This window comes from Rhinoderma darwinii, chromosome 5 (genome assembly GCF_050947455.1).
Source record: "Rhinoderma darwinii isolate aRhiDar2 chromosome 5, aRhiDar2.hap1, whole genome shotgun sequence".
NCBI classification, from domain to species: domain Eukaryota; kingdom Metazoa; phylum Chordata; class Amphibia; order Anura; family Rhinodermatidae; genus Rhinoderma; species Rhinoderma darwinii.
Genome location: NC_134691.1, coordinates 13,933,370 through 14,001,093, shown reverse-complemented (window position 1 = coordinate 14,001,093; position 67,724 = coordinate 13,933,370). Strand labels below are relative to the sequence as shown.

The 67,724-nt window shown below is 42.5% G+C and overlaps 1 protein-coding gene across 1 annotated transcript; it reads left to right on the top strand.

The window, feature by feature from the left end:
- The first annotated feature begins 11,202 nt into the window (after window positions 1-11,202).
- Window positions 11,203-66,984, top strand: CCN4 (cellular communication network factor 4). The gene is made up of 5 exons (XM_075827958.1): window positions 11,203-11,521; window positions 52,632-52,908; window positions 56,140-56,397; window positions 63,501-63,694; window positions 65,169-66,984. Exons 1-5 carry the CDS (start codon window positions 11,474-11,476, stop codon window positions 65,466-65,468), a joined length of 1,077 nt encoding a protein of 358 aa, XP_075684073.1. The 5' UTR covers window positions 11,203-11,473; the 3' UTR covers window positions 65,469-66,984.
- The last annotated feature ends 740 nt before the right edge of the window (window positions 66,985-67,724 follow it).

Genomic DNA, 67,724 nt, shown 5'->3' with positions numbered 1-67,724 from the left:
GCCCCCTATATACAAGAATATAACTACTATAATACTGCCCCTATATACAAGAATATAACTACTATAATACTGCCCCTATATACAAGAATATAACTGCTATAATACTGCCCCTAAATACAAGAATATACCTACTATAATACTGCTCCCTATATACAAGAATATAACTACTATAATACTGCCCCCTATATACAAGAATATAACTACTATAATACTGCCCCTATATACAAGAATATAACTACTATAATACTGCCCCCTATATACAAGAATATAACTACTATAATACTGCCCCCTATATACAAGAATATAACTACTATAATACTGCCCCCTATATACAAGAATATAACTACTATAATACTGCCACTATATACAAGAATATAACTACTATAATACTGCCCCCTATATACAAGAATATAACTACTATAATACTGCTCCTATATACAAGACTATAACTACTATAATACTGCCCCTATATACAAGAATATAACTACTATAATACTGCCTCCTATACACAAGAATATAACTACTACAATACTGCTCCTATGTACAAGACTATAACTACTATAATACTGCCCGCTATATACAAGAATATAACTACTATAATACTGCTCCCTATATACAAGAATATAACTACTATAATACTGCCCCCTATATACAAGAATATAACTACTATAATACTGCCCCTATATACAAGAATATAACTACTATAATACTGCCCCCTATATACAAGAATATAACTACTATAATACTGCTCCCTATATACAAGAATATAACTACTATAAGGCTGGGTTCACACGAGCACATTAACGTCCGTAATGGACGGACGTATTTCGGCCGGAAGTCCCGGACCGAACTCAGTGCAGGGAGCCGGGCTCCTAGCATCATAGTTATGTACGATGTTAGGAGTCCCTGCCTCTCTGCAGGACAACTGTCCCGTACTGTAATCATGTTTTCAGTACGGGACAGTAGTTCCACGGAGAGGCAGGGACTCCTAGCATCGTACATAACTATGATGCTAGGAGCCCGGCTCCCTGCACTGAGTTCGGTCCGGGACTTCCGGCCGAAATACGTCCGTCCGTTACGGACGTCAATGTGCTCATGTGAATCCAGCCTAATACTGCTCCTATATACAAGAATATAACTACTATAATACTGCTCCTATATACAAGAATATAACTACTATAATACTGCCCCCTATATACAAGAATATAACTACTATAATACTGCTCCCTATATACAAGAATATAACTACTATAATACTGCTCCCTATATACAAGTATATAACTACTATAATACTGCTCCTATATACAAGAATATAACTACTATAATACTGCCCCCTATATACAAGAATATAACTGCTATAATACTGTCCCCTATATACAAGAATATAACTACTATAATACTTCCCCCTATATACAAGAATATAACTGCTATAATACTGTCCCCTATATACAAGAATATAACTACTATAATACTGCCCCTATATACAAGAATATAACTACTATAGTACTGCCCCCTATATACAAGAATATAACTACTATAATACTGCCACTATATACAAGAATATAACTTCTATAATACTGTCACCTATATACAAGAATATAACTACTATAATACTGCCCCTATATACAAGAATATAACTACTATAATACTGCCCCCTATATACAAGAATATAACTACTATAATACTGCTCCTATATACAAGAATATAACTACTATAATACTGCTCCTATGGACAAGAATATAACTACTATAATACTGCTCCTATGGACAAGAATATAACTACTATAATACTGCCCCCTATATACAAGAATATAACTACTATAATACTGCCCCCTATATACAAGAATATAACTACTATAATACTGCTCCTATGGACAAGAATATAACTACTATAATACTGCTCCTATGGACAAGATTATAACTACTATAATACTGCCCCTATGGACAAGAATATAACTACTATAATACTGCTCCTATGTACAAGAATATAACTACTATAATACTGCCCCATTATACAAAAATATAACTACTATAATACTGCTCCTATGTACAAGAATATAACTACTATATACAAATTCGCTCTCCACGATCACACCTTTGGAGGTACTTGGCTTAAGAAGACTGAGAGTTCTGCCCTTTGATAAGTGAATCAGGATTCTGTGCTTTTGAGATTCAGTTATGCTGCTGTTACTTTCTTTTATCTGTACACTGCTCTGTATTGGAATGCAGTATATAACTTGTGTAAGCCAAAAGTTTATTTAGAGGGGTTATTCAGTTACTAAAAATTGATGGCCAATCCTCAGGATAATAGGTAATTCGTGAAAAACGGGAATACGTACGGCGCTGCTACTTAATAATGATACATATGTTATAATTTGATGATGTTTATTTAATCAAGGCTACGCGTTTCAAATTATAACATATGTATCATTATTGAGTAGCAGCGCCGTACGTATTCCCGTTTTTCACGAATTACCTATTACTCTGCACGGGGGCCAGCAGGCTTGACCATTTGGGATTTCGGCAGCAGCACTCACTGCTATCCACCTGTTTTAACGTGATTGATCTACCTTCTTGTGGTAAGCATCCACTTGTTATTCATTGACTGTCATTTCTGGGCTTACTCACACTATGTGGCGCCGTGTGTTTTACTTGCATTTATAATCCTCAGGATAGTCCATCAATAGCTGATGGGTCGGGGTCCGACTCCCGGGGCCTCCGCCGATCACCTGTTTTTATTTACTTCAATAGGGAAAGGCTGCAATACCTGTGAATCGCCGCTACATCTGTGTCGACGATTCACAGTGAGCAAGAAGTAAGGGGAAACAGCGCTCGTACGAGTACTGCACCCCCTTTAAAACAACTGACCCCGTTTAAAAATAAAAAAAATTCAGGCTAGCCAACAGATCTACTACAAGCAATAGAAAGTCCTAATAGAGACACCTCTCCATATGGACCTTCAGTGGACGCCCTCTTAATGGTGGGTTCTATGCGCTTCGGATAAATTCTTTAGAAGACTTGCAAATAAAATTCTTATTTTTGGATTCTTACTTAATTTTCTTACAGAGACAAAAATTCTTTATAATTTAAACATTAACATTTCAGAACATGATTTTTTTCAGCTCTAAATACAACATTTCAAGATCTTGTCATTGGTCTAAGAACAGGAAAGTAAATTATGGTGAGGAGTAAAATATCATAAAGTTCAATGACACAATCCACATAGAAAAATTCCAGCCGAAGCTCAACTGAACTAGTGAATTTCCTTCCATAGAAGAACATGTGGGACATCACATCAGGAGTCTGATCAGTGTTAACAATTACTATATATCCAAAAACAAAGAGGTCTAAGGGCACATTCAGACATGGCGGAATTGCTGTCGAATTTTGCGGCGGACAGTCCGCAGTGGAAATCTGCAGCAGACAGTTTGTCCATTGGATTCCACATCTTTTTAGTTATCTTCGTGCAGATGTTGCGGACCATAGGCTGCAGTGCAGAATTTTCCCTCCGCAGCATGCACTGTCTGTTGCGGAGGAGAAGCGGAATTTCACTGCGTATTTCAGCCTTTGCAATGCAAAAACTGAAATCTGTGGCAAGTCCGCTGTGTTTTCTGCAACGTCTGAATTACCTGTCAAATATGCAAATGTTGGTGCAAATTCGTTGCGTAATTGCCCCAAATCTGCACCAACATTTGCAGCGGAAAAATTCTGCCACGTCTGAACGTGCCCTTATAGTAGTTATATCCTTGTATATAGGAGCAGTATTATAGTAGTTATATTTTTGTATACAGGGGGCAGTATTATAGTAGTTATATTCTTGTACATTGGAGCAGTATTATAGTAGTTATATTCTTGTATATAGGGGGCAGTATTATAGTAGTTACTTTCTTGTACATAGGAGCAGTATTATAGTAGATATATTCTTGTATATAGGGAGCAGTATTATAGTAGTTATATTCTTGTATATAGGAGCAGTGTTATAGTAGTTATATTCTTGTATATAGGATCAGTCTTATAGTAGTTATATTCTTGTATATAGGGGAAAGTATTATAGTAGTTATATTCTTGTATATAGGGGCAGTATTATAGTAGTTATATTCTTGTATATAGGATCAGTATTATAGTAGTTATATTCTTGTATATAGGGGGCAGTATTATAGTAGTTATATTCGTGTATATAGGAGGCAGTATTATAGTAGTTATAATCTTGTATATAGGGGGCAGTATTATAGTAGTTATATTCTTGTATATAGGAGCAGTGTTATAGTAGTTATATTCTTGTACATAGGGGGCAGTATTATAGTAGTTATGTTCTTGTATATAGGGGGCAGTATTATAGTAGTTATATTCTTGTATATAGGGGCAGTATTATAGTAGTTATATTCTTATATATAGTAGCAGTATTATAGTAGTTATATTCTTGTATATAGGGGCAGTATTATAGTGGTTATATTCTTGTATATAGGGGGCAGTATTATAGTAGTTATGTTCTTGTATATAGGGGGCAGTATTATAGTAGTTATATTCTTGTATATAGGGGGCAGTATTATAGTAGTTATATTCTTGTATATAGGGGGTAGTATTATAGTAGTTATATTCTTGTACATATGTGGCAGTAGTATAGTAGTTATATTCTTGTATATAGGAGGCAGTATTATAGTAGTTATATTCTTGTATATAGGGGCAGTAGTATAGTAGTTATGTTCTTGTATATAGGGGGCAGTATTATAGTAGTTATATTCTTGTATATAGGGGGCAGTATTATAGTAGTTATATTCTTGTATATAGGGGCAGTATTATAGTAGTTATATTCTTGTATATAGGGGCAGTATTATAGTAGTTATATTCTTGTATATAGGGGGCAGTATTATAGTAGTTATATTCTTGTATATAGGAGGCAGTATTATAGTAGTTATATTCTTGTATATAGGGGGCAGTATTATAGTAGTTATATTCTTGTATATAGGAGACAGTATTATAGTAGTTATAGTCTTGTATATAGGGGGTAGTATTATAGTAGTTATATTCTTGTATATAGGAGGCAGTATTATAGTAGTTAAATTCTTGTATATAGGCGGCAGTATTATAGTAGTTATATTCTTGTATATAGGGGGCAGTATTATAGTAGTTATATCAGGGGCATAGCTAGGGGGGGGGGGCAGGCGGGACACTCCTCCTGCACTATAATTGTACCTGTGTCGCAAGGACACAGGTTACAATTGGAAGCAATGAATGACCGGGCACGTTCCGTGCCCGCCCATTCAGCGCCTCTCCACGAATGAAGCGACTGGTACCTTTTGTACCAGTGACGCTTCCATCGATGAAAGGCGCTGACTGACTGGCAGGGAAAGTCATCCTGCCCAGCCAATCAGCACCTTTCATAGACGCTGTGTTCAACCCCCTGGAGACCTGCGCAGAAGAGAGCAGGTTTCCATGGCTGCCGAACGGTGAGTTTGAATATTTTTTATTTTTTTAAATTGTAATAGAAGTGTGTGTGTGTGTCTGTATCTGCGGGGGACTATATCTACAGGGGGACTATATATACAGGGGGGCTATATCTACAGGGGTGGGCTATATACAGGGGGACTATATCTACAGGGGGGATATATCTACAGGGGGGATATATCTACAGGGCTGGGCTATATACAGGGGGACTATATCTACAGGGGGGCTATCTACAGGGGGACTATATCTACAGGGGGGCTATATCTACAGGGGGTGGGCTATATACAGGGGGACTATATCTACAGGGGGTGGGCTATATACAGGTGGACTATATCTACAGGGGGGATATATCTACAGGGGGGATATATCTACAGGGCTGGGCTATATACAGGGGGACTATATCTACAGGGGGGCTATATACAGGGGGACTATATCTACAGGGGGGCTATATCTACAGGGGGTGGGCTATATACAGGGGGACTATATCTACAGGGGGTGGGCTATATACAGGTGGACTATATCTACAGAGGGTGGGCTATATACAGGTGGACTATATCTACAGGGGGTGGGCTATATACAGGGGGACCATATCTACAGGAGGTGGGCTATATACAGGTGGACTATATCTACAGGGGGTGGGCTATATACAGGGGGACCATATCTACAGGGGGTGGGCTATATACAGGTGGACTATATCTACAGGGCTGGGCTATATACAGGTGGACTATATCTACAGGGGGTGGGCTATATACAGGTGGACTATATCTACAGGGGGTGGGCTATATACAGGTGAACTATATCTACAGGGGGTGGGCTATATACAGGGGGACTATATCTACAGGGGGCTATATACTGGGGTGGGCTATCTACAGGGGGACCATATCTACAGGGGGTGGGCTATATACAGGGGGACTATATCTACAGGGGGTGGGCTATATACAGGGGGACTATATCTACAGGGGGGCTATATACTGGGGTGGGCTATCTATGGAGCACCATATACAGGGGTGGGCTATAGCTACAGGGGGGCTATGTAGTATATAGCCCACCCCTGTAGATATAGCCCATCCCTGTAGATATAGCCCACCCCTGTAGATATAGCCCACCCCTGTAGATATAGCCCACCCCTGTAGATATGGTCCCCCTGTAGATATGGTCCCCCTGTAGATATGGTCCCCCTGTAGATAGCCCACACCTGTATATAGTCCCCCTGTAGATATGGTCCCCCTGTAGATAGCCCACCCCTGTATATAGTCTCCCTGTAGATATAGTCCCCCTGTAGATATAGCCCACCCCTGTATATAGTCCCCCTGTAGATATAGCCCACCCCTGTATATAGTATCCCACAAATAGCTCCCCCTATAGTGCTCCACAGAAAGCCCACCCCTGTATATAGCCCCCTTGTACATATAGTCCACCCCTGTATATAGTGCTCCACAGATAGCCCACCCTTGTATATAGTATATACAGGGGTGGGCTATCTGTGGAGCACTATATACAGGGGTGGACTATATGTACAGGGGTGGGCTATCTGTGAAACACTATATACAGGGGTGGACTATATGTGGAGCACTATATACAGGGGTGGGCTATATCTACAGGGGGCTACATACATGGTTGGGCTATCTGTAGAGTACTATATACAGGGGTGGGCTATATCTACAGGGGGCTATATACAGGGGTGGGCTATCTGTAGAGCACTATAGGGGGAGTTATTTGTGGGACACTATACAGGGGTGGTCTGTATGGGGGCACTATCTACAGGGGGCTCTATGGCAGGCACTATCTACAGGGGGCACAGTGTGTGTGTGTGTGTGTGTGTGTGTGTAGGACACAGTGTATGGTGCTATTATAATTAGAGGTGCAGTGTATGGCACTATTATATTTAGGGGTGTAGTGTGTGGTATAATGATAACTTTATCTTTATTTATAGGTGCAGAAATGTTGGAAAAGTGAGAAGCTGAAGACATGTGAGCGGAAAACTGCAGAAATGGTCTGTGACCGGGAGAAGTCATCATAGAGGTCTGGACCGGATGGAGAAAAAGAACTAGAATCTGAGACGTCACCGGTGAGTCACTTAATGTAAATGTTCATTCTGCCTCTAATCAGTAATGTAATCACTGTGTGATCTGCAGCGAGATGATGGGTGGTGTGATTATGATAGGATTTATTTTTTGTGAAACGGCATCTCCCAGCATATCCTTACCATTGTTCGGGCCATGCTGGGAGCTGTAGTTTTACGCCGTACAAACCTATACAGCAGGGGTTGCACTAAATTGAGCTGTATTTGTGCTGGTGCTGTATATATGTACTGAGCTTGGTTCTGGCATTGTGTATAGAACCATATTGCTTGTAATATGTACAAATGTTTTTATGCTCGCGTTACATAAAAATAAATGACATGTCGATTGGTAGTGAAAACAAACACGGCGAGGGGGAAGGAGATGTCAGGAAAGAGGTTGGGGGGGGGGGGGCGCCAAACTGAATCTTTGCCCCGGGTGCTGGAGAACCTAGCTACGCCTCTGGTTATATTCTTGTACATAGGGGGCAGTATTATAGTAGTTATATTCTTGTATATAGGAGCAGTATTATAGTAGTTATATTCTTGTATATAGGGGCAGTATTATAGTAGTTATATTCTTGTATATAGGGGGCAGTATTATAGTAGTTATATTCTTGTATATTGGAGGCAGTATTATAGTAGTTATATTCTTGTATATAGGGGGCAGTATTATAGTAGTTATATTCTTGTACATAGGGGGCAGTATTATAGTAGTTATATTCTTGTATATAGGAGCAGTATTATAGTAGTTATATTCTTGTATATAGGATCAGTATTATAGTAGTTATATTCTTTTATATAGGGGGCAGTATTATAGTAGTTATATTCTTGTATATAGGGGCAGTATTATAGTAGTTATATTTTTATACATGAGGGGGCAGTATTATAGTAGTTATATTCTCGTATAGGGGCAGTATTATAGTAGCTATATTCTTGTATATAGGGGGCAGTATTGTAATAGTTATATTCTTGTATATAGGAGCAGTGTTACGTCCATGGCCGGGGATCGCCGTTCTAACTCACCCCCTGACGATCCCAGCCATGGACATCTCTCTGCTCGGCGTCCTCCTCCTCCTGGCAGACACTGGCACTCTCTTCCGGGTCCTCGTGCTGTTCCCCGCAGGGCGCGCGCGCCCGCGCGTGCACGGCCTTAAAGGGCCAGTACGCGTCCAGCTGTCAGAAATCAGTTATCAGCCCAAATGGCTGCTGGACTATAAAAAGGGGCTCTGCCCACTGGTTCCTTGCCTGAGCGTTGTTGTATACCCTAGTCTGTCTTGCCAAAGGTCTCCCAGTGTTTTCCAGTTCCCAGTGTTACCCGTTCCTGCTGCTTGTACCCTGTATCCCGTACTATCGTCACCTGCTGTGAAAGCCAAGTCATGTTCCTGCCACTGTCTACATTGCCTCAGGTACCCGTTCTGAACTATAGACATTGTTTTGTACCTTGTTGGCCAGCTGCTAGCCCGCTACGCGTTACGGCCTAGTGGATCCACACCCCGCGCCGTGACAGGCAGTATTATAGTAGTTATATTCTTGAATATAGGGGGCCGTATTATAATAGTCATATTCTTGTATATAGGGGCAGTATTATAGTAGTTATATTCTTATATATAGGAGCAGTATTATAGTAGTTATATTCTTGTATATAGGGGCAGTATTAAGTAGTTATATTCTTGTATATAGGAGCAGTATTATAGTAGTTATATTCTTGCACATAGGGGGCAATATTATAGTAGTTATATTCTTGTATATAGGGGCAGTATTATAGTAGTTATATTCTTGTATATAGGGAGCAGTATAATAGTAGTTATATTCTTGTATATAGGAGGCAGTATTATAGTAGTTATATTCTTGTATATAGGAGCAGTATTATAGTAGTTATATTCTTGTATATAGGGGCAGTATTAAGTAGTTATATTCTTGTATATAGGAGCAGTATTATAGTAGTTATATTCTTGTATATAGGGGCAGTATTATAGTAGTTATATTCTTGTATATAGGGAGCAGTAGTATAGTAGTTATATTCTTGTACATAGGGGCAGTATTATAGTAGTTATATTCTTGTATATAGGGGCAGGATTATAGTAGTTATATTCCTGTATATAGGGGGCAGTATTATAGTAGTTATATTCTTGTATATAGGAGCAGTATTATAGTAGTTATATTCTTGCACATAGGGGGCAATATTATAGTAGTTATATTCTTGTATATAGGGGGCAGTATTATAGTAGTTATATTCTTGTACATAGGGGGCAGTATTATAGTAGTTATATTCTTGTACATAGGAGTAGTATTATAGTAGTTATATTCTTGTACATAGGAGGCAGTATTATAGTAGTTATATTCTTGTATATAGGGGCAGTATTATAGTAGTTATATTCTTGTATATAGGGGCAGTATTATAGTAGTTATATTCTTGTACATAGGGCAGTATTATAGTAGTTATATTCTTGCACATAGGGGGCAGTATTATAGTAGTTATATTCTTGTATATAGGGGGCAGTATTATAGTAGTTATATTCTTGTATATAGGGGGCAGTATTATAGTAGTTATATTCTTGTCTATAGGGGCAGTATTATAGTAGTTACATTCTTGTATATAGGGGGCAGTATTATACTAGTTATATTCTTGTACATAGGGGTCAGTATTATAGTAGTTATATTCTTGTATATAGGGGGCAGTATTATAGTAGTTATATTCTTGTATATAGGAGCAGTATTATAGTAGTTATATTCTTGTATATAGGAGCAGTATTATAGTAGTTATATTCTTGTATATAGGAGCAGTATTATAGTAGTTATATTCTTGCACATAGGGGGCAGTATTATAGTAGTTATATTCTTGCACATAGGGGGCAGTATTATAGTAGTTATATTCTTGTATATAGAGGCAGTATTATAGTAGTTACATTCTTGTATATAGGGGCAGTATTATAGTAGTTACATTCTTGTATATAGGGGGCTGTATTATAGTAGTTATATTCTTGTATATAGGAGCAGTATTATATTAGTTATATTCTTGTATATAAGAGCAGTATTATAGTAGTTATATTCTTGTATATAGGGGCAGTATTATAGTAGTTATATTCTTGTATATAGGAGCAGTATATAGTAGTTATATTCTTGTATATAGGAGCAGTATTATAGTAGTTATATTCTTGTATATAGGGGCAGTATTATAGTAGTTATATTCTTGTATATAGGGGCAGTATTATAGTAGTTATATTCTTGTATATAGGGGGACAGCATTATAGTAGTTATGTTTTTTTCTATAAAGCGGTATTATTAGAGCAGTAGCTGCTGGAGTAATAAAGATATTATAAATAGTTTATCAGGACAGTGATTATTCAGGATTGTTTTCTGCTCTGTTGGTATTATGAGCAATGAGCGAAGTTGCTCTACAGAGAGTCTTTCATGGAGTTGCGGTACCAGGCAGTGATGCTCCTTTATAATAAAGCTTTTCTTCTCTCTCTCTCTTGTTACGCTCAGGAGTTCAGCATAGGACATTTTATTAGATGCAGGTCCCAGCACCGGCTCTGGTTCTGCGGTTGGATGAGGTTATTGAATATTTTTAGCAGTAGGTCTGTAGACGTGGTATTGTCTCTACATTAATTACTTACAGACACACGGGCATCTTGCATTTCTTAAATTATCTCTGGTTCGATTAGAGGCAGTGATGACTTTCCTACTCCTTTAAGAGCGCACAGTGCTGTGATTACAGGAGGTGGAGAGGAGAGAATGGGAGGCAGGCGAACTGTCTCAAAAGGGGATCTGCAGGGCTTGTCTCAATTCCTGACGTCAGACCTGTCTCTTTAAAAAAAAAAAAAAGGAGTGAGACAAAAGGACATAACTGCCTTTATGTATGTGTGAACTGGGACTGCCGGGTACTGAACCTCTCGTCACCAGTCATTCTGTACCCAAGAGAATTCCTGCTGCCTCCAATCAATGTATTTAACACTGGTTCCTAGTGATGAGGTGGCTCCTATATTGGATTCTAGCAGCAAGCAGCATTGGTCAGGTGAGTCCAAGTGATGACAGCTTCATCAGTGATGTCTTCAGTAAACTGTAGATGTAGCAGAGCTGAATTGGTAATTCAACTCTCAGTCTGCATCAGGCTATAGATATGGTCTTAAACGGCAGTCCTATGGAAATCCCAATGATCTGAGCCAAGTGACTAACTCAGCTCTGCTGCATCAGACTCAACTGCAACATTGTGCTAATATAACTAATTCTCATGCTTTTAATTCATCTAAATGTTTTGTTACATTACATTGTATCTAGATAGTGATGCTGGTTCTGCAGCCATGGCTCTACATCAAGTGTCAGCGTACCCTGTCAGCCCTTGGCAGGTACGATCATCCGGTTTAACAATGGTTGCAAAAAGATGTAGCAGAGCTGAGTTGGTCATTGCTATCCTAGTATGATATGTTACCTATAGGAGTAGAGGTGAACTTTCTACACATGATGCACATAAAATTAATGACAAATTGAGCTCTGCTGCATCTATAAGTCACCCCCTTTGAGTTATCAGAGAGCGCTCTTAAAGGGGCACTCTATACATTAGTGACAATGACGGGTCATTCTATTCCAAGTCCTGTAGTTGTGCAAGGTTTTTCTTTAATTGTAGGATTTTGGGTCAGGCTCAACACACGTGGCAGAAACTTCAGGCTGGAGAAGGAGGAGGGGGGAGAAAACAACTTTAGGAAACAAGTTATGTGTCTGGAAGGAGAACACTCATTTATTGTACAATAAACAGTCTCCGCGCCGGGGGATTGGGTTTTTGTTATCAGGATGAATTTATTCTCCACAAGGCACTGGCTCTCTGACTGCGCCATTTTCTGGGGCGATGTGTCCTCGGCTACGTTTATCCCTTGGCCCTAAATCCAACCCCCCCCCCCCTATCCAAGACAGGTAGAATTATGGAGATGGAGCTGCACATACCTGAGTGACGGCTGAGGAGGAAGACCCCTGAGGGGCTGCTGTGGTGTATATAGGAAGCCTCCCGTGTCATTCTATAAGAACTTAATCCCATGGCGGACGTGTAACCCGGCAGACTGTGAATTCTTCAGAGAATGGACGACAAATTGCAACAAATTGTTAATATTTATCGGCCTCGTTGATTAAAAATGGGTCATTTTAAATACAAAGTTTCGGCATTGGCGTCGAATGTATCACAATTCTGCACAGGACGTAATAAAAAGTGAGAATTCATTTCCTATTATACGCCAGGCGCCAATTCTTCAAGGGTATTCTGACCGTTATAAAATAACCCCCAGTACGATCTGAATCTGTAATAATGACAAGGAACAATGTTCTTACTCCTGATATTCCGCCGCTTGGCGTAAGGCGCCAGTGCTGTATTCCCATGTTGCAGCCGGTTTATAATTTGGCGGTGCGATGATGTGTCGTACGCGGATACGTGACCACACAACCAATGGTTGGCCGCGGTGGGGATGACATGTCTGTGTATAACAATGTGATGACGAGGTAAACAAGACATGGGGGCAGAGCTACAGGGGGTGCAAAGGTAAAAATCCCACCGGGCCCCTCATAAGATGACGCCAGTATTATAAATGGTGGTACATAGTAGGTGAGGGGCCCGGGTATAAAGTCTGCATTGGCGCTCAGGAGCTTCATGTTACGCCGCTGACGGCATAGGAATGGCGGGGGTTCTATAGGGAAATATATTAGTTTTTCTTCTTTTTAGTGATTTAGAGCCCGCGGGGGATTTTTTTTATATAGGAAACGCCTTAAAATAATTATGCTAATCTAATTAGCCACGCCCCTTATTTGGTCACACCCATTTCTAACTAAAAAGGTCATGTTAATATATGCAAGTATAAAGACGTGGGATCCGCTATATAGTCAGGGGGTATCTATAGATGGAGCAGGGGTAGCAGTCATACCCGGGCCGCGGTGAATAAGGGGGCACATAGGACCCCCTAATTCTGCCTTCGGCTACATTTTCACACTCATTTTGCGGTTTTCCGATTCGGTGGCAAATAGAATGTAAATCTCGGGAAAATGTTTCGGCACCAGGTTGATGTATCATGTGGATTGGCTCATTCATCTCTTCTCAGGGTATAGTGGGGATTTGGAGCTCTATATGTGGTATTTGTTTAGGCTACATTTGCACGTGTAACAGAACGGAGTTTGTCACGTGTAATAAAACTAATTTTGTCAATTGTAGCTGAATGAAGTTTGTCAGATGCTGCAGAGCTGAATTTGTCAGATGCTGGAGAGCTGGATTTTTCATGTGCAGCAGAGCTGAATTTGTCATGTGCAGCAGAGCTGAATTTGTCATGTGCAGCAGAGCTGAATTTGTCATGTGCAGCAGAGCTGGATTTGTCATGTGCAGCAGAGCTGGATTTGTCATGTGCAGCAAAGCTGAATTTATCATGTGCAGCAGAGCTGAATTTGTCATGTGCAGCCGAGCTGGATTTGTCATGTGCAGTAGAGCTGAATTGTCATGTGCAGCAGTGCTGAATTTGTCAGATGCTGTAGAGCTGAATTTGTCAGATGCTGTAGAGCTGAATTTGTCAGATGTAGGTGGACGGTGGATCTGGGTTGGTTAACATAGCCTTAAAAGGGTTTTTATTAAACCATTTCAAATAATTTTCAGCCTGTCCCGGCGGTGACATTACTATGGATGAAACGTCACCGCCACGACAGGCGGCTACAATCACATGGTTATGCACAATAATTCATCCCACTGCAATTTCAACAGAAAGGGGTGGGGCGGCCCCCGGAGGCATGAATTAAGAAGGTAAGTACTGTAGATTAGAAATCGGGGGTGTAGCTATAGGGGGAGTGGAGGTAGTCATCGTGCCTGAGCCCTGCTGCCTTAGGGGGCCCACAGGCCCTTCTGCCACATAAGAAGACACCAGTATTATACGTGGCAGGTGGGGACCTTATTACAGATTTTGCATTGGGGCCCAAGAAAACTTATTTATTAGAAATATTAACATTTAGATTCTAAAAACTTTTTTGAGGGGTCAGGAAAACCTTTCAAATGATTACTTTCCGCAACACATTATGATATATCAATATGTTATCTGTGGTTTTACATAGGACTGCAGGTTAGCTTTATTCACAGTCCTGCATTTATGAGAAAGTAGATCTGTTTTCAGCTTCTAAATAGAATTGAGAATGTGTCCATTGGTTGACAGCAAGCAGAGATCTTGAAAATGGTGATGAATTGAGAAAATAAAAATCAATCTAGCAGTGATGAGTTTGTAACTGCGCACATTTCATCATGATATCACAATGTGCAGGTAAACATACCGTATGACCTCACTTGGCCCAGAGGGGGCACAATGTTCATCACCTGCTCCAGATGGGAACAGATTTGGAGATGTTTCCTTATAGGATGCGCCAATCACAGGTGCCCATTCATTTCCTGCTGGATTTGCAGCATCAGAGCGCGCCAGATGTTCAGAGGATGGAGTTGCCATATGGGTTTTTAAAAGGTAAACAAGAGAGAGCAGTAGACGTGCCAGTTTACCATCTGCAGTCGTATTTGCAGTCAGAAGGGCAGGCTGGCATCTCCGTAACTGACCGAGATAAAGTGGCAGAGCGGCAATTTACAGTCAATCCCCACCTGATCATGCTATTTTATTTTTAGGTCCAAAATTCTGTGCCAAATCCCCTGCTTCCCTTCATGTAGCCAAAGAGGTAAATTATAAAATTCTGTCTACCTGCAGCCGGCACTAGGGGGAGCTCCTGCATGTGGATTTATTATTCAGCTCGATAGGGGTTGCATAAATCAATATGCAGTGAGCTCCCCCTAGTGGTGGCTAAGGAAAGCCAGAATTTTACTACTGTATGTAATTTACAGGGGATTTGGCACTTTGTATCAGAAAATCTTCGACCGATGGGAAGATATATGGGTAAATTAATCCGCACAGAATGTTGGTTTTACTGTATTTAGTTTTTGAAAAAATGGACATTTACGTGAAACACTTGAAACCTACAAAGTCACTGCTTGCTGTCGGTGAATGGGAAACTTTTTGTTTACATCCAGAGGCTGAAAACTCAGAGTTCTAAAACTTCTGATGACTGAGAGTTCTGTTACAATTGTATCCAGTCTAGACAATCCGCTGTGAGAGAAATACATCAGCAGCACAAATCTCTCTCCTGTAATGATAGTTTGCTACAATGTATCAGATCAGGTGAAATGTATCAGTCTGAAAGCTCCTTCGCACTTGTGTATGAAATTACAGGATGGGCAATAAGGATCATTTTTCTTTACAATTTTTTGTTTCGTACTTTGTTACGAGTTGTCTGCTTTTTTCCATACTTAAAAGGATTAACTATTTGTTTGCTGTTATTATTGTAATGTTTCTGAAATACGGATGTAAAAGACAGAACGCGCGTTTTTTTAAATTCAACCCATTGACTTCTATAGGCTAAAAACGGCACCAATATGGAGGTATTGGAACATGCGCGTTAAAAAAAAAACACACCCGCAGAAAAAAAAAAGTTTGTATAAAAAAAGGAAATGTAAATAACACCGTCAAAATGTACAGGCTCCGCGATTTCTCTAAAAAAAATAAAAAATTTTACGTATCCGATATAGGGAAGTGTGAATGAGCCCCGAACATCAGACTCTCAAGCTCACAAAGGATTCTCTAGACTGGATACAATTGCCACAAATCCTCAGCTATGAAAAGTATTAGGTCTGTACATGTTTTCAGCCTCTGAATATAAAGAATGTTCCTATTGAATGACAGCAAGCAGAGATCTTGAAAAATAATAATAATGAAGAATTGAACAACAAAGTATATTAGGAAACGTTAAAGTTTTTAGTTATACAATCATTAAAAGGATATGACAACTTCAGACACTTATGGTATAATCTCAGGATAGAGGTAGTGGTCCCACCTCTGGTCTGCCCCACGTACCCCGGTTTGGAAACAGCTGGTGGCAGCTGCATATAGTAGGAGACAAAGTGGAGAGGAGGCTGCGCGTGTTTATAGCTCTCTATTTTTCTTACTTGATAAATTATATATTTCTGCCTACCTGAATCCACCACAAGGGGGAGCTCACTGCATATGGATTTATACAACTGGTATTGCAATCAATGGAACTGTATAAATGCAGTGAGCTCCCCCTAGTGGAAGCTGAAGTTAGCCATTATGACAGCAGGGGAATTAGTTTAGTGTGGGCCCCATCTCTTCAGGGGGCCCAAAACAGTCATATGCCCTGTCTCTATAGGAGGTTCAACCCCACTGCCCACTGGTAAAAGACAATATATGAAAAACGGGCGTATTGGTTGTGACCCGCTTACCCAAAAACAGATATAACAAACAGATAGCTGAACAGAATTGTTCATATCCTGATAATTGTATTACTGTAAATCTCAATAAATCCTAAATCATAGTTATCAGGTTTTTCTTCCTCTATCTCCTCTTATTGTTCTAGCAGAGCTGAGTTTGTCATTTGGCACAACTCATCGGGGTGATATGAGAAAATGTTAGTGGTTTTCCACTGATCTACACATAAGGAAATACATCTAAATCATTGTATAATGAACAGTTCTGCAGCTTTCTAACATATAGATTGTATTTCAATTCCTCACAATTTCTAAGATCTCTGCTTGTTGTCAGTGAATAGATCCATAATAACATTCAGAGGCTAAAAAACACAGCTACAGGCTTATTAGGAGAGACCTCTGATACACTGTAACAAGCCCTGCACCTGTGTCAGTCCCATTCATGATCAGGACAGGTTCGGAGCGGCTAAATCAAAATTATTGTCACAGTTGTGCTGCAATTTCACAAAAACAAACCCCCTGGCATTTTGTGGTATTCTCGGCGTGCTATGACCACACCATGTGAATAGATCCTAAAATAATATTTAGACGGAGTATTTCTGTTGCGGTTTATTGCCGCATCTACCGCATAATCGCATCAAACCACCGCGTTTTTTTGCGAATTCGGGGCAAAAGCGCTGCATTTTTCATCATTTTGTGGTATTTGCGGCAAAATAATGCATGTGAATATGCCCTAAGGCCGGGCATAAACGTGGACTGTAGCGTCATCCAGGGAGACCGGACCGGACAGCCACGGAAGGACACGTCACCATGACAACGGCCTAGGTAAGTATGGGCGGTTTTTTCTTTTATTTCTACACCGATTACTATACAATGTGGTCCAGTTTTACGGACAGAACGTGCTGCGGGTCCGGGTCGGATACGCTGCGTAATTTTTATGGGATCCCGGCCTAAAGGTGCATTTACATGTATTTGGCCGCGCAGTAAAAACGATATCCCAAATTGCGTAAAAAACCGCACGCCTCATGTAAATGTGCCGTAAGAACTATCAGCCGGAAGTCCGATCAGGAGGAAGGTTGGTACTGCTGCTGTGCTTAGCACACAGGTGATTGCCTGCACTGATACATTGTAACAGAAATCAGCTGTGTGAGCAGGACTAGGTCGGGAAGTGTTTTAGCGTCTCAATATTGAGATCATCCAGTGTCAGCGCTGCGCTTAGGAAATATTACAATGGGAACTGGTTTCCCTTTAAGAACACTTTTGGATAGGACACAACTACTGCACTCAACATCTGTGGGTTTTTCGGTCAATCCCATAAATCATCTCACATTCCGGTCCTTGTCAGGTCCCTGGCCCCCCCCCCCTCCATTCCTAATTTACATAATACGGGTGCTGGGTGCGTGTCCTCCTCTCCAGTCATGGAGCCCGGGGCTGCAGACGTCACAGGGGTCAGTGCCGACATTATCTCCAGACGCACAAAAACAAACCTAAAAACGTGTTGGTCGCGCTCCATCCTGGTAACGATTCCCAAGGTTACCACTAAGTGAAAGAAGCTAATTGGTTAGTGAGGCGGCATGAAAAGGCGAGTAATGGAGGAATGTGCGCCCGAGGCAGACGAAGTGATCTGTCACCACAAGTACGAGAAGAATTCAGCAGCGACGTCTGAGCTGGAACGTAAAGGATCCGTCCATATGGAAATGAAGCCTAATCCGTGTATAATGAAATCCTAATATGTTGTGATCTAACATATTTTCATAATCTCTGCTTGCTGTCAGCAAATTGAAGCACTCGAAGGTTTTGGTTTTTTCGTCCGCCGTATGTGCCGCCAAAGCTCCTGGTGCATCCATGAAACGTATATGGGGCCCCAATTCATCTGATGGATGCCAAAGGACTGTCCTTTTGGCCGGTATATATTTTTCTCCCTTTATAGGAATGTCCAGTCTGATGCGCGATCATATATAGAAGCATAGAGTAAAAAAAAACGTATACCACGCAAGTTGTTTTTTTTACGATGGCACCCTATTCCAGTCTTAAATCGGAGGTATTCGTCGGGAAATACTCTGAATGTATACCTCTGAGGGAAGGTTAAAACGAAGTGTGAACTGAGCCTAATTTACATGTGGGGTCTAATCACACATAGCGGTAAAATCACAGTTTTCTTCTGCGATCTTGCGGTAAGGGTGGCAACAAACCTGGATTTGACTGCACCGTGTGTATGGACCCTTGGAGGCTAAAAGGCTGTCCCCAGCTGGCCCTGCTCTCAGTTGAAATGTTTTTTTTTTAAAAACACATCAGCAACATGTCATGATAGTTCGCTACAATGTATCAGTGCAGATACAATTTATCAGACTGATTAGCTCACAGGGGATAGGTGTACTGGATATAATTGTAACACACCCTCAGCTATGAGAAAGTAGGACATGATTGGGGTTCAACTGCTGGATGTAAACTAGAATGTTTCCATTCACTTATAGCAAACAGAGCTATTGAAATGAACGAAAAGCTCCATCAAAAAAGTTTAATGGAAACTTGTTTTATTGATTAAACGGTACCCACAGCAGATACATGAATTTCCACGGCCCCCTCACCTTGTCCATATTATAACCGCGCTCTTCTACAGAATTACGTCTACCTGCAGATACCACTAGAGGGAGTTAAAGAGCATACTGCATACTGTCTGCTTATTGAGTTCTATGCATATACAGTATGCAGTAAGCTCCCCCTAGTGGTGACTGTAGACAGACAGAATTTTATAATTTAATACTACATCTTGGCAGGAGATTTGGAACTCTGTGTCAGTGAAATAAATCTACCACTAGTATTAGAATATGTTTTCCTTTAATATACCTGGAATGTGTCCAAGAACATAAGTTTTTGTGCAGATATGGGACTGAAGGTAAAAGACTGCAGCACAAAATACATTATTAGAACATACCAGATGCCTGCAGGACTATTGTAATTATAAACCTATGTGTTTGCTAACTGTGTTAGAAGGCTAATGGATGATTAGAAAACACTTGAAAACCCTTGTGCAATTATGTTAGCACCGCTGTAAACAGTTCTGCTGTTTAGAGGAGCTATAAAACTGACCTTCCTTTGAGCTAGTTGAGAATCTGGAGCATTACATTTGTGGGTTCGATTAAACTCTCCAAATGGCTAGAAAAAGAGAGCTTTCATGTGAAACTCGACAGTCTATTCTTGTTCTTAGAAATGAAGGCTATTCCATGCGAGAAATTGCCAAGAAACTGAAGATTTCCTACAACGGTGTGTACTACTCCCTTCAGAGGACAGCACACACAGGCTCTAACCAGAGTAGAAAGAGAAGTGGGAGGCCCCGCTGCACAACTGAGCAACATGACAAGTACATTAGAGTCTCTAGTCTGAGAAATAGACGCCTCACAGGTCCTCAACTGGCAGCTTCATTAAATAGTACCCGCAAAACGCCAGTGTCAACGTCTACAGTGAAGAGGCGACTCCGGGATGCTGGCCTTCAGGGCAGAGTGGCAAAGACAAAGCCATATCTGAGACTGGCTAATAAAAGGAAAAGATTAATATGGGCAAAAGCACACAGACATTGGACAGAGGAAGATTGGAAAAAAGTGTTATGGACAGACGAATCGAAGTTTGAGGTGTTTGGATCACACAGAAGAACATTTGTGAGACGCAGAACAACTGAAAAGATGCTGGAAGAGTGCCTGACGCCATCTGTCAAGCATGGTGGAGGTCATGTGATGGTCTGGGGTTGCTTTGGTGCTGGTAAAGTGGGAGATTTGTACAAGGTAAAAGGGATTTTGAATAAGGAAGGCTATCACTCCATTTTGCAACGCCATGCCATACCCTGTGGACAGCGCTTGATTGGAGCCAATTTCATCTTACAACAGGACAATGACCCAAAGCACCTCCAAATGATGCAAGAACTATTCAGGGAAGAAGCCGGCAGCTGGTATTCTATCTGTAATGGGGTGGCCAGCGCAGTCACCAGATCTCAACCCCATAGAGCTGTTGTGGGAGCAGCTTGACCGTATGGTACGCAAGAAGTGCCCATCAAGCCAATCCAACTTGTGGGAGGGCCTTCTGGAAGCATGGGGTGAAATTTCTCCCGATTACCTCAGCAGATTAACAGCTAGAATGCCAAAGGTCTGCAATGTGGTAATTGCTGCAAATGGAGCATTCCAAGACCAAAGCAAAGTTTGAAGGAGAAAATTATTATTTGAAATAAAAATCATTATTTCTAACCTTGTCAATGTCTTGACTATATTTTCTAGTCATTTTGCAACTCATTTGATAAATATAAGTGTGAGTTTTCATGGAAAACACCAAATTGTCTGGGTGACCCCAAACTTTTGAACGGCAGTGTATATATATATATATATATATATATATATATATATATATATATATATATACACACACACACAAGTAGATTAGTAAATGTCACCATTTTTAATAAATTAGAATAATTTTATGCAAGACCCATGTGACTGTATTTTATTCAACATGGCGCAGCTTACTGTCTGACGTGGGTTATTGTCACTGCAGCACTTTGGTGTTCTATGAATCCTTGTGTCTTGCACCGTCCCCTCTGGTCCTGCAGTTGGGATAATAGAGTATCCGTTTTGTCTGGAGTGTTACTTTAAGAAAAGACAATGGCTATAACAGGCCTCTCAATTCCCTACATTTTATTGGGGGGGGGGGGGGGGGGGGTTCAGCTGTGTTTTTTCTTACCCCCTTCTCACCAGAAATGAGCATTGACCACACTCCATGTGCAATTGTTGATGTTTTAGTAGACATCATTGTGCGTGCGTTTACATTGCATATAGGAGTACATATATTATCATCATCCATCATGGCATTATATGGTACTGTTATTTTAACATTGTTTGGTACTACTTTTCAAGCACTTTAGGAGGTATTATTTAGCTGGTGTAATTTAAAGGAGCATCAACTGTAACAATATGTCAAAAAGGGGGCCCACTGAGACTACCGACCAAAAGGAAGGCTCTGCTAGGACTGCTGGGTAAAGGGAAAAGGCAGTACTGTGACTACTGGGGGAAATATGGGAGGCCCTGCTGTGACTGCTGGGGGTAGGTGCTGCTGTGACTACTGGAAAAGGGGGCCTACTGTGACTACTGGTGGAAAGCAACGCTCTGCTATGACTGCTGAGTAAAGGGGAAAGGCAGTACTGTGACTACTGGGGGAAATATGGGAGGCCCTGCTGTGACTGCTGGGGGTAGGTTCTGCTGTGACTACTGGAAAAGGGGGCCTACTGTGACTACTGGTGGAAAGCAATGCTCTGCTATGACTGCTGGGTAAAGGGGAAAGGCAGTACTGTGACTACTGGGGGAAATGTGGGAGGCCCTGCTGTGATTGCTTGGGGTACGTGCTGCTGGGACTACTGGAAAAGGGGGGCTACTGTAACTACTGGTGGAAAGGAATGCTCTGCTATGACTGCTGGGGAAAGGCAGTACTGGGGGAAATGTGGGAGGCTCTGCTGTGACTGTTGGAGGCATGTGCTGCTGTGGCTACTGAAAAGGGGGCCTACTGTGACTACTGGTGGAAAGGAATGTTGTGCTATGACTGCTGGGTAAAGGGTAAAGGCAGTACTGTGACTACTGGGGAAATGTGGGAGGCCCTGCTGTGACTGCTGGAGGTACGTGCTGCTGTGACTACTGGAGAATACTATTGTTAATACTGAGGAGAAAGAGATGGACATTACATTAATTAGTTACAATGCTGTTCTTACTGTTGGGGGACACTACATTGACTGTTCTTGGGGGAACTGCTGTGACTGTTGGAAGGGAAAACGAGAAAATTGCTTTACAACTTAGGGGAAAGGGTTTTTGGGGTACAGCTGTACCTACTGTTAAAGTGCAAACATTCACATCACCTTGAGGTTTATCGTGAGGTCAGAGGAGCTGAATATTGTGTTTTGTTGCTGTGCCATAAAGATGATGTGATTTATGGCTGAAGGGACAGGCACATTTCAGGTCTTTGCCTTGGGTGCCAAAATGTATTCTGTGGGCAGCGTACAAGTCAAAAGGAGAAAGAATCAGGAGATGAAGGAAAACATAAAAATAGTTGAAGGTATTGAAATAGAATAAAACATTTCATATTGATACAGTAAACAATATATTATTATTATTTTAAAGCACCATTAATTTCAGTGCACTGTATACTCACATATGTAGCAGAGCTGAGTTTGTGATCTGGCACAATTCAGGGTGACATCGTGCTGTGTTATCTGTGGTTCTCCATAGGACTACAGGTAAATCTACTGCATTATTTTAACCACAATTATCACTGTTCACAAAAAAGAGCAATATACGCAATAAAAAAAAAGTCAACACTGCCACCTCTGTGCATGTAGAGTACTAGCATATTATACCGCTCCTTAATTAGACTGGTTGCATCACTTTTGCAACCAATAAAAATACAAAAAAAGCAACTTACTTGTCTCCATGACTTCTGACTACAAAAAACCCCTGTGTAGTCTGATCATTCTTGCTAGCCTTCAGGGAATAAAAAAAGGTAACCGATGAAGAGGGTATTACATGACTGCACAATCACATTACACAAGGTTGGTTTGTTAGTAGTGTGTAACCATGGAAACACATAGGTCAAGATAGGAGCTGTATTCATAAAACGGTAGAAGATTTTTTAATCAAGACTATTTGCGATGTTGCTTCATTTTTTATTTTAGAGCAAGACAAAGTAATTGGTGAAACATTTCCTTTAGAGATCCAGATCAGCCTTTATATCAGCAGGAATTAGAATGAAAATTCCCTATGACACACTAAGATGAGCTCACTATTAAAACCATCAAAGCTCAGCCAATCAGAGCGTGAGAATCGAGGAATTGCTACACAGTGATTTCTCTGAACTTGTTAGTTTACCCCCAGACATTCTCATGCTGTTACTACAGAGTGAGAATGTCCTGGGTTCACCTCCTCAATATCTTTTTTTTCTTTTTTTTTTTAACTAAACTTTAAAGGGTAACTAAACTTTTAAAAAAAACTTTTAACATGTCATGGTGACACGTCAGAAGATTTGATGGGTGGGGCTCAGAGCACTGAGACCTCCACTATTTGCTAAAACAAAACGGCAGAAGCACTCGGGTGAGCGCGGTGCCACATTGTTTCTGACCGGGTTTTCTCGGAAACCCGAGCGAGCGGTGTACAGACTTATAGACTTACTATTAAGTCGTGGAGAGCCGATCAGAAACAAAGTGGCACAGCGCTCACCCGATCGCTATTGCTCAGACCCCCACCGATGAAAACTTCTGACATGTCACTATCACATGTTAAACGGTTTTAAAAAGTTTAGTTACACTAATATATATTTTTTATTTTTTTTTACAAAATACAGAATAAGAGACATATGGTTCCATTTACCAGAGAATATAATTCAGTGTGGAGAAATAATAAAATCTCTATCCTGAGAGAATGCCAAAAATACAAGGGGAAGCATGGAAAGGATGGGGGGGGGGGGCTGGGGGTACAGAGCAACACCCCATATAATATGCAAAAAAAAAAAAATACATTTAAAGACTAAAATAAAGCAGAAAGCTTTTCGGGTAAAATATGATCCAAAGAGGATGACACAAAGGCACAGAATATAATAGAGCACAAGAAAATCTGTGGCCTACTCCCCAGTGAGAAGGCCACAAAATATACCGCGCCTATTAAAGTTAATGTCCACCATTCCCTTTTAGGTTAAAAATTCAGTGCTGATTAATTTCATAACCTATCTATAAAGGAGAACTCTGATTTTTTTTTTAGTTGATAAATGATATAATTCAGACTGCTTTCAGCCATCACTAGGGGGAGCTGAATGTATATAGATTTATAAAGCTTGTACTCAATGGGAGCTGTAAATATGTGTATGCAGTGAACTCCCCCTAGTGGTGGTTGCTGGTAGCAGTAGGACAGGAGCACAGCAAGCAGATGAAGCAGCTCAGTGCTCATGCACCTCATGGGCCCTATAGCAGGAGGTCCCTGAATATTCGGTACGCCACTGCATAGTGGAATTGGGCCATAAACTAAAAGCACACTTGCCTATTCTCCTGCATATTCCGGGAGTCTCCCAAAATAGGGGAATTCTCTTGATCTTCTCAAAGAGCAGGCAAGCATCCTGAAAGGGCTGCTGACAATAGGGGGAGCTTGCTGCATATGTTATTATATTGCCCCCTGTGACTTCAATTGGAGCTCTATAATTATGTATGCGTGGGCTCCCCCTAGTGGCGGCTACCTGCAGACATACATTTTCATTATTGAGTTATATGCCTGTGTTTACGGGATTACTCTTCGGAAGCTCCTAATGGAGTTACTTTGCTGTTACATATACCTATAATACTAAAAAGAGTAGAGTATCCCATCTCCCACTGCGTTTTGGGTTTCAGGACTCATTATTTACTACATTGCAGTAAGTGACACTCCCCTGACATATCTCCTTCCCATAAAGTAGGGGACTGAGTGTGATTAATGACTTCACAGAGCTGAGTGCACAATAGAAACTTGACACTACATCTATAGGACTATTCTATAGAGTCTCAGCTCGGCACAGTTTTCTTCTGCTGTGTTCGGGTCTGTCTTATATTTACATAATTACCAGCTCTCTCCCGACCCGGCCAAAAATATTCACAGAGCAAATACTGAGGTCACAGGAACATTCCAGCTCCCTGCTCCTGGCTGAAAATGTCTATGTACCAGAGCTATTCCAGTCACATATAAAATATCTTCAACACATTCAGATTTTCTCCACCCTGGGGGCAAAAATGTGTATCAGATATATTCTTGTATATAGGGGGCAGTATTATAGTAGTTATATTCTTGTACATATAGGCAGTATTATAGTAGTTATATTCTTGTATATAGGAGGCAGTATTATAGTAGTTATATTCTTGTATATAGGAGGCAGTATTATAGTAGTTATATTCTTGTATATAGGGGCAGTATTATAGTAGTTATATTCTTGTATATAGGGGGCAGTATTATAGTAGTTATATTCTTGTATATAGGAGTAGTATTATAGTAGTTATATTCTTGTATATAGGGGCAGTATTATAGTAGTTATATTCTTGTACATAGGGGGGGCAGTATTATAGTAGTTATATTCTTGTATATAGGGGGCAGTATTATAGTAGTTATATTCTTGTATATAGGAGTAGTATTATAGTAGTTATATTCTTGTATATAGGGGCAGTATTATAGTAGTTATATTCTTGTACATAGGGGGGGCAGTATTATAGTAGTTATATTCTTGTATATAGGGGGCAGTATTATAGTAGTTATATTCTTGTACATAGGGAGCAGTATTATAGTAGTTATATTCTTGTATATAGGGGGCAGTATTATAGTAGTTATATTCTTGTACATAGGGAGCAGTATTATAGTAGTTATATTCTTGTATATAGGGGGCAGTATTAGAGTAATTATATTCTTGTATATAGGGGGCAGTATTATAGTAGTTATATTCTTGTATATAGGGGAAGTATTATAGTAGTTATATTCTTGTATATAGGGGCAGTATTATAGTAGTTATATTCTTGTATATAGGGGAAGTATTATAGTAGTTATATTCTTGTATATAGGGGCAGTATTATAGTGGCTATATTCCTGTATATAGGGGCAGTATTATAGTAGTTATATTCTTGTATATAGGGGCAGTATTATAGTAGTTATATTCTTGTATATAGGGGGCAGTATTATAGTAGTTATATTCTTGTATATAGGAGCAGTATTATAGTCGTTATATTCTTGTATATAGGGGGCAGTATTATAGTAGTTATATTCCTGTATATAGGGGGGCAGTATTATAGTAGTTATATTCTTGTATATAGGAGGCAGTATTATAGTAGTTATATTCTTGTATATAGGGGGCAGTATTATAGTAGTTATATTCTTGTATATAGGGGCAGTATTATAGTAGTTATATTCTTGTATATAGGAGGCAGTATTATAGTAGTTATATTCTTGTATATAGGGGGCAGTATTATAGTAGTTATATTCTTGTATATAGGGGCAGTATTATAGTAGTTATATTCTTGTATATAGGGAGCAGTATTATAGTAGTTATATTCTTATATATAGGGGCAGTATTATAGTAGTTATATTCTTGTATATAGGGGGCATTATTATAGTACTTATATTCTTGTATATAGGGGCAGTATTATAATACTTATATTCTTGTATATAGGGGCAGTATTATAGTAGTTATATTCTTGTATGTAGGGGCAGTATTATAGTAGTTATATTCTTGTATATAGGTGGCAGTATTATAGTAGTTATTTTCTTGTATATAGGGGGCAGTATTATAGCAGTTATATTCTTGTACATAGGGGCAGTATTATAGTAGTTATATTCTTGTATATAGGGGGCAGTATTATAGTAGTTATATTCTTGTATATAGGAGCAGTAATATAGTAGTTATATTCTTGTATATAGGAGCAGTATTACAGTAGTTATATTCTTGTATATAGGGGGCAGTATTATATTAGTTATATTCTTGTTTATAGGGGGCAGTATTATAGCAGTTATATTCTTGTATATAGGGGCAGTATTATAGTAGTTATATTCTTGTACATAGGGGGCAGTATTATAGTAGTTATATTCTTGTATATAGGGGGCAGTATTATAGTAGTTATATTCTTGTATATAGGAACAGTAAGATAATCAAATTTACTTGTAATGATTACATCGATCAGACCATAGGAATTTCTTCTGCTTAATTGTTATAATTTTTTACTACATGATAATGAGCCAGTAAGAGGACAAGACGTTTTTTCTTGGGCCTTTTTTTTTTTGCTATTTAAGGGGTGTATAAAGCAAATTCCTGAAGAGCAATGTATGGTGGATACTTCAGAGCACATGAACAGTACGTAAGGTTTGAGATACCTAATCCTATGATTTATTGTCCTGTCCGAGTGATACGGCTATTTAGATTCTATAACTAGTCGTCCATGCTCTATCTTCATCCTGTTGATTCAGTGATTTAATGTCCATTTGTAGGAAATAGTTGTTTTTCCAAAGTCCAACCTTTGTGGCCAGTGATTGTCCGGCCTTCCCATAATGACCCAGTGGCCATAACTGGTGTCCCAGTGATTAAATGCCCTGTTTCAGATGGCTTTTTATTGTTCATACCTGGTGGTTCAGGTTTCTTGTCCTTCCCGATCATCCAGTGGTTTAGTGTTTATGGCCTAATGATTTTGTAGTCATCCTGGAAGGACCCAGTGACCATTCTTGGTGATCCAGTGGTTTGATAAGATTCTATATTTCCTTGGTACCAATAATTTTTATGACAGTTAAAGCGGTTGTCTAGTTTAGAAAACCAATATCCATAACCCTATTAGGGATTTCTAAGTTAATAGAGGGGGGTCCTCTGTTCAGGATCCTCTCTTGGCCAGAGTGGAGAGCGGTTATAAAGAGCGTCTCTCTCTCTGGAGGACCTGTCCTGTCCTGCACTACACAGACAACCCACTGATAGGAATGGACAATGCGTAATGCTTTATTTCTCCTGTGGTGGCGCTGTAGGAAAATTAAATACTTACTGCCAGGTTTCCCCACAGATTACATCTGATTGTTGGGGGTCCCAGCAAGTAGAAATATCTGAGCAGTACCAAAAGAGATTTCATCACCGTGGAGTCCTTACAATGTCGAAATCCGTGCTGATCTGAGATCACAGGCTTCACCAATAAGATCTTCTCACAGGTATCCAGGATATTCTAGAAGATCATTTTGACTGGATTTTCCCTTTATAAAATATGTCAGAACGTGCTTCTATCTGTTTTACAAATGATTTTAAGAGTAAAATTAATTTAAGGGAAATGTTTGCTAATTCTTTAGAACATAATTCCTGCTCTTTGTGGAATGAATATTTCTCTTTTGCTTTAATATTAAAAACTCAATTAAGAAATTAGATCCTTCTGCTAACAATTATCACGCAAAAGGAAAATCATATTATTGTGTGGGAAACCAAAATACAAAATATATCATGTGAAAGTCGTGTAGAGGGAGAACGAGCTACAGTATCTATCCAGCTCATATCTCACATCTATCTATCTATCTATCTATCTATCTATCTATCTATCTATCTATCTATCTATCTATCTCATATCTATCTATCTATCTATCTATCTATCTATCTATCTATCTATCTATCTATCTCATATCTATCTATCTATCTATCTATCTATCTATCTATCTATCTATCTATCTATCTATCTATCTATCTATCTATCTATCTATCTATCTATCTATCTATCTATCTCATATCTATCTATCTCATATCTATCTATCTCATATCTATCTATCTCATATCTATCTATCTATCTATCTATCTATCTATCTATCTATCTATCTATCTATCTATCTATCTATCTCTCTCTCTCTCATGTCTATCTGACAATTACAGCGAGAAAACTCACACGTTTACTTTTTTTTTAGAAATCTTCTATAGCAATAGCTTAATTTGTACCTTTAAAAGTAAACAAGTTCCTACCATACAGAGATCCCCGTCCCACACACAGATTCCCTGGTAGCGTGCCCCGCTGTGGATTATATTAGGAAGCGATGCATTTGGCAGAAATGTCTTTCTTTTGCAAATATTTGTGGGGAGAGATTGAGAGAGTTGTCCAACTACATGCGGACCAACACGAAGCAGCTGAACACATTGGAAACCACTACTTCCATGATTACATCTACAACGAAAACATTACCCTGGACCCGAGTAAATCCATCTCCACCCCAAATATCTCCTTCATCACAAAGGAAAGCAACGTGGAGATCAGAGCCGAGGAACGCGCCATACATTAAGTATTACCTAACGTCATCAGGTGTCCTAAGAAATGTACCCTAGTGTATATCTGGATCACACAGCCGGTGCGACAATCTTCAGAATATTTAACGGCTATGTACACTTTTTTAGATAAAAATGTCAGTGCAACTTTGTAATTACTTTTTATTAAAAATGATTTGTACTTTTTGAGATACAGCTGCTTTGTATCCTGTATACAGAGCAGCTGTATCTAGCGCTAAAACCCGAATCCGTCAGGTCAGTGGGACTGACGGGTCTGGTAAAAGTGGATCCTGCTTGTCTCTGATCCACCTGTTATCAATCAGGTTGTGAATTAGATGTGATCGGCAACTACTCGATCCTGCGTGTCACCTGTCAGTCCCGCTGACCTGACGTATACTGGATTCAGTGCTAGATACAGCTGCTCTGTATACAGGATACAAAGCAGCTGTATCTCAAAAAGTTAAAATAATTTTTAAATAAAAAGTAATTACAAAGTTGCACCAAACGCACTGATTCTATTCCCTGGTGGATATTTGTACATTCACTACCTGGTTAATTGCTCTTGGTTGCAATGACCGGTGTCCAGTGATACCCATCAGTTAAGAAATTGATAGTGCATTATACATAAGTCCTAACCTAAAAGGAACCAGTCCTGGTGTCAGGTTGTCTATAAGGCCCCCTGCACATCTCACTGCCCGTAATCACAATCCATGATTATGGGCACGGCCAGAGCCACCCAAATTTGCGGTACACACTTCCATTCTAAAGTATGGAAGCACGGTACGTAAAATAGGACATGTTTTATCTTTTGCGGAGGCTTTCTACGGCCCGGACACCTTCCCGTAAAGGGAAGGTGTGCACGGGCAATAGAAGTGAATGGGTCCGGACAAATTCTACGTTCGTGTGCATGGGGCCTTAGAGCAGACAGTACCCAAGATGATCCAAAAACATTTTAGATTAAGGGTATGTTCACACGGCCTATTTTCGGCCATTTTTCGGGCCGTAAATGGCCGAAAAATCGGAAGCAGAATGCCTCCAAACATCTGCCCATTGATTTCAATGGGAAAACGGCGTTCTGTTCCGACGGAGTGTTTTTCGCAGGCATAAAAAAACGGCAGCGAAAAAGAAGTGCAGGACACTTCTTGGGACGTTTTTGGAGCCGTTTTCCATAGACTCTATTGAAAAAAGCTCCAAAAACGGACGCGAAAAACGCAGCGAAAATCGCGAGTGGCACAAAAAATGTCTGAAAATCAGGAGCTGTATTTCTCTTGAAAACCGCTCCGTATTTTGAGACGTTTTTGACTCTGCGTGTGAACATACTCTTAGTGTCCTCGAGAAAAAAGGACTTTGTTAAAGGGCCGGTCCACAATCAGAAAAATAATGTTATTTTTTGTTGTAGAATTAAAAGGTTAGACAATGCTGCAATAAATTTCCTCACGGTTTTTAAGATCTCTGCTTGCTGTTATTCAGTAGGAACATTCATTGTTTACTTCCAGTGGATACAATTCTGTCCATGGTCATGTGATGGACACACAGGTGCACGGCTCGTTACAGTTAGGCTATATTCAGACGAACGCATGTATTTTTGTCCATTTTCACGGATCCATCAATAGACTCAAGTCTATGAGGGATCCGTGAAAACGGGTCCCGCACGGTTTTTCGCGGCCGATTTCGCACACACTTGTCTAAATATAGCCTTACAGTTATAGCATGTGTGATCATCACATGACCATGGACAGAATTGTATCCACTGAAAATAAACAATGAATCTTCCTACTGAACAACAACAAGCAGAGATCTTAAAAACCTTGAGGAATTAATCCAGAAAGTATATTGGAAAATTCTATAACTTTTTGTAATTCTACAAAAAAAAAAAAAAGTCAACTTTTAAAAAAAAATTAAGTTGCTGACACCGGACCACCCTCTTAACGTGTCTGATAACATCTTATCTCATCTATTTAATCCCTTGTGACCCTGCGGACGCCGGACAAAATCGTACAGGTTTTAGCCCCGAAGCCAACGATGTGTGTGGCGGGTCTTGAGAAAGAAGGGGTAAGAATCAGACAGGCAACTTAAATACGTCCGTACCCTTAGGCCGGTACACGTCTTGTGTCTGACCTCACCGCCATTTACTGAAGCCTCTAGGAGGGATATGATGCCGCTCATCCAGGTAGAAACACATTTCACAGATTTCTGAACAGTCAGGTCGACCCTGGAAACCAAAATAAGCTCAGCGGAGTCTTCAAATACCAACCATCCCGCGTGACCTATGGACCGAACATGTTTTTATTTTTTTTACCTGCGTGAGCCATTGCCCCTGGTTATACAGCTGTATCAGCCGGGTGGAACTTTTTTTATTTTTATGTCCAATTATTTATTATTTTTGTCATGCAAATAAATTTTTTGTGTTTACAAAATAAATTATGTCTCTGCAAAACGCATCTGGTCCACAAAAATTCTTATAAAATTAATTTGGTGGGTAAAAAACGTATCGCAGTGCTTACAAAAAGACAAACAAATTTTGTCCGCAGCGACCAATCTGCTTTTGATTAGGTCCGAAAGTGAATAACGTTTTCTGACTGGTTCTTATGGGCAACTGTGGCACGCTTGACTTCCCGAATGCTCTCATACCCTATAAGGGTCAGTTTACGCGTAGCGTAAACACTGTGGATTTTACGCAACAGATTTAGGTACGGAAAATGCGCAGCATAATACAGTAGCAGCAGAGTGGGTGAGATTTGAACAAATCCCATCCGCCCACTGCGTAAATGACGAGCGAAAAAAACTCAAAAATTGACTGGCATTTTTTTTTTTTTCCGCTGCCTTTTTGTTTTGCGGGTTTTCCCCATTGAATTCAATGGGGAGGTAAGACCCGCAACAAACAGCAGATGTTGATATTGTTTCGGCAGGAATGCTACGATTCCGCCGCAAAAATCGCAATTCAGGAATAAAAAAAATCTTATACTTACCCAGAATTCTGTGTTTCTTCGTCCAGACCGGCCTCCTGGGATGACGTGTCATCCTATGTGACCGCTGCAGCCAATCACAGGCTGCAGTGGTCACGTGGTATGAAACGTCATTCCAGGAGGAGTGGCTGCAGGACTACAGACAGACGCATCACCATGGCTACGTAAGTATCAAACTTTTATTTTATGTGCAGTTTTTCGGCCAGAATTCTCTGCGGCGCCCAGCGCGGATACGCTGTGTGTTTTCACGCAGCGTATCCGCACTGTGTGAACTTACCCTAATAGTCCGGGATTTCTGATACATTAGAGTTTATTTTAATATTATTGTAGGCGCAGTGTGGCAATTGATCTTTTTTTGTCATAAAAAATACATTTTGGTCAACAAAAATATTTTTTTTTGTATTTACAAAATGAATTGTGTGTCTACAAAATTCATTTTGTCAACAAAAATGCATACAAAATTTATTTTGTGGGTGAAAAACAAAGTTGAGTTTACAAAAACAGACTGGAGATTGCGTCCGCAGCGACCAATCAGCTTTTGACTAGGCTTGGAAATGATTCAAGTGATCTGGTTGTTTTGGGCATCCGTGGCACTCTGTAAGTTCCCGAATGCTGTCATATTCTAGTATTGATATTATCCGGCTATTCTGATCTATATTAGAGTTTTTGCTATTGACTAATATAACAAAAGTGAACCGATACTTGACCATTATAGAAACAAAAAGAAAATATCAAGTATGTAAGACGCACGCTTGTCCCGGAGTCACCCCCTCTTGCTTACGACTCGCAGTAGAAGTTGGTATTTCAATTATACGTCCTATAACTTTAAGGTTTTGGTACTTGGCAGGCTGCGGTCACAGAATGTAATGTCATTAAACTGTGGATTTCCAGGAACGTTCCTTCTGGGCTTAAAAAGCAAGAACGAAAAGACACCAATGGCCATAAATAGAACCAACGGGCCCCCTTTCTTCTACTTCTTCCATATGATTTATGTAACGAGGTCTCAAAGAAAAATATTTGGATAAAATCTATAGAGAAGCTTGTACTTACACTGAGAATTCCTGATAAGTATTGTTCTGAGGGGCAAGAGATGGCCAGAAGAGGGCGCCAGTGCAGGAGCAGAATGTGAGCCTGTCCTCCTGGAGCTGATCGACTAAGATTGAGGTGCTCATCATAGGCCCTTCCTTCGTGATTTCCTACTAGGAAGGTCATCGGTGTATCAGTCCTCCATTTAGGTGCCTCAGTCCCATTTGGTTTAATTCCCTAGTGCTTGGCATTCAATGGTGCAGGCCGGTCACTTGACCTTAAGGGCAGGTTGGGACTTTCACTTGAAATCAAGACTCTTTGCCCATAAAGGGTGGTCCTATGTGGACAGCGCCTTCTCTAAATAAGGATTCGTTGGTGAAGGGCCTCATATATTGAAACAAATTTAACAGAAATTTCACTTCTCTCAGCTTCACACTATCTAATAATCCAAAACGCCTCTTTGATACTTTTCACTCCCTCCTTAGTCCTAAAGTGCAGACGCCGATCACAGATCTCTGTGCTGAAGACATGGCCACTTATTTTAAAGTTAAAATTTACAACATCCGGCATGATATTATCTCCCAGTCCCCTAGTAACATCGAGCCCCTTCCCTCCCGCACTCCCTCTTCTTCACTCTCAGAATTTGACCCAATAACTCAAGAAGTCTTGAGGCTCCTCTCTTCTTCTCGTCCTACTACCTGTCCTAGTGATCCTGTCCCCTCACACCTCCTCCAGTCCCTCTCCCCTCACACCTCCTCCAGTCCCTCTCCCCTCACACCTCCTCCAGTCCCTCTCCCCGGCTGTCACTGGTCACCTGACTAAAATATTTAACCTCTCTCTTTCCTCTGGTATCTTTCCCTCCGCTTTTAAACATGCCATTATAAACCCATTACTGAAAAAAACAACACTTGACCCATCCAGCGCTGCCAACTACCGACCAGTCTCTAATCTGCCCTTCATCTCCAAACTCCTGGAACGCTTGGTCTATTCTCGCCTTATCCGCTATCTCTCTGCTAACTCCATTCTTGACCCCTTACAATCTGGTTTCCGCACTCAACACTCCACAGAAACTGCCCTTACTAAAGTCACAAATGATCTCTTGGTGGCTAAATCGGACGGTAAATCCTCTCTCCTGATTCTTCTGGATCTCTCTGCAGCCTTTGACACTGTAGACCACAAACTCCTACTAAACATGCTCCACTCTATTGGCCTCAAGGACGCTGCTCTTTCTTGGTTTTCCTCCTATCTCTCTGACCGCTCATTCAGTGTGTGATTTGCTGGTTCCACTTCTTCTACTCTTCCACTTGCTATCGGGGTTCCTCAGGGATCAGTCCTAGGTCCGCTCCTCTTTTCTCTCTACACAGCCCCTATTGGACAAACCTTCAGCAGATTTGGCTTCCAGTACCATCTCTACGCTGATGACACCCAATTATACACCTCTACCCATCACATCACCCCTGCTCTAATACAGAACACCAGTGATTGTCTGTCCGCTGTCTCTAACATCATGTCCTCACTATATCTGAAACTGAATCTTTCTAAAACTGAGCTCCTTGTGTTCCCACCATCTACTAACCTCCCTAAACCTGATGTCTCCATCTCTGTGTGTGGCACTATCATAACTCCTAAGCAGCACGCCCGCTGTCTCTATCATAACTCCTAAGCAGCACGCCCGCTGTCTATCATAACTCCTAAGCAGCATGCCTGCTGTCTCTATCCTAACTCCTGGGCAGCACGCCCGCTGTCTCTACCATAACTCCTAAGCAGCACGCCCGCTGTCTCTATCACTATCATAACTCCTAAGCAGCACGCCCGCTGTCTCTATCACTATCATAACTCCTAAGCAGCACGCCCGCTGTCTCTATCATAACTCCTGGGCAGCACGCCCGCTGTCTCTATCATAACTCCTAAGCAGCACGCCCGCTGTCTCTATCATAACTCCTAAGCAGCACGCCCGCTGTCTCTATCCTAACTCCTGGGCAGCACGCCCGCTGTCTCTATCATAACTCCTAAGCAGCACGCCCGCTGTCTCTATCATAACTCCTAAGCAGCACGCCCGCTGTCTCTATCATAACTCCTAAGCAGCACGCCCGCTGTCTCTATCATAACTCCTGGGCAGCACGCCCGCTGTCTCTATCCTAACTCCTGGGCAGCACGCCCGCTGTCTCTATCATAACTCCTAAGCAGCAAGCCCGCTGTCTCTATCATAACTCCTAAGCAGCACGCCCGCTGTCTCTATCATAACTCCTAAGCAGCACGCCCGCTGTCTCTATCATAACTCCTGGGCAGCACGCCCGCTGTCTCTATCATAACTCCTAAGCAGCACGCCCGCTGTCTCTATCATAAATCCTAAGCAGCACGCCCGCTGTCTCGGGGTTATTTTTGACTCAGATCTTTCCTTTACTCCTCACATACAATCACTTACTTGCTCCTGTCATTTTCACCTCAAAAACATCTCCAGAATCCGCCCTTTTCTTACGGAGGAAAAAGCCAAAACTCCCATCGTTGCTCTGATTCACTCTCGTCTTGTCTACTGTAACTCATTACTAGTAGTTTTCCCCTCACTAAACTCTCCCCTCTCCAATCTATCCTCAATGCAGCAGCCAGGCTCATATTTATGACCAACCGCTACACCAACGCCTCTACCCTGTGCCAGTCACTGCACTGGTTGTCCATCCCTTTCCAAATAAAATTCAAACTTATTACTCTCACCCACAAAGCTCTCCACAGTGCTGCACCTCCTTACATCTCCTCCCTCATCTCTGTCTACCACCTCTACGTTCTGCCAACGACCTTAGATTAAAATCCTCCATAATCCGAACCTCCCACTACCGTCTCCAGGATTTCTCTCGTGCTGCTCCGTCCTCTGGAATGCGCTACCCCAGACAATCAGATTAATTCCCAATATCCACAGTTTTAAACGTGCCCTGAAAACACATCTATTTAGACAGGCCTATAATATTCCCTAATCTGACTCCTTTCCATGGCCCTCCTTTTAGATTAGTCATCAGAATAAGATTCCCTCACACTCCTTCTCTTCATGTCCGTCATACACGGATACTGGCTGGTGACCGGCTCATGCAGCTTTATGTTACCACCGCATGTGTATAAAAATGGCCGGACCATTGTACAGAACAAACACTATTACACTTTGTGTCTCCCTTATGTCCTCATAGATTGTAAGTTCTTGCGAGCAGGGTCCTCACTCCCCAGGTTTGAATTGTAAATGAACTTTGTCACTATGTAATGTCTGATATTGTTTGTTTCATGTTCCCTCTAAATTGTACAGTGCTGCGTAATATGTTGGCGCTATATAAATAAAGATTATTATTATTATTATTATTATTATTAACAGAAAAACTGGATTTCAGAGCTCAACTTTCCAGATTCCCATTTTGTTTTTGTGAGTTTTTGAAGCTAAATGTGGAGGCGGACTTCAAGTAAATATAGTTTTTTTGACACAATTTCATTTTTAGATGTAACATTCTGTTATGATACATTTTATCTTTATATCTTTATAGGGGTCGGAGCTCCTTTTTTTCTGATACAGAGCTCCAAATCCCCTGCATAGCCGTAGGGAGGAATTTATTAACATTTCTACGCCAGATTTCTTGTGTAGAAAAGTCACAAAAGGGTCCAAATGTCACAATTTACATTTCAAATTGAGACATGGGGCTTTTTACACTGCACGTCTGTGCAAGCTCTTCTTTATTTTTTAAGTTCTCTGCATTTCTTTGTAACGGATGCGTGGAACACGGATAGCACACGGATGTCATCTGTGTTGCCATCCGAGTCCCGTCAGTGATCCGAGGAAAGATAAAACACGTCCTATCTTTCCTTGGATCGGAGACTCGGACCATTTTTCACGGACCCGATTCACCCACTAAAGTGAATGGGTCCGTGAAGACTATCGGGTGCCACTCGGATGCAGTCAAAAACGGCCCGAGTGGCACAACGGTCGTGTGAATGAGGCATTAGAATTCAATAAAAAAAAAATGTAGTTACCTGCCACTTGTATCCAGTCTAGACAATCTTCTGTCAGGTAAACCCATCAGCAGTACAAATCTCTACCCTGTCATTTGTTACAATGTATCGGTGCTGGTAAAATGTTTTCAGTCCAGACTATTTATACCAGTAGCGTAGCTAGCGGGGAGAGGGGGGGGGGGGCAGTGGGGACTGTGGTCACGGGCCCCCTGAGCTGGTGGGTTCCAGGGCCTGTCCCCCACCAGTGGCGTGTCCAGGTTTCTTCTATATCTTCGTCCTCAGGGCGCAGATACAATTGAATCCAATACTGGAGCAGGGAGCCGACAGCTCCTTGCTCCAGCTTTCTCTGTGTAATGCCAGCTCCAGCTGTGAGCGGCTGGACGCGTTGTAGTGACGTCATCACGCCTGTCTGCATAGAGCCACACACTGCACAGGACGGGAACTCCTCCACTCGCCATGGGAAGGGGGTAAGGTAAATATTTATTTTATTATTAGGCACTATACGGTGTGGTGGCAGCTAAGGGGCATTATACTGGGTATGGGGGGCCACAATAGGGAAGTTTACCATACAGTGTGGAGGGCAGCTATAGGGACATTATAATATGTGATGGGCCACGAAGGGGTCATTACACTGTGTGGGGGGGCCCCCTGTGCTAAACCTCTAGCTACGCCTCTGATCTATACGGATCGGTCAGCTGAATATAACGCCCTAGTTACGTACAGCATATTAGATGACCAGGTCTGTCCTCCTATTCGCCAAAATGGCTAAAAAAAATAATAAATAAATAAATTTTGTCCTGCTTGGCTAATAGGAGAAATAAAAAAAACAACACACCGGACTCCTAGTTATAAGTCCGGTGTATTCATGAGCGGAGCGCTCTCTCTCAGCGGTGACTGACGGGCTGATGTGTATCTGAGGAGGTGCGCTCTCTCTCAGCGGTGACTGACGGGCTGATGTGCATCTGAGGAGGAGCGCTCTCTCTCAGCGGTGACTGACGGGCTGATGTGTATCTGAGGAGGAGCGCTCTCTCTCAGCGGTGACTGACGGGCTGATGTGTATCTGAGGAGCAGCGCTCTCTCTCAGCGGTGACTGACGGGCTGATGTGTATCTGAGGAGGAGCGCTCTCTCTCAGCGGTGACTGACGGGCTGATGTGTATCTGAGGAGCAGCGCTCTCTCTCAGCGGTGACTGACGGGCTGATGTGTATCTGAGGAGGAGCGCTCTCTCTCAGCGGTGACTGACGGGCTGATGTGTATCTGAGGAGCAGCGCTCTTCATCAATAAACCGGACTTATAACTAGGAGTCCGGTGTATTATTTAATTGCTCCTATGAGCCAAACCAGAATATTTTTTTCACCCATTTTGACTAAAAGTAGGACATCGTATTCAGGTGGCAGATCTTCTTTGAGCTCCAGACACTATAAGGCTATGTTCAAACAAGGCGGATAGGCTGCGTAAAAGGACACAGAATATCCGCCCTGGATGTCCGCTGTGGAAAATAGCAAGTTCAAAAAAAAATACTTACCCGTAGCCATGGCGACGCGCCCCTCTGACGTCCTGCAGCCCGGCCTCCTGGGATGACGTTTCATTCTATGTGACCGCTGCAGCCTGTGATTGGCTGCAGCGGTCACATGGGATGAAATGTCATCCCTAGAGGCCGGGCTGGACGCAGGAGCGGAGAGATCTGTATAAGTATAGACTTTTTTTCTGATGTTTGCGGTGGAATCGCAACTTTTACGTCGCAAAAGTCGCAACATCTGCTATTTGTTGCAGGATTTACCTCCCGATTAAATTCAATGGGGGAAACCCGCAACAGAAGAGCAGCGATTCAGAAGCATAAATTGACATGCTGCGGTTAAAAAAACGCACCACAGGTCAATTTATGAACGATTTTTCCGCTTATCATTTACGCAGCGTGTGGAGAATTGTTCTATCTCATCCACTCTGCTGCTACTGGATTATGCTGCCGATTTTCCGCAATGAAATCCGTTGCAGAAAATCTGCATTATTTACGCTAGGTGTGAATATGGGCATGACCACACGTGGCGGATTTCCTCCGCAACTGTCCGCATCAATGCCGCACAGAATCTGCGTTGCAGATTCTGCTGCGGATCTGCACAAAATGTGCAGTAAATTGATGCGGACTAGCTGCTGCGGACTGCGGTAAAAGTACTTCCCTTCTCCCTATCAGTGCAGGATAGAGAGAAGGGCCAGCACTTTCCCTAGTGAAAGTCAAAGAAATTCATACTTACCGCCCGTTGTCTTGGTGACGCGTCCCTCCTTCGGCATCCAGGCCGATCTCCCTGGATGACGCGGCAGTCCATGTGACCGCTGCAGCCTGTTATTAGCCTGTGATTGGCTGCAGCCGTCACTTAGACTGAAACGTCATCCTGGGAGGCCGGACTGGAGACAGAAGCAGGGAGTTCTCGGTAAGTATGAACTTCATTTTTTTTTACAGATACATGTATATTGGGATCGGTAGTCACTGTCCAGGGTGCAGAAACAGTTACTGCCGATCGCTTAACTCTTTCAGCACCCTGGACAGTGACTATTTACTGACGTCTCCTAGCAACGCTCCCGTCATTACGGGAGCCCCATTGACTTCCTCAGTCTGGCTGTAGACCTAGAAATACATAGATCCAGCCAGAATGAAGAAATGTCAAGTTAAAAAAGCAATACGCTCCGCAGCACACATAACATGTGCATGACAGCTGCGAACTTCATTGCGGAAATTAGAATCTCCATTGAAGTCAATGGAGAAATTCCGCCATGAGTCCGCCACTGCTCCGCAACAGACAGAGCATGCTGCGGACACCAAATTCCGCTCCGCAGCCTATGCTCCGCAGCGGAATTTTACGCCTCGTCTAAACGAACACTGCTAAATTAAAGTGTAAGTCAATGGACAAACGGCTCCGCTGCGGATTAACGCTGCGGAGTGTCCGCAGCGGAATTTAAGTGAAATTCCGCCACGTGTGAACCCAGCCTAAAAGGCTGAAGGCAGAGGAGTCCGCTACAGTAGATAATATGAGGAGAGGTTGAGCACCATCTCATGGACACAAACAGTATTTCAGCTTACGACTTTAAAGCCTTAGGCCTCATTCACACGACAGGGTCCGAGTGTTGGCCGATAAAATCGGCCTTTTTGGGCCGTTTTTCCCGGCCGGTTTGCATCCGTTCCGATTCTGTTCCGGGCCGTGTTGCCGTTTTTAACGGCCGATTTTGACCCGTTTTGCATCCGTTTTTTTCCCTGTCCGTTTTAAAATCGGATGAATTTCATTTAAATTTGTTGCCACACACAGCCCTCTGTAGATAATGCCACAGCCCCCCTGCAGGTAATGCCACCCAGCCCCCGGCAGGTAATGCCACCCAGCCCCCTGCATGTAATACCACCCAGCCCCCGGCAGGTAGTGCCACCCAGCCCCCGGCAGGTAATGCCACCCAGCCCCTGGCAGGTAATGCCACCCAGCCCCCTGTATGTAATGCCACCCAGCCCTCTGCATGTCATGCCACGCAGCCCCCGGCAGGTAATGCCACGCAGCCCCCGGCAGGTAATGCCACCAAGTTCCCTGTAGGTAATGCCACCCAGTCCCCTGTAGGTAATGCCACCCAGCCCTCTGCAGGTATTGCCACCCAGCCCCCGGCAGGTAATGCCACGCAGCCCCCGGCAGGTAATGCCACCCAGACCCCGGCAGGTAATGCCACCAAGTCCCCGGCAGGTAATGCCACCAAGTCCCCGGCAGGTAATGCCACCAAGTCCCCGGCAGGTAATGCCTCCCAGCCCCCGGCAGGTAATGCCACCCAGCCCCTGGCAGGTAATGCCACCCAGCCCCCTGTATGTAATGCCACCAAGCCCTCTGCAGGTAATGCCACCCAGCCCCCGGCAGGTAATGCCACCCAGCCCCCTGTATGTAATGCCACCCAGCCCCCTGCAGGTAATGCCACCCAGCCCCCTGCAGGTAATGCCACCCAGCCCTCTGCAGGTAATGCCACCCAGCCCCCGGCAGGTAATGCCCCCCAGCCCCCGGCAGGTAATGCCACCCAGCCCCCGGCAGGTAATGCCACCCAGCCCCCTGCAGGTAATGCCACGCAGCCCCCGGCAGGTAATGCCACCCTGCCCCCGGCAGGTAATGCCACCAATTCCCCTGTAGGTAATGCCACCCAGCCCCCTGTTGGTAATGCCACCCAGCCCTCTGCAGGTAATGCCACGCAGCCCCCGGCAGGTAATGCCACCCTGACCCCGGCAGGTAATGCCACACTGCCCCCTGTAGGTAATGCCACCCAGCCCTCTGCAGGTAATGCAACCCAGCCCAGGCAGGTAATGCCACACAGCCCCCTGTAGGTAATGCCACACAGCCCCCTGTAGGTTGCACCCATCCCCCCCCCCCCCCCGCTTCAAGGAGAAGTCACTGATTTCAATGTCCATATATGGACAGTGCAGTCACTGACTTCTCCTGGAGAGGAATCCCCGACCCGGGGATTCCGCTTCAGAAGTGAGTTACGTCACTGTGTCCATATATGGACAGTGTAGTCACTCACTTCTCCTGTAGCGGAATCCCCGGCCATAGAGTCGGGGATTCCGCTTCAGAAGTGAGTGACGTCGCTGTGTCCCTACATGGACAGTGTAGTCACTCACTTCTCCTGTAGCGGAATCCCCAATCCCCGGCCGACTCCTACAGGGAGCAAAAAAAGATCCTCCTCCTCCTCACATGCAGTCTGCACTGTGAGGAGGAGGAGGAGGAGGAGAGAGAGCGCGCGAGCGACGGAATACATGGTCATCACTCGGGACACATTCCGGTGATGGCCGTGTATTACCCGGCCACATAGACTTCTATGGGAGCCGGGCGGCCGGGTAAACGGCCTAAAATAGGGCATGTACCATTTTTTAATGGCCAGGTTTCCCGAGCCGTCAAAAAATCGGTCGTGTGAATAGCCCCATTAGGGGTCTATTGTTCCTACTGCAGCCGGGTGCCGGGCGATTTATGAACGGCCGTCACCCGGCCGGGAAACCTGTCGAGTGAATAAGGGCTTAGAGGGATTTTCTGGGATTTAAAAATCAATTTGGGCTCAAAATTGCGAACTATATTTGACGGATTCTGCTCATTGGTCTTGTGCATCCTCTGTGGCTCCGGATGTCCCTCTGTGCACGCGGATGTGACGTCACCAGCGCAGCCCGTCATTGTTGGTTGCACTTCCAGTTGTTACTTGAATCACTGAATATCAATGAGCCGCTAAATAGAAAAATGTCAATGCTACATCCCACTGTTACATTTCCACTTGTGTTCATACAGATGCAGCAGAGTTGACTTTGTTATTTGCCTATTCTCTTATTTGTATAAATCCTCACAATCTTGTTTTTTGCTACAATGTCCCGCTAACCAGACCAAAAAGGGGCTGTGACTTACACAAATGTACCTTTAAGGGTATGTTCACACGGCCTATTTTCAGACGTAATTCAGGCGTTTTACACCTGCAAACATCTGCCCGTTGCTTGCAATGGGTTTTACGATGTTCTGTTCAGACGAGGTTTAATTTTACGCGTCGCTGTCAAAAGACGGCACGTAAAAAGACGCCTACGTCAAAGAAGTGCGGCCCGGTGGTTGGGGGGGGATCACTGATTTAGACGATACAGGAACATAACTTTTTGCGCTTCGCTACATGAGCAGGACTTCTGAAAGTTATAGGACCCCTTTAACCTCCATAACTCAACAATAATGACATTTCTTCATAGAAACCTTTACTTCAACCACAGGGGGAAAAATAAAAAATCTGCAAGAAATGGAAAGTTTTCAAGATAATATTTGGCCTCCATGGTAACCGGAGAGAAGCTTCTGTCAGAGGGATGAAGAAATTTCACTGTGAGACGTGTGGCAAAGAGCTCAGGAACGCGGCATGAGGCGATTATTTCATTCAAGAAGCTGAAGTCCGACCAAGAATGAGGTTTCCAAAAATAAAACAACAAAAATAGTCCAGGCGGGCGAGATTACTAGTGTTCAGCTTTGACCGTCACTAATACTAAGGACATGGTTGCCAACAGTCAGATTTTTATGCGACTTGCTCACGGATCCTAAGGGGCGGGGCTTGTTTTGGAGTTGCTCCTGGGCGGAGCATGGGTGGGGCTTAAAATATCGAACAAATTGGGATTTCAATGTAGGTATGGGATCTATAGTATAAGGTGGTGGACCCATAATTAAAAAGTGGCCCTCCTCCTGAGTCACGCCATTGGCCAATCAGACTTTTCTCGCCAATTTCCCCTCCCCCGAGCATGTTTTTGCACCTTCACTGATCCACACTCAGAATTGGCCAAAACTGCCACCATCACACCCAGATCTCGTGCAGTTCAACGCTCGGTTCCCCTTCCCGTGGGTCACCCGTATGGTCCATCATATCGTTAGTGACCTAGATGGTTTTATCTCCTCATACACCTGCCTGTCCATAAACAGCCTGCAGCCAGATGTTCCTCCTGTCATTCCTCCTGTCATTCCTGCCACATCACACGCCCTTATAAGAGAGATAAAGTGGGCGCCCTCCTGCAACAGCCACCAGTAGTGCGGAATTACGTCCTGTAAGATCTGCATTTTATAAGAACGGGTGTGGGGCAAACTGGGCAAGCGTCCAGGGGTCCGGTCTGAGGAGCAAAAACCGCAAAGAAACAAAAGCTAGAAAGTGATATTCATAGTGTGGCGCCCCCATCTGCCTCGGTCTCCCAAAACATCCCCAACCATTACATCTAAGCCCATATCCCATAATGCAATGTCCCCTGCTGCATTGCACTGGGAGATGTAGTGTTTTATAGATCAAATTCAAAGCACCTAAGCAAAGATTGTTCTGCACAGACACTGAACCAGCAGGGGGCAGCAATGAGATACAACATGCAAACCGGAAAATTGGCAGAATTTCGAGTGCTGCTCTGGATGGGACTGGAGAAGAGGGCATAAAATTACTCAGGATTCTGTAGGAAGGAAAATTATAGGAGGATGTTCATCAAGGCCTAATATTTATTTTATCCAGGCAACCTCCTTACTTTGACTTTATTTTATAACCACATTACATTATGTTACCTGTGGTTTTACATAGGACTGCAGGTGAATCCACTTTGTAATCTTATCTCGGAGATGTATGAAGATCCACTAACAATACAGCCCCAAAGAGTTACTAGATGTAGTAGAGCTGAGTTTGCCATTTAGCATGATACTCAATTATGACTACAGGAAAACTTGCTTCATCATCTTTCAGCGAGTTATAAAAGTGCACAGATGAAACAGCGCAATGACAAACTCAACTCTACTACATCTGTAAATTACGCCTTCCGCTCTGCTGCATCTGAACATTGAAAGTACATACAAGAAGAATGAAATCTTTAGCTTGACACATTGGATATTAAGCCTTTGCCCGGCAGGTCATGCTGAAACTTGTAGTTCTACAGCAGCTGTACAGTCGTTCCCATGGGTTTATGATCCGAGCCCCTGTCACGCTTTGGCTGCAATATTTGGCAGTTCTCTTAGAATTATTTTGTGTGATTTGGCAGCTGTGCTGAGTACACGAGGCGGACGGGCGGGGATGGTCTGCCTGGACTGCACTGCTCCGCTGGATAGCCCACGGCTCTATTGTTTAGAGATGTCAGTAACGTGTCATCATGTCAGTAATTCTTGATGATTTCATATGTAAGGAATGTACAGGATGAGAAAAGTGTCAGTGACTGTACATTATATACACTATTATACATACCGCCTGTACATTATATACATGGTTCTTATATACCGCCTGTACATTATATACACGGCTCTTATATATACCGCCTGTACATTATATACACGGCTCTTATATATACCGCCTGTACATTATATACATGGCTCTAATATACCGCCTGTACATTATATACACGGCTCTTATATACCGCCTGTACATTATATACATGGCTCTTATATACCGCCTGTACATTATATACACGGCTCTTATATATACCGCCTGTACATTATATACACGGCTCTTATATATACCGCCTGTACATTATATACATGGCTCTAATATACCGCCTGTACATTATATACACGGCTCTTATATACAGCCTGTACATTATATACATGGTTCTTATATACCGCCTGTACATTATATACATGGTTCTTATATACCGCCTGTACATTATATACACGGCTCTTATATACCGCCTGTACATTATATACACGGCTCTTATATACCGCCTGTACATTATATACACGGCTCTTATATATACCGCCTGTACATTATATACACAGCTCTTATATATACCGCCTGTACATTATATACACGGCTCTTATATATACCGCCTGTACATTATATACACGGCTCTTATATATACCGCCTGTACATTATATACACGGCTCTAATATACCGCCTGTACATTATATACACGGCTCTTATATACAGCCTGTACATTATATACACGGCTCTAATATACCGCCTGTACATTATATACACGGCTCTAATATACCGCCTGTACATTATATACACGGTTCTTATATACCGCCTGTACATTATATACACGGTTCTTATATACAGCCTGTACATTATATACACGGTTCTTATATACCGCCTGTACATTATATACACGGCTCTTATATACCGCCTGTACATTATATACACGGCTCTTATATACCGCCTGTACATTATATACACGGCTCTTATATACCGCCTGTACATTATATTCACGGCTATTATACACCGCCTGTACATTATATACACGGCTCTAATATACCGCCTGTACATTATATACACGGCTCTTATATACCGCCTGTACATTATATACACACTTGTTCTACCTGTATAAACGTTTAAAATAATTCTTTAATGATAATTTATTAAAATATAGTAGGGCACAAAGTGCCAAAAGATCCAAATACAGGCGTTGGCAGCCAGATCAAGAATGCACAGTAAGAGGAGTGTGAAATGGACAATCAACATGCACTGATTGAACAGTGCCTGACAAGTCTGATGTAGTTTTCAACACCTCTTAAGATCTTAACCATAATAAAATGGACGGGATATACTTCTCCATCTTATCGCAGAATACAAACTCCCTCTCCCACCAGCCCAGATAGAGATTGGCATAGGTGGGAGCACAGGGGCTACCCATAGCCACTCCTCTTAGCTGGTGAAAGAACCTGTGCTCAAAGACAAAAAAGTTATGCTCCAATACGAAGCGTAAAAGGCTGAGTATAAATTGGTTGTGTGCGCTGAATTGGGCCCCTCTCTCATTGAGAAAATACTCAACAGCCCCACATCCCAAGGAATGGGGAATGGAGCTGTAGAGGGCCTCCACATCCAGGCTCGCCAAGAGGACATTGGATTCAACCTTAATCCCTTCAAGCTTCCTGAGTACCTCCATAGTGTCACGTACGTATGATTCTTCCGTCATTAAATTCCAAGGGATGGAATCTATCAAGCCACCTATTAGGGGAGGAGATTGGGACAAACGTATTCTACAAAAGGAGGCCCAGTGGATTTTCAGGATGCAAACCATCAAACCACTGGGCCTCAATGATTCTATCTCATATCTTCCTTTCTTATAAGAAGGTCAGCTGTTTCTAGTCCGTTTGTCTTACTCTTCCTACTCCTGGTAATCACTGACATTAGTTATCTATTTCTACTACTCCTGCCAATTACTGACACTTAGTCTCCACTGTTTAACTTTCGTGCATGGTCTAGTGTCTTAGTTGTCAGTTTCCTTTACTAAATCATTGCTCTTCATGTTCGATGGCCATCTTCGCTACATTTTTGCACTGTGGTTTGGTTGTTTATGTGTCTCCCCGATCGCCCTGTCATTCACATGGCGCTTGTTTTCATTTTTGCTATCGGCATTGTATGCTCGGCCGCCTGTAGCTCCCCCCTGTTACCATAGATGCTTGTTGCATCTGTTCCATTGGCTGCGTGGTTACTAGGGAGCCGACCTGTGGGTGGGCGTCGCTGGTCGACGTCTCACTCTCCCATTGGATCGGCACTTTGCTACGCAATGCCTGGGAGGTGGGGCCAGGGCTTTAAAGCTTCCTTGTTTCTCCGGCGCGCGCTAGACCGACATCAGTGTCTCGTATGCGCCGTTATACTACTTGAACAGCTGAATATCAGCTGACCGGCATCTCGTGAACTAATACGAGTGATATCAGGCAATTCATACCCCTGAGGACGCTCCCCTAATGTGGTGCAGAAACGCGTAGGGAAGTGTGCCTGTAATCTGTGGCAATCAGATCTTACCAATATTTGCCAGCACATCTTAAGAGGTGTTGAAAACTACATCAGACTTGTCAGGCACTGTTCAATCAGTGCATGTTGATTGTCCATTTCACACTCCTCTTACTGTGCATTCTTGATCTGGCTGCCAACGCCTGTATTTGGATCTTTTGGCACTTTGTGCCCTACTATATTTTAATAAATTATCATTAAAGAATTATTTTAAACGTTTATACAGGTAGAACAAGTGTATTTCAATAAATTTAAACGTATACCTATTTATCACTGATTTTGGACCAATTTTACATTATATACACGGCTCTTATATACCGCCTGTACATTATATACACGGCTCTTATATACCGCCTGTACATTATATACACGGCTCTAATATACCGCCTGTACATTATATACACGGCTCTTATATATACCGCCTGTACATTATATACACGGCTCTTATATACCGCCTGTACATTATATTCACGGCTATTATATACCGCCTGTACATTATATACACGGCTCTTATATATACCGCCTGTACATTATATACACGGCTCTTATATATACCGCCTGTACATTATATACATGGTTCCTATATACCGCCTGTACATTATATACATGGTTCCTATATACCGCCTGTACATTATATACATGGTTCCTATATACCGCCTGTACATTATATACATGGTTCCTATATACCGCCTGTACATTACATACATGGTTATTATATACTGCCTGTACATGATATACAGGGTTATTATATACTGACTGTACATTACATACATGGTTATTATATACTGACTGTACATGATATAGAAGGTTATTATATACTGACTGTACATTACATACATGGTTATTATATACTGCCTGTACATGATATACATGGTTATTATATACTGCCTGTACATAGGGTGGTATTGCAGCCCTGGCAGGGTGTACGGAGGCCGGCTTATCAGATAGCAGGGAGCAAATGTAAACATTGGGCTGACGACTGACACAGGATCCATAGGCACGGCCCGTTTCCTGCTCTGCTTTATGCGGATTAGCGCAGAAGTTAACACTTCAGTCTAATATGGGCTGAACGCCACCAGATTTCAAGGGGTCGTCCAGTTTTGTGTCTAAAAAGCTTAATCACGTAGGATGACAAATCCTGCACCTTTACAATATACTTAGTGTTTCAATTCCTTACCATTCTCAAGATCTCTGCTTGCTGTCAGTGTATAGGAACATTCTTGTTTACACCCAGAGGCTATAAACCTGTAGTAACCTAATACTTCTCACAGCTGAGGGTTCGTACAATTCTATCCAGTCTATACAATCCGCATGGGCTTAACTATAGCTGTAACAGCCTCCATGGGACCCAGAGATGGTGGGGGCCACCCGGGCGCAGGAACGTTGTACTTATTTGTAGGGAAATGTAAGTAGGTAACTTCTGCTCTTTAGCCCTACTATGTGGATTCTGCTTTCTGTAGATGATCTGTTATGTGTAACGCTCTGCATAAAACGGTAAGTCAGAGAGTGCACCGGGATGCGAGTCCGCGGCCAGCGTGGTCGGAACTAGGGTGACGTCTAACGAGCGGTGGTACAGAGTAGCGCCGCACAGCAGGAGCACATTACAGCGACACTGAGCAGACATGTTGGGAAAGTAGATCTCAATACAGGAGTAAACAATAACTGGGACCGGAATTGGGATGGCGCAGGATAACCAGCCAGCCCCGCAAGGAGGTATGGACCTGTAAAATTCCCAGGTGGCGGTCCACAGTATAGTCCCTAGTTGACGGTCAGGCTGCAGATGGCGGGTATTAAACATCTTCACGGTCAAACAGGTTTTCATCAGTAATGGGCGGGCAGATACAGAAACCGGTATATCCGGGGTCAGGTAAGAGGTCAGTACATAGATGAATCTGGTCAATCGTCGACAAAACAACGTCGAGTCAAACACAGGAAAATAATACCGTAGTGACCAACAGGAGGAACCGCCAGAGAACAAACCACCAGGACTGATAAAGTAATTACCTACAGGTGGAGGGCTCTCTCCTGCAATGCTTGCCCTCTGCTGGCCATTCCCAGCGGGGCAACTGACAATTACGACTGCACTCCCTCTGTTGGCGATCAACAGCGGTGCAGCCAAGACAACCATGATTGCTCACCCCCTGCTGGCGATTAATAACAGTGCGGCCTGGACAACCATGACCGCTCGCCCTTTGCTGGTCATTAATAAAAGTGCGGCCTGGACAACCATGACTGCTCAACCCCTGCTGGCTATTAATAACAGTGCGGCCTGGACAACCATGACTGCTCGCCCTCTGCTGGCCATTAATGACAGTGCGGCCTGGACAACCATGACTGCTCGCCCTCTGCTGGCCATTAATATATCAGTGCGGCCTGGACAACCATGACTGCTCGTCCTCTGCTGGCCATTAATAACAGTGCGGCCTGGACAACCATGACTGCTCGCCCTCTGCTGGCCATTAATATATCAGTGCGGCCTGGACAACCATGACTGCTCAACCCCTCCTGGCCATTAATAACAGTGCGGTCTGAATAAACATAACTTCTCAACCCCTGCTGGCCATTAATAACAGTGCGGCCTGTACAACCATGACTGCTTGCCCTCTGCTGGCCATTAGTATTGGTGCGGCCTGGACAGCCATGACTACTCGCCCCCTGCTGGCCATTAGTATTGGTGCAGCCCGGACAACCATGACTGCTCGCCTCCTGCTGGTCATTAGTAGCAGTGTGGACTTAAAAACCATGACTGCTCGCCCCCTGCTGGCCATTAGTATTGGTGCAGCTTGGACAATCATGACTGCTCGCCCCCTGCTGGACATTAGAATTGGTGCAGCCTGGACAACCATGACTGCTCGCCTCCTGCTGGCCATTAGTAGCAGTGTGGACTTAAAAACCATGACTGCTCGCCCCCTGCTGGCCATTAGTGACAGTGAGGCCTGAAAAAACCATGACTGCTCATCCCCTGCTGGCCATTAGTAGCAATGCGGCCTGAAAAACCATGACTGTTCACCCCCTGCTGGTCATTAGCAGCGGTGCAATATGTGACATTACCGCATACCACTCGGTTACTGCATCATTTACTTTGCTGCGGGCCCTATGAATTCTATGGACTCCAGATTGATACATTTCACTCGCTCTGATACATTGTGGCAAACTATCAGGACAGGAGAAAGATTTGTGTTGTTGATGTATTTAGGTCACAGAGGATTGTCTAGACTGGATATTATTGTAACAAACTCTAAGCTGTGAGAAGTATCAGTTGTGGACTAGAGATGAGCGAATTTATAGTATTTATAGTGGCTCTTACTCGTATGAATGTCATCAGTGACTCACACCCAATACCCTTCATGATTGGCTGCGCCAGAGGAAGGGCTGCCTGCAAGGCATGATGGGGAAGCCCACCAGGTCATGTGATCCTCCATCTTCTTGTCTTCTTCTCATCTCTAAAACTCACCAAAATCCGATACTTTTGGGAAATGCATAACGAATTTGAATCGTGTAGAATCGATTCGCTCATCTCTATTGTGTACAGGTTTTTGTCCAATGCATCTAAACAAGAATGTTCCTATTCACTTATGGTTGTGTTCAGATGGCACTGGTTTCTTTGGGTGCTCGAGGTAGGGTCCCAACCCGGGCATAGGTTAAGAATTTGTACTCGGCACACCTTGCTTGTGTTACAAAAATATATTTTTATTTTTATTATGGATGCCAGAGGCTGTATGTGCGACGTCGACGTTTCGGTCAGACAGACCTTCGTCGGGCACTGAGCCGTGCTGGGGACTGGATCGGTACAAAATGATGCGTGTATAGCGCTGCTGTGGTCAGTAACCGGCGGCTTACCGCTCTGTGTTGGCGCCAACACAGAGCGGTAAGCCGCCGGTTACTGACCACAGCAGCGCTATACACGCATCATTTTGTACCGATCCAGTCCCCAGCACGGCTCAGTGCCCGACGAAGGTCTGTCTGACCGAAACGTCGACGTCGCACATACAGCCTCTGGCATCCATAATAAAAATAAAAATATATTCTGTTCCTATTCACTGTCAGCAAGCAAGAATCTTGAAAATGGTTAAGATTTGAAACACAAAGTACTGTATATTACTAATTTGCAGAACTTTTCACTATATTTTTGAGCTTTAGTTAATCTGAATACGCCAGCGCTTCTATTCTCTATTACTATACAGTCCTGGCTATAATTCAGAAATTTAAATATTTCTAGGAGGAATAACAGAGGAACGGAGTTCTAAGAAAATATGTCAGAACAACCCACTTTCACACAATGGGTTGTCACAGCTCCACCTCTTTTACTAACACAATACAATTCCAATATGGTCTTGTTGCTCATTTCTCAACGATTCTTGAAAAAAAGAACTTTAATTGTGGTGTACGGAGTATTCCTTCATGACCTGTGTAACATGACTGCACATATGAGTGAGAACTTACAGAGATAATACCTCGATAGTGGCTCTAAAAATACAATAACATGTCCTCAAGCGCTGTCTCTGTACAGTGGGGATCACAATACAGAAAGTGGGCCCATTAAATAAGGACCATGGATTTGTCATATGTTCAATGGGAGCTGTATAAACCTCTATGCATGGAGCTCCCCCTAGTGGTGAACAGAGGCAAACATAATTTCATCATTTTATACTACAGCTGTGTCAAGGAAATCAGAGGATTAGGAGCCAAACTTAGATCACTATAGGGTTCTATGGTAGTCTAAGTTCAGCTCACTTGAACCGCTGGGTCTGGGACTTGCGGCTATAATTTTGCCATCTCCACTAACACTCTTGGAATCCCCTCTACCATATAATTTTCATGGTATTGTCTATATTACCCTACTTTAATAAATCTCTTTTATGGTCTTAATTCCAGGTACTTTTACAAAACACCACCACAATGCCACCTGTCCTTGCTGTCTCCGAAGAGTACTCTAGGACTCAGTACTGCAAATGGCCATGCGAGTGCCCTCCAGACCCACCTGTCTGCCCACCTGGGATCAGCCTGGACACAGATGGTTGCGACTGCTGTAAGACGTGTGCAAAACAGTTGGGGGAAAACTGTACTGAGGCGGATACGTGTGACACGCATAAGGGGCTATACTGTGACTACAGCAGGGACACGCCTAGGTACGAAGTAGGCGTCTGTGGACGTAAGTATCTCCTGCATTTACTATTAATGTATTTTTCCTTATTGTAAATATAAAATTGGTCACAAGTCACTAGGGGGCGCTAGTTTATTGCTCTATGACTCTATGTCACTATGACACCTTTACTCAGTACCATGGTGTCTGGGGTATATTTACTCCTTCCCAAAGTATCTATTGTGAAATTGCTATCTGACCTCCCATCTGCATATGTCATCAAATGACATCACTTCCTGTCTCAGTGACCACGGAGTCTGACTTGTGGTCAAAGACTATAACTTATGTAGGGACCTGGAATAGTACAGGGCAAGAGCAGGTTAATCCACCCATGATCTGAAAGGTCAGAAACCACGACGGAACTGACAGACCCTATTATAAGTCAATGGAGTCCATCTGGCGCCAATGTTATACTCCGTACGAAACGGTTTCATGGTTTTTGTTATAAACGGAGACCACGACGCACCTGTGAACTAATGTGCAGAGAGTGATGGGATCTTTAAAGTTGGTAAAGATACGTTTTTGCAGAGGAATTAGGCTTTAAAGCGCATTGAACATGTCCTATCTGTAGAGCAGGAGGAGCTGAACGAATTGATATATAGTTTTGTGGGAAAAGGCTCAGTAAAACTTGTCATATATTGATTTATAACCTTACTCAATTAGGGCTTATGAGTCCGAAAGGCGGAGTCAAACATTGAGAAGGACCGCCCCTGGACTCATATGCTAATCTTGAGTAGGGATAACAATTAAAGAAATTACAAGTTATACTGAATCTTTTCCTATAAACTTATATATCAATCTGCTCAGCTCCTCCCGCTCTATCACATGCCGCCTGCAGATAGAACTCCACGTTCAACATGAAGCAGCCATTTTTAAGAAGCAAATCTAGAAAAAGCCACATGAGGAGAACTAGGCTAGGACTTTTTGGTCTGATTTTTTGTTATAGTCACATAGACGCTTGCAACTTTTTTTTTCCCCATAGTGAAAGATTGAAGTTGCTGTGTAGTCGCAGTAATCACGCGACTTTGCCATGACCTGAAAGCGACGCCATGTCACTATCGTAGCCTAGCGTAAACTGTGACATACTACCACACATGATTATAAGCAACAATGCATTATACAGTAACCTAGAGATGAGCGAATATCCTGAAATTTGTTTTGGGTCCTATTCGATCGAACCGGTTGTCGAATTCGTATCGGTCTGAATAAATTTGCCGCAAATCGAAAGTACCCCGATTGTCCTGAAGTCGTATATGAGACAGTAAAGGTCTTCTAGGACTGTATTCAATCCCTTTCAAGCTCTTTAATGTCAAGACGGCATGTAATGTCAAAGTGACAGCAACATATATGACTATGGGTAAACGGATCGTAGCCATGATTTGGGGCTGTAATATGGGCGAAGAAATGCACACGTAATATGCTTGTGTGAAACTACTTATCTGTTAACCAAAGCAAAGAGTGGCTACAAATAATGTCTATTACTCTGGAGGACCCAGCATGTACATGCATTGATTTAAATGGGAACTATGCAATGCTTCATTTCTCCTGTGGTGGCGGTATAGGGAAAATGAACACTTGTGTGAGTTCCTCCACAGATTATAGCTGATTCCTGGTGACCCCAGCAGTGGGACAATATGTAATTCTATCACAAAGGGATTGGACAACCCCTCTAAAAGAATGTGTCGTTAGAAAATTACCTTTCTTTTAAATCAAGTTTTTATGTTAAACCTTTTTAGAAATATTTTTTGTTGATTTTTTTTTTATTTTCTATGTCACAATCTATATCAGAAAATAATACTAAAATCCTGCCATTTTCACTCTGGCCACTGAGTCTTACAACAGACTGACCCTTCCTGTTCTGTAGAAATCACTTCTCAGCAGTCATATCATTATCTTCACAGGCAGGATTATACCGACAGGTAACACCTATGTACAGATAACACAGTTTCCACCATTCATAATAGACTGACCCTTCCTGTTCTGTAGAGATCACATATCAGCAGTCATATCATTATCTTCACAGGCGGGATTATACCGACAGGTAACACCTATATACAGATAACACAGGATCCACCATTCATAATAGACTGATCCTTCCTGTTCTGTAGAGATCACTTCTCAGCAGTCATATCATTATCTTCACAGGCAGGATTATACCGACAGGTAACGCCTATATACAGATAACACAGGATCCACCATTCATAATAGACTGATCCTTCCTGTTCTGTAGAGATCACTTCTCAGCAGTCATATCATTATCTTCACAGGCAGGATTATACCGACAGGTAACACCTATATACAGATAACACATGATCCACCATTCATAACAGACTGATCCTTCCTGTTCTGTAGAGATCACTTCTCAGCAGTCATATCATTATCTTCACAGGCAGGATTATACCGACAGGTAACACCTATATACAGATAACACAGGATCCACCATTCATAATAGACTGATCCTTCCTGTTCTGTAGAGATCACTTCTCAGCAGTCATATCATTATCTTCACAGGCAGGATTATACTGACAGTTAACACCTATATACAGATAACACAGGATCCACCATTCATAATAGACTGACCCTTCCTGTTCTGTAGAGATCACTTCTCAGTATCATCTCATTATCATCACAGGCAGGATTACTATGAAAGAACACATAGATAACATATTATCCACCATTCATAATAGACTGACCCTTCCTGTTCTGTAGAGATCACTTCTCAGCAGTCATCTCATTATCATCACAGGCAGAATTATACAGACAGGTAACACCTATATATAGATAACATGGTATCCACCATTCATAATAGACTTATCCTTCCTGTTCTGTAGAGACCACTTCTTTAGTAGTCATCTCACTATCATCACAGGCAGGATTACAATAACAGGTAACACCTCTATATAGATAACACAGGATCCACATTTCATAATAGATTGATTCTTCCTGTTCTATAGAGATGGCTGCCCCCAATAATCACGTACATAAAATAGAACTAAAAAAAATCTACAATAAAACAAATCAAAAAGATTATGTTTCACTATCTGGTTTTAATTAAAAAAAAATATATACAGAAAGGTGACAAATTCCCTTTAAGAAAGTCTAAATTAAAAAAAATTCGGAGTAATTTCTGTAGTGCAGTTCATTTTCAACCCGCCATGCTACGTGTATATATATATATAAGCGCTGTAGTGATAACAATTGTGACCTTGATCTCTCTTGCTTTTTGCTGTGTATTTGCAGAGATGTCTGGAGTAGGTTGTCTTCTCAACGGCGTGCGGTACATCAATGGCCAGAGCTTTCAACCAAACTGCAAATTCAACTGCACTTGCCTGAATGGGGACATAGGCTGCGTCCCCCTATGCGTGAACTCCAGGCCCCCTCTTGTATGGTGTCAGAATCCTAAACGTGTTAAAATGGCAGGAAAATGTTGTGAGCAATGGATATGTGACGACTCAAAGAGGTTTAGAAAAGCATCTCCGCGGCACATTGCCTCTCCAGGTTTGTTTGTTTGTTTATAGAGAATTGTATGGTTTCTAATCTTATGAATTTTCTATTCTATAAACAGTATGTTTTCCATACAAATTACAAATTTTACTTGCAATTCCATATCTAACCACATGGTGTGCTGTTGTGGAGAAATGTGTCCATGTGCAACTTGGAATGCCAAATACTTCTAATAAAGCACATATAGTACAGTAATCTGCAACTCCACCTAGTGGTAGAAATATGTAGAGCAGTCATTTTTATTTTGAAGTAATAGGGCCCCTTGATCAGAACCATAAATGTGAAAGCAAATTTATTTTCTGAAAATCTTTTTATTTTGTTAAACATTTTTCTCATTTTCCATGTCACTAGCTGTATTAAATAAAATCATCAGAGGGTGTGGTAACAATGAAAGATAACACCTCTACTATAAAGATGGCGGCATATAACAGAGGATCACATTATTGACAATAGGTGATAGGGATAGTTCAGCTCTCCTCCCCCTCCCTGCAGAGAGACCTCTGCACATGTTACAGAGCATGCTCACTACACTCTCCCATAGAAGTCAATAGGTCATTTTCAGGCCTCATGCACAAACGTATTTTTTTCCTCCCGTAAATACGGGTCCTTGGTCACATGTATTCGACCCGTATTGCACCAGCATTTACGGACCCGTGCCCGTAAATACGGGTCCGGTGTCATCCGTATTCCACCCATATTTACGGGGCACGTTTTTTCTGCAAAATTACACTGCAGTAATCGGCAGCCCTTCTCTCTATCAGTGCAGGATAAAGAGAAGGGGCAGCCCTTTCCGTAATAAAAGTAAAAGAAATTCATACTTACCGGCCGTTGTCTTGGTGACGCGTCCCTCTTTTGCCATCCAGCCCGACCTCCCTGGATGACGCGGCAGTCCATGTGACCGCTGCAGCCTGTGATTGGCTGCAGCCTGTGATTGGCCTGTGATTGGCTGCAGCCTGTGATTGGCCTGTGATTGGCTGCAGCGGTCACATGGGCTGAAACGTCATCCTGGGAGGCCGGACTGGAGGAAGAAGCAGGGAGTTCTGGGTAAGTATGAACGTCTTTTTTTTTTTTACAGGTTGATCTATATTGGGATCGGTAGTCACTGTCCAGGGTGCTGAAACAGTTACTGCCGATCGCTTAACTCTTTCATCACCCTGGACAGTGACTATTTACTGACGTCGCCTAGCAACGCTCCCGTAATTACCGGTGCACACACATAGTCACCCATAATTACGGGAGCCCCATAGACTTCTAAGGGCTGCCCGTGCCGTAATTACGGCCTGAAATAGGACATGTTCTATATTTTTCAACGGCACGGGCACCTTCCAGTAAGCATACGGGGAGGTACTTATGGCCAATAGAAGTCCATGGGCCCGTAAAAACGTGCCGTAATTACGGGCGTTTTTATGTTCGTGTGCATGGGGCCTCAGACGTAGTTTTCTTATGTCTCGGTGCCTGCTGTAAAGCAAATCTCTGCATTTGTTGTTGCAGCAATACAGGCAAGATGGCTGCTCCCATAATCATGTAAAGAAAATTGAATAAAAAATACAGAATAAGAAAATAAAAATAGATTTTAAAAAAAAGAATATGTTTCTGTATGTTTTTTATTAGTAAAAAAGAAAAATGAGGTGATATATTCCATTTAATAAGAGTTTAGGCCTATCTGGGGAAAATCTAACTGATGTGGCGATCACTGGCCCGGGACACTCTCCTTTTTGTGTACCATTATCTATACCTTGGGGAGGATTGTTAGGCCGCTGATTATTATTGTTATTATAAGGGCAGGGCCAGACGTGGCGGAATTGCTGTGGAATTCTCCAGCGGCCGTTTTTTACATTTGTTTGCAGTATAGTAACACATGAATGTATGAGAGCGGGGCTGCGGCTGTGTAATACAGTCATTGCCGCGCTCCTGAGTCCTGATAACACGTGCTCGGAGTCAGGATGATGCGATGCGGCCGACGCTGCACTAATGATTGCCGGCACTGAAGACAGAACATGGCGGGCGCACTACAAAACACCCCCATGTTCTGTCTTCAGGTCCTGAAACGCCGCTCATTACTGCAGCGCCGGCCGCATCACCTCATGCTGACCGCGCACGCACTTCCTGTCAGGACCGGGGCAATGACTGTATTACGCAACCGCAGCTAGCGGAGATCAGAGAAACCTCTCATCTCCGCCGTTATTTCCGTGAATGCTGCGATCACAGCGGACTGCATCATTCAGGAGAAAATGAGAAGGGGGGAAGCCCCTTGGATCGTGTCACAGGGAATTCCTGTGACGCGATTGAGCGACATACCAAATATGGGCAGACAGCCCAGGGTCCATTGAAGGACCCCAGGGCTGTCCTGCCATATTTCCTGTTAGGGCATACTGAGGTATGTCCTAACAACTGCCTGTGTACTATCCGTATATAGATATATACCAGTACATTAAAGTTTAAAAAATAAAGTAAAAACATAAAGTAATGTTAAATTTAAAAAAAACAATACACATACGCCTTTTTTACAATAAACATTAAAAAAAGTCTCAATACATAAAATAATAAAATATACACATAATCAGTATTGGCGCGGCCGTAATAACCTGCACAACAATTTTTTTGCGTCATTTATGATGTGTACGCTGTAAAAAAATAAAATAAAAACTGCTTTCCATCACTTATTGTGGGGCACGAGGTGCGATGAATTTAACCTCCATGTGCCTCACATTAATAGTAATTAACCCCATCATGTACCTCGCACATCAACCCATTATGACTGAGAAACATGATGGGGTTAATTACTATTAATGTGAGGCACATGGACGTTAAATTCATCATCACACCTCGCGCCTCACATCAGAAAATGGAAGAACTTTTTTTTATTATTACTGTTGCCAAAGTATCGAATTGGTATCGAAATCGCAAATACTACACGAAGTATCGGTATCGAAGTCCAAATTCTGGTATCGTGACATCCCTAGTAGTAGTATTAACCCCTTAATGACCGCCGATACGTCTTTTTACGGCGGTCATTAGTGGGCTTTATTCTAGAGCGCCGCTATTCTACGTCGCTGCTGTAGAATAAAGTAAACAGAGCAGGGAGCTGTCAAATCTCCCTGCTCTCAGCTGCCAGAAGCAGCTGAGGGCTGGGGGCGTCCCTGCTCTGCCGGGTGAGATCGATATTAGTATCGCTCACCTGTTTAACCCTTCAGATGCGGTGCACAATAGCGAGCACCGCATCTGAATGGTTTTGGAGAGAGGGAGGGCGCTCCCTCTCATCTCACTGACACCCGGCGATAAAATCGCCGAGTGTCTGTGTCTTCTATGGCAGCCGGGGGTCTAATAAAGACCCCCAGGTCTGCCTGCAGCGAATGCCTGCTAGATCATGCCTCTGGCATGACCTAGCAGATGCCTGTCCGTTTTAAACACAGACAGGCATTATATACTGCAATACAAAAGTATTGCCGTGTATTATAATAGCGATCGGAGGATAGTGAAGTCCCCTAGTGGGACTAGTAAAAAAGTAAAAAAGTTTAATAAAGTTAATTAAAAAAAAAAAGTGAAACAAAAAAAATGAAAAACCCACTTTTTCCCCTTACAAAATGCTTTACTATTAAAAAAAAATACAATAAAGCAAAAAAGTTACACATATTTGGTATCGCCGCGTCCGTAACGACCCCGACTATAAAGCTGTTACATTATTTAACCCGCACTGTGAACGCCGTAAAAAATAAAATAAAAAACAATGGAAAAATTGCTGTTTTCTGTTAATCCTGACTTTAAAAAAATGTGATAAAAAGTGATCAAAAAGTCGCATCTACTCTCAAATGGTACCAATAAAAACTGCAAGTCGTCCCGCAAAAAACAAGACCTTATACAGCTATGCCGACGCAAAAATAAAAAAGTTACAGCTCTTTGAATGTGACAATGTCAAAATGTATAAAATGGCTTGGACATTAGGGCCCAGAATGCAAGCAGGGGGAAGGGGTTAAACATACTGTTATTATTATTATTATTATTATTATTATTATTATTTGTACTAGTAGTAGCAGTATACACTACCGTTCAAAAGTTTGGGGTCACCCAGACAATTTTGTGTTTTCCATGAAAACTCACACTTATATTTATCAAATGAGTTGCAAAATGACTAGAAAATATAGTCAAGACATTGACAAGGTTAGAAATAATGATTTTTATTTGAAATAATGATTTTCTCCTTCAAACTTTGCTTTCGTCTTGGAATGCTCCATTTGCAGCAATTCCAGCATTGCAGACCTTTGGCATTCTAGCTGTTAATTTGCTGAGGTAATCGGGAGAAATTTCACCCCGTGCTTCCAGAGACCCCTCCCATAAGTTGGATTGGCTTGATGGGCACTTCTTGCGTACCATACGGTCAAGCTGCTCCCACAACAGCTCTATGGGGTTGAGATCTGGTGACTGCGCTGGCCACTCCATTACAGATAGAATACCAGCTGCCGGCTTCTTCCCTAAATAGTTCTTGGATAATTTGGAGGTGTGCTTTGGGTCATTGTCCTGTTGTAGGATGAAATTGGCTCCAATCAAGCGCTGTCCACAGGGTATGGCATGGTGTTGCAAAATGGAGTGATAGCCTTCCTTATTCAAAATCCCTTTTACCTTGTACAAATCTCCCACTTTACCAGCACCAAAGCAACCCCAGACCATCACATTACCTCCACCATGCTTGACAGATGGCGTCAGGCACTCTTCCAGCATCTTTTCAGTTGTTCTGCGTCTCACAAATGTTCTTCTGTGTGATCCAAACACCTCAAACTTCGATTCGTCTGTCCATAACACTTTTTTCCAATCTTCCTCTGTCCAATGTCTGTGTGCTTTTGCCCATATTAATCTTTTCCTTTTATTAGCCAGTCTTAGATATGGCTTTTTCTTTGCCACTCTGCCCTGAAGGCCAGCATCCCGGAGTTGCCTCTTCACTGTAGACGTTGACACTGGCGTTTTGCGGGTATTATTTAATGAAGCTGCCAGTTGAGGACCTGTGAGGCGTCTATTTCTCAAACTAGAGACTCTAATGTACTTGTCTTGTTGCTCAGTTGTGCAGCGGGGCCTCCCACTTCTCTTTCTACTCTGGTTAGAGCCTGTTTGTGCTGTTCTCTGAAGGGAGTAGTACACACCGTTGTAGGAAATCTTCAGTTTCTTGGCAATTTCTCGCATGGAATAGCCTTCATTTCTAAGAACAAGAATAGACTGTCGAGTTTCACATGAAAGCTCTCTTTTTCTAGCCATTTTGAGAGTTTAATCGAACCCACAAATCTAATGCTCCAGATTGTCAACTAGCTCAAAGGAAGGTCAGTTTTATAGCTCCTCTAAACAGCATAACTGTTTACAGCGGTGCTAACATAATTGCACAAGGGTGTTCAAGTGTTTTCTAATCATCCATTAGCCTTCTAACACAGTTAGCAAACACAATGTACCATTAGAACACTGGAGTGATGGTTGCTGGAAATGGGCCTCTATACACCTATGTAGATATTGCATTAAAAAACAGACATTGTGTATTTCTGATTAATTTAATGTTATCTTCATTGAAAAAAAGTGTGCTTTTCTTTTAAAAATAAGGAAATTTCTGAGTGACCCTAAACTTTTGAACGGTAGTGTACATATTATTGATATTACTAATAGTAGTAGTATACATAGTATTAGTAGTAGTATAATAAATATTATCATTATAAATATTATATTATAATTGTTATTACTATTAGTAGTATTATAAATATTGTAGTAGTAGTAGCAGTAGTAGTAGTAGTAGTAGTAGTAGCAGTAGTAGTAGTAATAGTGGTAGTAGTAAGTAGTAGTAGTAGTAGAAGTAGTAGTAGTATAGTGGTGGTGGTAGTAGTAGTAGTAGTAGTAGTAGTAGTAGTAGTAGTAGTAGTAGTAGTAGTAGTAGTAGTAGTAGTAGTAGTAGTAGTATTGATAGTAGTAGTAGTAGTAGTAGTAGTAGTAGTAGCAGCAGTAGTAGTAGTAGTAGTAATAGTAGTAGTAGTTGCAGTAGTAGTAGCAGTAGTAGTAGTAGCAGTAGCAGTAGTAATAGTAGTAGTAAATTGCCACCCATAGTTGCCACATACAGTATAATGACCCATACAGTATAATGCCCCGCATAGCTGTCCCATACAGTATAATGCCCCCAATAGCTGCCCAATACAGTATAATGTCCCCATACAGTATAATGCCCCCAATAGCTGCCCAATACAGTATAATGTCCCCATACAGTATAATGCCCCCCATAGCTGCCCCATACAGTATAATGTCCCCCATATAGTATAATGCCCCCCTTAGCTGTCCCATACAGTATAATGCCCCCATACAGTATAATGCCCCCTCAGCAGCTACCATATGAGCCCCATACGCAGTACAATGCCCCCGTATGTATGTAGCTAATGGAAAAATAATAACATAATTACTTACCTATCCCCGTTCCCACACAGGTGGAGGAGATCCTTATCCTCCTCTGCACTGTGCTGTGAGTGACTCGGTGCAGGCAGGCACGATTACGTCACTACATCGCGCGTGCCTGCGCCGAGCCACTCGCGGCACAGTGAATGTTGGAGCGATGCTCCAGCATTGAACTCAATTGAATGTGCGTCCTGCGGATGCAGATTCAGTTGGAAGCGAGACCAGCGCGGTCAGCGCTGTGTTGCAATGGGGGCCCTGTGGCCTCCCCAGGCTTGGGGGCCGGTCGCAGTTGTGACAGTTGCGACCCCTAGAGCTACGCCACTGCCTGGAACACTGCTCTGCTCCTGACAACACTGTCCATAGATGGACAGTGATGTCAGGGGCTTTCCCGATGACAGAGTCCGGGAGCAGAGCCGCTAGCGCTCTGCCTGGGGCTCCTTCTCTCCTCCTTACATCACTGTCCATATATGGACAGTGATGCTGTGACGACGGCAACGTTAGCACCCGGTGGCCTAGTTGGCTCCCCCAAGTGTAGTGGGCCCCGGCACTTGCCCGGGTTCGCCGGGTGCTGATGCCAGCCCTGGTAGCAGTAGTAGCAGTAGTATTAGTAGCAGCAGGATTAATACTTGGATTTATTCTGCTGACTTTTCCCTCCCCTGACTCACATTTACCTTTTTATCTTTCAGTTTACGGTGGGGAAAGTGAATTGTGGCACAACAACTGTATTATTCAGACCACTCCGTGGAGCCTGTGTACCAAGACGTGCGGCATGGGAATATCTACACGGATATCCAATGATAATGACAAGTGTAAACTGCTCAAGGAAAGTCGTCTCTGTAACATGAGGCCGTGTGAAGTGGACATAACAAAACATTTCCGGGTATGAGGTTTGAGAGCTTCATTTATGAAAATATATATTTGAGAAAGGATGAAGTCAATAGGGAAGGAAGGAGAGATGTAGATATCATCCAAAAGATCCTTGAACTCTTCACTAAAAATGGTTGTGTGAAATAAGATGTTAGGTTCTGCTTGTTTTTCAGTATCAGCGCCACTCTTCTCCATGGCCATGCCTGGTATTGCAGCTCAACCCAATTCACCTAAATAGGGCTGTGCTGCAGTACCACAAACAGCCATAGACAAGAGTGGCACATTCCTGGAGGAAAAAAAAAGCAGATAATTCCTTCTAATCTCATACAACCCCTAACGTTCACCAATCACCACTGAATGGGTACAGGATCATCCATACCTTTCTCATCCAACAATCCCATTGTTCCCTGACATAGCTTTCCAGCCAATTTTGTTGCGATATTATGTATTCTATAATTATTTTAACAATATAATAGCTGGGGGTGTGGTCAAATTAAACTGATGACATCATCGGGAGTAGGGATTACATCACTTAAGGGATTAGGATAAAATGCCAAGTTCTGTACTGGGGTCAGTAAAAATGATGATCTCTTTGACTTGAATAGACAGCAATGAAGTCGGATGTGGCTTCATAACTCTATAAAGTCTCCCAATATATTGTGGGGGATTCTATAACTTCTAGACTATGAAAGGTTTTCACTATTTAAAGGGAAATCACATCCAAAACCAAAAAGCTTTTTTAAATGGGATATACATCAGTCTCCCTCTGCCCAAAATGATATATGACTTGAGTTCATGGTAATGATCTCATAAGGGCTCTGACCTCCATCTAGCTGCTATGGTCTTCCACCAAGGTCTCAAAAATTCCCAGGTTCTGAACGATTCTGGAGGCGCCCAGGTAATTTTTTTAAATTGATAGTAACAGGGAGTGAGTTGGAAGTCTAGCAGCCCTGTATTAGTACTGTTGATGTACGGAAGGAGAATTATTGATGAAGGTTTCCTAAGTAGAAAAGACCTTCTCTCCACTTATATCCCAAGTAAGAAAACCAGAGACGTGTTGTCCAGGATTAGAAAAAACAAAGCTGCTTTCTGCCAAAAACAGCGCCACATCTATCCATAGTTATTGTCTGGTATTGTAGCTCAGCTCCATGAAAGTGAATGTAACTGAGCTGCAATGCCACACACAACCTGTGGACAGGTGTGGCGCTGTTTTTGAAAAAAACACAGTTTTTTCTAATATTGAACCCCTTTAAGCTCCTGGGCCTAATGCAAAATCCGTAACAGGTCGCCCCTTTTACTTTATGTAATTTAGAGTATTGATGACCTATATTGTGGTAGAAAGGCCATTGTGCCACCAAAGGCACCAGAGACCAGAAGGACTCTCTATATTTACGCTCTTAAAGGAAACTTTAGTAGCTGGGAATTAAGCTTTATTATGTATTTTTTACCATAACCATTCACTTTAATATTTATTTTCCTTTTTCTAGCCTGGTAAAAAATGTTTGGCAGTTTACCGGGAAACCGAAGCAAAAAATTTCACTATTTCTGGTTGCGTGAGTAAGAAAGCTTACCGACCCAAATATTGTGGAGTTTGCTCAGACGATAGATGCTGCACTCCATACAAGTCGAAGACCATTGAAGTCAAGTTTGATTGCCCAGACGGGACCGGGGTCTCTTGGAACGTCATGTGGATCAACGCTTGTTTTTGTAATCTGAACTGTCGAAAACCAAATGACATTTTTGCAGATCTGGAAAGCTATCACGATTATACTGAAATTATGAACTGATGAAACAGAGACTATGAAGACTTGGGTGTTCTGTAAGAACGTCCACCGTCCCGGAGGATCCGAATATATTGGTGATATTGGTGCTATAGCTTTAAAATGCATTAATGAGTCTCAGGGTGAGATATTATATATTTAGCCGCCTAAGTTATTATTATTTCCTCACGCTTCTTTATGAAGATATTAAGATGTAAAAGAACTGTCTCGTTCTCTCCTTCCAGTCTTTATTACCTATTTTAAGCCATTATATTGTAAAACTAGGCCAACTAGGCCAGTGTTTTCTGTTTCGTTCTTTTTTAAGAGTAAGGACCAATATCATGGTTGCCAACTGAGAGTTTCCAGTGGGATTTTCTGTTTTTCATTATTTATAGAAGAGAGAAATCTCTATAATATGCAAAGGGCATACACACACAGAGTAGAGGGCCATAAGGGCTTACGGTACCTACCATGGTGGCAGACCATGCGGCTGCTATGGGACCCCTGGAGAAAGGAGGCCCAGACCAGGTTGGCAGCATCTTTTACTTCATTTGGTGGTGAGAACCTGTGCAGGGATGTGGTAGTGTTAATACCAGTAGGTGCCCAACCTCATCTCTATGTATCACCCTGAAAGGCCGATATGCAAAAACAGCAATTAGACCCTTTGCTTTCAAGCAGTTGATCTACAGTAAGTAAGGTGCTGGTCATAATGCGCTTCCCTCATGGCTCACATCCTGAGGAGGGTGGTGGAGGTCTGAAGGCACTTGCCCCTTTGGCCCTCCCTGTAATCCGGCCCAACGATCATCCATAATGGTCTTAGATTTCCCTTGCTCAGCAGGAAGATATGTCTAGAGTTTATTTTTAAAACCAAGTAAAAGAAGGTTTGAGATTCCAAACCCCACAACTACCCCCAGTCTAACAAATTTGGGTCATTTTTGTGGAAATTGGGGAAACACAATGTCTGACTTCAATGTATTTAACGAGATACAAAACCGGTAAAAGTGAATGAATGGTCACTTGCCATTAGATCAGTTTCCTGTCTTTTGCATATAGAAAAATGCAGGGAAGACACAGATAATGTCTTCCCTGCTACAGTGAGCCCTAATATAAAAATATTTGTGATAAAAATGTTAAAAATAAAAATATGTAAAATTTGAGAGAAAAGAAGTCTCATTCCAATAAATTAATAAGTAAAGTTTTGTCCAGATTACACTCCGCCATACAATACACAAAATAAAGCCATGAAAATACACAATGACAGAGTTATATAGTGACTAAATAATACCGACATACAGTGCCCAATAATACAGACATACACTGCCTAAATAACAGTGCTATAAATGCACAGATAACAACACTCTATCATCGAGGAGTTGTAGTTGTTGTGATACATCCTGAGGAGGGTGGTGGAGGTCTGAGGGCACTTGCCCATTTTGCCCTCCACATAGACGATCATCATTAATGGTCTTCGATTTCCCTGCTCAGCAGGAAGATATGCCTGGAAATTATTTTTAAAAGTTGGCAACTTTGAAATAATTGTGTGTTAATGACTTTATGTTAATTAATTTAAATAAAAAATATATATTTTGTTTGACCTCGGGTGTGTGGATGTGTTCTTTCAGATACCCAAAAAATAATCTAGTGTTCATTAGAGGTTTGAGAAGCTGGCCTCGCGGCAATCTGCTGATCACCAGGCTTCATGTGCCTGGGTGCTGGGTACCAACAAGCAGGGCCGGCTCCAGGTTTATGTGGGCCCTTGGGCGACACAGACTTAGTAGGCCCCATTGCGGGGGAACTCACGGCTGTAGTAAAATGGCAGAAAACTTCACTTTGTGCCCCCATATAGACATTAGGCCTGGTTTATGCCCCCATATAGAAGTTAAGCCCCCAGTTTTTACCCCATAAATGTAGTGCCCTCTGTAGATAGTGCCAGATTGCCCCCCCTACCTGGTAATGCCACACATCCCCCCTCCTTGGTAGTGCCACACAGCCCCCTCCCATGTAGTGCCACACAGCCCACCTCCCAGGTAGTGCCACACAGCCCCCACTTCCCAGGTATTGCCACACAGCCCCCCTCCCTGGTAGTGCCACACTGCTACCCTCCCTGGTAGTACCACACAGCCACCCTCTCCTGTAGCTAGCGCCTTTGGGGTTCACTCCAGGAGTGGAATTCCCAGCCGGAGCATTGCTGATGCTCTGGCTGGGGATTCAGCTTCAGGAGAAACCCCTGACGTCACTGTCCATATATGGACAGTGTTGTCAGGGGCAACCCCAGAGCCATAG

Coding starts and splice junctions, on each gene's coding strand:
- CCN4 (XM_075827958.1), top strand. CDS start 11,474: ATGAGGTGGCTCCTATATTGGATTCTAGCAGCAAGCAGCATTGGTCAG. Junction 52,909..56,139: donor CGAAGTAGGCGTCTGTGGAC/GTAAGTATCTCC, acceptor GTGTATTTGCAG/AGATGTCTGGAGTAGGTTGT. Junction 63,695..65,168: donor ACATAACAAAACATTTCCGG/GTATGAGGTTTG, acceptor TCCTTTTTCTAG/CCTGGTAAAAAATGTTTGGC.